Below are 72,089 nucleotides of genomic sequence, written 5' to 3' on the forward strand. Positions count from 1 at the left end.
CTGCTTGGTCTCTAGCCATCTAGTTCACAGCTGTAATCTGGTCTCTTCCTGAGATGTTCTTAGGGGTCCGACATGGCTGAGAAAGCTTCTTCTTGACTTCTTCACCGCTAATTCACATCTATGAAAAAGATGGCGTTCGTCCATGATAGCTTTTGTGGACTGGCCATCTCACATCTGCAAAACAATGCCAGTGAGTAGATACAGGTTGTCCAGGTTGGTAAGCTTCAAGCAGTTAGTAGTCAAGCGACAGGTGTTGTTCATTGCTGAGTTTAGTTTCCACAAGCCTTTGCAGTTTTAATTATGTAATAACTAAAAAGAAACAACAAATAAATCTACTATTTACTCTTGAAATTTGTTTTCTTTTTACAGCCATTTACAGAAATTGGCTTTTAGATGAACAGAATTTTCTCGACTAACGTATATTCAACTTAATATCAAAGATCTAAGGGAGAGAATCGATTTTGCTTTTATGCCACATATTTTCTTCCCGTCATGTAGCTTCCAATACACATCAGCCAAGTTTTTAACTTCTAAGGGAATATTGCACTTTTCTCCTTACTCTAATCTTATGCAGAAAATACAGCTTTTACCAAATCCAAGTTACAAGGGAATTTTATGTGGTAGGCATTATCCTTATATTCAATCGATGCAAGGAAATGAATATTTCACTAAACTTCACTCCATTTATGTTTTTGAATTTTTCAGATGATGATTCATAAATCATATTATTTGGATTATTGTTCTCGAGTGTTATTTTAACAACGATTTTGAGATTGTACATTTAAAAACAAGAATAGGTTATGATTCCCAAAATTCATACTAGAAACCAATGACATAATGGATAAGGTATTTAGTAAAATTTAGTTGGAAGTGGAAGTCGAAGATTCAATCATTAGTGCAGGCGATATTTAGAATACAATTGCTCCAACCCAGTCATGGCTGATAGATCAAATAAATCAGAGTTCCATTCAAAGTTCTGTGCAGATTCCTAAGTTTGATAGAAAGATTGCTGAGTTTGACAAGATATTCCTGAAAAATGTTGGGGGTTATATCGACCGAAACGTTGTGAAAATAACATTCAAGTAGTTCAAATAATGCTAATTATAATCATCTCCAAAATTCAGAAAGAGAATTTGCTTTGAAACAAGTCGATTTTATTCAAAAGAAATCGATCATCATTTAGGATGAAAAATATACAGAAACTATAGCATGGAATTGTCATTCAAGTCTGTTCAATTTATTTGACAAAAGATAAAACTATCACACTTCAATTGTTTTGTATGGAAAGAGTGGTAGAAATTTGCGCAGAAGAGGATACAGTAGCCCAGATTTACCTTGAATTGTTGCATTATTGGTGCATTTATTACCTCTTGGAAGTCTACTCCAAGGTCCAGGGATCCCTGATTGAGAAAGCGGCGCTCGTCTAATTTAATCCAAATTGGCAATGAAATAGTTTCTTGTAGTTTCTGCAGAGACCTCTTTCTAGTGCAGAAGTTACTACAGGGTGGAACGATAAAAGTGTCGCTCAAAAGAAAACAACACTACAGCTTTATTTTAAAACTTTATTTTAAAAAATCAATTCAGGTAACTTTATTATGTAGTAGGGATGACTTCTATTCAATGTAGCTGCCTTCAGCTTCAATCACCACCTCGATATTTTTTTTTTTTTTTACATTTTTACCCCAAACAAGGTACATTGCCACTTTGATGTAGGGGGCTACTATCAGTAACATAAGCTACAGGGGTACTATGTGGGGAGTTGGGCAGCAAGATGTCGGTTCATGTTACACTTGAACTTCTGCATGTCAATACAGTTGGGGAAGTAGGAACCCGGAAGGGAATTCCAAAATCTAGCGGTTCTGGGGAAGAAACTACTGGAGTAGAAGGCTTCCTTACATCTAGGGATCTCTACTGCAAAGGGGTGGAATTTTGCTGCTTGTCGGATTTCTCGGGGGTATTTACATCGAGGGGGTACAAGTGCTCGCAGTTCGTCAAAGCATTCACCGTTAAAGTACTTGTCGAACAGGCAGAGGGATGCTACATTTCGTCGATGGGACAGAGGCTGAAGCCTAGATGACAGTTCAGGACCTATCAGGTTGGCGACTCTCTTTTGAACCTTGTTTAGGAGTGAGAGACTAGTAGCAGATGCACTAGCCCAAGGAACTGGGAGTATGCCTTTTCCACAAGTACTGGCGGGAGTTCAGCAAATACTCAGCGGATGGCAGCGATCAGACTGGCTTTGATGATGTGGAAGGTTATATTGGTGATGTTCTCGACATATGACCAAATAAGTAGTCCAGCAGGTTCAGAACATAGGAGAAGGGGGGGGGCAAGTTCCATCATAGCATATTTATTATGGGGTGGAGCTGGAATGCTCGAACATTCTAGCTCGAAGTAGATAAAGGCAAAAAGTATCCACGCATTAATATGGGAGGGGAGAATATCTTCAAGTACTATCCTAAACTTGGAATAGGGCAACGGACTTATACTAAATAGATATTAATAAGTCCTTCTCACCTTTTTTTTTAAATGGAGAGTAGATAATGCATGTGGATATGTTATCAGCAGCTCCAGTAACCCTCGCTTCTCTTTTTTTGTCCTTCAGTCCCCATTTCCAATGAGTGATTTTTCTGACAAAGGGTGAAGAAACAGCTGCTTTCCAGGTCGGTAGTACTTTGTGAACAGTAGCCTGAGATGTCGGAAATTTTCTGTTTCTATGTCTATCCTTGTGCCCATGTCACTAGTAAGGGTGTTGGGGGTAAACGTTTCATCTAGGCTGACGTTATCCGCCTGATAGTCAAGGACACGAACCTTGGATTAACCACTAAGGAGGCTGTCCTATCAGCAAGTGCAAAGTACCAGGGCTGCTGTATTGCTATTTGGGAATGGATTCTGGACCATGTAATAGTTTCTGGTGGGGCCTCTCGATGCCATACTAGTCGGTAATTGTAACGGCTTATCATGTGCTACAAAAAAAAAATCCTATCTTTTTCTCTCTTACTTTCCCTCTCTGTCCTGCTCCAACCAAGTCTATCGACCTGTTCCACAAATCCTAAAACCTCAACATGACAAATCCCCAGAAAAAAAAAACATGAATAAACCTAGAACCCCATCCTCCAAAGTAGACCCCTACTATGTCTCCTTCTCCAACATCAGGGGTCTACGTTCCAACCTTACAGAGGTTGAAACACAATTACAGGAGATGAAACCGGGCATATTCTTTCTAAGTGAAACTGGCATAGGGCCGACCACTTTCCTAGATGAGTTCATAATTAAAGGATACTCTAACTTAACACCTAAATCTAGCCCCCAAGATCGCCATGGGCATGGAGTGTGTGCCTACATTAAAGATGGATTTCCATGTGGTAGGGATATCTCCAGAGAAGACCCTACTTTACATTATATGTGCTTCTGGGTTGAACTAGTTTACACCACTGCATTTATATTTTCCCTCTATCGCCCCCACAACAGTGGGGTTACTATCTTTAAGAGTATATCTGAGAAAATTGACCACATACTGTCTTCTCATCCATCGGCTAACATTCACATATTCGGTGACTTCAATGTCCATAATGTGGAATGGCTGACCCACTCAAATAAAACTAATGATGAGGGGAGATTCTGTCATGATTTTGCCATTGCCTATGACCTCACTCAGATTGTTCACGAACTCACCCGTGTGCCCGATACTACTGGTCAGTATGCAAGCCTTCTAGACCTTTTTCTCACAACTTCCCCTGAGCTATGTTCATGTTCTGTTCTATCTCCTCTGGGATCCTCTGACTACTCCGTTGTATCAGTTAAGATAAAAATGAAACGTAATAAGTTTTCAGACGTACCTCTCCACCATACTTTATATCGATACTCTATGACTGACTGGGATAGCTTCCGTACATTCATAGCTGATCTACCTCTGCATTCCATGTTTAAAACGGATATAGTATCAGACCTGACCGACTGGTTAATTGTAGGAATAGACCAATTCATTCCATCCAAAAAAATTCCAACAAAAACATAACAGCCAGCCATGGTTCTCCCCAGAATATGCTGCTGCCATCGTGCACAGAAATCACTTTTTCCATAGCTACCAACGTAATAGATGCACAGAGACTAAAGCTGCTTTCAGGACTGCCAGCAACCACTGTAAAAAAGTAATAAGAAATGCAAGAGAGCTATATGCTCAGTCTGTTTAATCTAAAGTAGCTGATCAGTGGCTTGGTTCCCACCAATTCTGGCAAATAGCAAACAGGATCCTGAACAGAAGCGTGCATTCTATCCCTACCATCATCAATGGACATGAGGTCATTTCGTCAGCATCAGATAAGGCCAAACTATTTGCCAAGAACTTTGCAGCTAATTCTACCCTATGCGATGAAGGCCATCAACTCCCCGTATTTCCTCCTATAATAGACAACACGCTATGCAACATACAAATATCTGTGCGTGAGGTCACCAAGCTAATCAAGAACCTTGATTCCAGTAAAGCAACTGGCCCTGACGGCATTCCAGTTATAGTGCTGAAAAAGCTTCAACCAGAACTTGCCCTCATACTTACAAAACTGTTTAAGCATTGCCTTAAGGAGAAGTGCTTTCCAACACCTTGGAAAACCTCTATGGAAATCAGTATGCCCTGTATTTAAGAATTCAGGCGAAAAGTCATCTCCCTCTCAGTACAGACCAATAAGTCTCCTGTGTGTTATGAGTAAGTTGTTGGAATCCATATTAAATAAAGAAATAGTCAACCATCTCAGCAAAAATAACCTTCTTAGTGACATGCAATATGGTTTCCACTCCACAAGATCTACAGCAGATGTGCTAATGGTTATATCTCATAGGATTAGTGAATCTTTTGACAAAAGCTTCCTTTCCAGGGCAATTGCTCTTGACATATCGAAGGCCTTCAATAAGGTATGGCATAAAGGCCTACTTCACAAGATTTCCAGCTATGGTATCACTGGAAATGTTTTCTCAATTATTAAATCATTTCTCTCCGTTAGGTTCATAAGAGTAGTGGTTGATGGGCAGAAATCAGGGCTCACAGTATTAATGCTGGAGTCCCTCAGGGGTCCATCCTAAGCCCAACTCTCTTCCTGGTCTACATCAATGATCTCCCAAAACACATACTTAAATCATTCATTGACATCTATGTTGATGACACGACCATCTATGGCAACACATCAAAGGCAGTAAATGACAAAGTTCTCTCTGATTCTCTCTTCTCTGATCTTGAGCCCATGGTTCAGTGGGGGAAGAGGTGGCTGGTTACTTTTAATGCATCCAAAACCAAGCTTCTATCTTTACATCATCAACGCTCTGATCCCCCATCTGGCATCAATTGAAATGGATGGCTTTCGTCTTGAGGTGGCTCCATGTTTTGACAAGCTTCTGGGTTTGACCTTTACCCCTGATCTGAAATGGAACACGTACATCAGGTCTGTTGCTAAGGATGCTGGGAAAATGGTGGGATCCTTCTACCACTCCAGAAGATATCTCGCTACTGATGCAATTCTCTTTCTGTATAAAAGCCAAGTACGTCCAAGGATGGAGTACTGCTGCCACATCTGGGCAGGAGCTGCTAAAAACAGCCTATTCTGCCTTGACAGAGTACAAAATAGACTTCGGAGCTAAGTGGGGGATGCCCTTTTCTCTTCCCTGCAGCCTCTCTCCCACAGAAGAGATGTTGCGAGCCTGTCTTTGTTTTATCATTATTTCCATGGCAAGTGTTCGTCTGAGCTCCAATCTCTTGTCCCCCCTCACCAATCTTTCATGAAAAACACCCATCTAGCTGAAACTACTGTTATTAATTTCCCCCAATTTATCTGTGCCTAAACCTAAACGTAGATTCCATGAGCAGAGTTTCTTTCTTAGAAGTGCACGACTGTGGAACTCTCTTCCGTTTGCCTGTTTCCCACCTGACTACAACTTGGATGTCTTCAAGTCCAACATAAACAAATTCCTGACAAACAGCCCTCTTAAGTAAGACACTCTATCAAATCTCCAATACTAATTACTATACTAATTACTATGATACTATCTCATTGATTACTGTACACGCAATAACCCTTATTCCTGAGTGGCCTCCGGGCTTCGGTAAGTGGTGACCTCCATGTAAAAAAAAAAAAAAGCCTGGTTCTCTTTAAACTGTGGGTCAGCTGCCACACTAAGGGTTTGCCACTGGCCACCTGATTACACCAAAGGATCACCACACTCTTCAGCACATTCAGATAAACTTTGGTGTTGACTTTCAAGCCAACTTCGAAGATGTAAGGTGGTGTGATGTGGCCCTCACTTGAAACCACATGAAAGACCATAACCGTGGCCGGAAACTTTGTTTTCATCACCCTGGGCATGTCCCTGTTATTTGTGGCAATCCAGCGATGCATTTTGAGGGTGCTGTCAATGGTCCTGTTGTCATAACTTGGATCGGTAGAGAACATGGGTTGTACAGCGACAGTTCTTTGATCTCACTCGTTTAACATTGTGTCACTTTCAGACCTGATAGAAGGCTCCTATAGCTCTTGAGATTCGTACACAACTGGTCAACTAGTAGATTATCTACAACAAAAAAAAACGGTTTTCGTCAAACGGAAATGGAATACTATCGTCTTTTCTAGAGCAACAATTTTATCGTTCCACCTAGTAATAGGTCCCGAGGTATTTCATAATATCCTTGTGGAAATTGTAGACCTAATTAAGATAACTGGAGAAGAGATTAACTTTTTTGAGTTGACAGAATTGTACTTACATTGTTAGCGGTCATTCAACATTTCCGAAAGTGCTCATTATTACTTGCCCCTCGGATTCTTAAACAGTCCTGATACATTTCACGCATGCATAAGCATGACTACGTCGCATTTCTCCCACAATGCAGATAAACTATGCGCAAGCATACACGACGCCATTCAAGCCATCGATACCGCCGATTTCTAACAGATCGCAAGGAACGACAACAAATTATTATCGACGTCTCTCAACATGAACCGACACTGAGTTCTTGACTTCATACAAGGCGTAAAAAGTCAAGCTATGCAAACAATATTTTTTGAACGTTCTCCGACTTAATTCAACAAACCTGAACCCTCATGGATTTTCACCACACGCACAAAAGCCACGCGCTTCAATAACAACTGACATTGAACTCACACCAGTTCGAGTTAGCTGCTCCATGCACACTGAAAGCTCCACAACTGGTCGTTCATTGATTCAACCGATGCATCCAATCAACACGAATGATGCACCACGACCTCAGTACAGACTCACTTGTCCTGGCTCTGCAAACTCACTTGCATTCGCTTTCAACCCAACAACGAACAATCGCGTAAACCCAAACATTCTCAACCAACCATATCGGACATTTCTTATACCCTTCCTTGACTACAGGAAGCTTCAACATATTTAAAAAAAACGAAAAAAAAACAGTTTTATATCTTTTTTTCAATCTGGGGGGAGTATTTGTACAGTCACGCGCACACACACACACACACACACACACACACACACACACACACACTCGTGCACAAATAATGAGCCATTATTCATTGCAACTTTTCCCCCCGCATTTTAAGAAAAAAACATAATCTCTCAGCAAGAGCACAAATTCAAATATTCCCACACATGATAGACCTTGCACGATTCAAGTAGCCAGTATTTGAACCTTCTCTAGATGTTGGATATCATATATTAGATATGGGGCAGGTATGTTTGTTGAAATCGTTTTGTAATGTTGTGACTCTTTGACTGTGATCATAGCATAGTATCTTTGTTAACTGTGGCAGGCAGGGCCAAGGGTCAAAACATTATCATTATTAATTGATTCGAGCAACGGCGAGTCACTGAATCGATTATTATGATTAGAAAAATAAACAATTAGATTGGGAAAAAGTGATTGACAGCTGAAATAATAAACAGCTACAAAAGAATGTGAAAGTAGAAAATAGACGTAAACATAGTTTTTAGTTTGCATAAACAAATAACTAGATTGAGGTTACGTCAGCTGTTGATCTTAGACACATGATAAGATGTAGATTTGGGGAGATTCTAGACAGTTGTTAGCTGAACATCAGAGAGAACTGACGACTCAAGGGGGAGTTGGTCTCTCCATGACGCAGGGAGTGGCGTTTTCTCAGGCAGCCAAGATGTGAAGAGGTTGTAATCTCTGAAGATGCCGGACGGAATCATGAGAATAAATGTTCGTATTTAATCCAGGTATGTGTTGTATTATTTACATCTGTTAAAAAGAACTGTTTGTCTACAACTGTTTCGATACGTCCACGTCAATCGTTTCCTGTTAGAACTGTTGCATAAATGTAAAATATACACACTAGACGATCAACTAAATGATACGACGTAAATACATACACGTATTTACACGTACATGAATATACAGGTAAAATATAAAACCCACTATTCAACATGTACGTCGTTTTGGAATATATTCATATACACACAACGTAACAGTTTTCCCTTAGCTTTAATGATGAGTTTGGTTGGTTGGTTGTTTTTGTATTATGGCATATCAACCCTTTTCAGGTTATTTCATGCCGAATCCAAAGATTTTGAAGAAAAAATTTTTAATAGAATATATTTGTTGTTTTCACGTCGGTTTCTATTTAACCCATAGTTGGGACCCTAACAGGTACTACCACTCCGGGTCAGAGTGGACCTGGAAGCAATGGTAATTAAAGGGTGGCTCCACACTCCCCAAAGCCCACAAGCTGGGCCCTCACCACTGGATATAGTTTAAGGTCATATCCAGGACCCCCATTGAGGGACTTTTACCCTCTGCAGGGGGAAGTCGGCGTATTCTAATGCCCCACCGACAAGGCCTCAATGATGAGAAATTTGAAATTAAATCCCTAAGAACAGCCCACTATTTAAATATTGTTCATAATCAATGTTTAGTTGTTTTTTTTTTTTAAGTTGAACTCTGCTAATGATTTGTTAATTAAGTTTTTTTCTTTTTCTTCGTTTTTAAGGATTCTTCTGATGACATGACTTTAAAAATTACAACTAAACAAGAAATTTTTCACACCATTAATGCTTTTAAATTCAGTCATTTCGATAGACGAATATTTTTACACAATTTAAATTTTACAATGATTGGATCATCTCTAGGTAACGTTAACGTGGTCTCTCCCATAATCCCCACTATTTTTCTAGAAAGAATTCTGACTAGAAAAATATCGGAGAAACCAATGTCAACAATAGAATCTTCGGATTTATACAATGTGATATGATGAAGATAATTAATGAGTATATTTCTTATTTCAGCTGGCTTCAGTGTTTTATAGTCAGAAATGATATGGCATTGAATAACACTGTTTTCTCATATATGAAACGTCTGGCAAGAGTTGTCGTTGTATGGCCAATGTATGTACTATATGTATTCGTAGATTGGTTCAAAAGAATGGGTAAGTAAATTTGTATATTACAGTAGTTTGGCTGAGGGATTAATAGCATTATTGTTTTTAATTATTAATTTACAGGTTTTAAATTGCGTGTAATATATTATTAGTTTAATCTTCTTATTTTGTCCGATGAGTTTAGTGTATAATTTTATTACGGTGGTTATTATCTTTTTTGTCAGGTTTATAGTTAGTATGCATTTGGTTTTTATAGTATAACTAAAAGGTATCGTATTTGTTAGAGTTTATGCGTCTGGAGAGAGTTGTAGTTGCAGGGCCAATGTATGTACTATGTGATTTCTCAGATTAGTGAGAAAAACATTTTTCAAATGGGCAAGTTAATTTGCAGAATGGCTTTTCTAACCAATCTGCAAATTTATATAGTACATATAGAAGAAGAAGAAGAAGAAGAAGAAGAAGAAGAAGAACAACAACAACAACAACAACAACAACAACAAGGTATTTCCAAGAATTATCTGTGACAGAAAAATCATTCTGTTAATAATTATTGTAAATAATTCTGCTTCTTAGTTGTAAAAAAAATTTCTTTGGGACATTTTATTGGTTTATGCTCGATCCATGGATATTCTTTTCTCTGTTCCAATGCTGTTGGCTTTTGGTAGTAATCCAGGTATATATATATATATATATATATATATATATATATATATATATATATATATATATATATATATATATATATATAGCTCCATCACTTTCAGAGCATATTAGGGAAAGAAGTCAGAGTAATTTTTTGCAGACAGCTCATACTCTAATTTGGTTCTTGCTGACCTAAAACGAATGAATATTAGAGAATGTTAGAGCAGTACCTTGCCTGAAATCATACTAAATCAGAAAATTGTTTGTAAGTGTACATTTAGTAGTTTGGGAGTTTTAATCACATACAAACAAAAATTGTGACTTTCCTTTATATAAATTATATATATTATAGTTTGCCTGGTGTTACCCGACAGCATAGACAACAAAATAAAAGAGTTAAAAACTGCGTAGCATTAAAAAAAAAAAAAAACTTCTCTTTCTTTTTACATCTTCTCCTCTCCTCCTTCTCTCTCTTTTTTCTCTTTCTCCTTTTCTCTTTTATCACCCTCTTCCTCTCTATCACTCTTGTCTCTATCACCATCTTTCCTCTCTATTACCAACTTCTTTCCACCTTCTCTTTGTATATCATCTCTCTCTTCCCATCCTATCTTTCCTCTTCCCCATCCTCAATCATCTGTCTTTTCTCTCTCTTTCTCCCCATCCACTATTACCCCTTCCTTTCTCTCTATCACCCCTCTCTTTGCAACCTTTCCCTCTCTACTTTCTCTATCCTCTCTCTCTCTCTCTCACTCTCTCTCTCTTATCTCTCTCCAACTTCTCTTTCACATCTTCGCTCTCTCTATCACTCGTCTCTTCTTTCTCCCCAACCTCTCTTTCCTCTCTTCTCTCTCTGTACCACCTTTCTATTTTTGTGTCATCATTCTTCGTGTTTCTCTACCAACGTCTCTCTTATTTTCTCTGATAACTGAGAGAAAAATCGCTGAAGGATAACTACATAATAACCTTAAAACTCGCTCCAAATGTCAACCCCCACTTAACTAATTTTCTTCCTGCTGACTCTTAAAGCAAAGAATTTTTATTTCTAATTTCCTTTATTTTGCCAGAGGCAATGCCGACAAAAGAATATATCAATTTTATGGATGTATCTTCAATAGTTTTTTTTTTTTTTTTTACTTTTAGCTGAGTATACCCTGACAAATAAGTCACAGACTACGTTTTTATATAATGAACTAGCAAGACTACTCGGTGTCGCCCAGGAGCACAAACAACAAAATATAAGACTAAGATATAAAGGGTAACATATTTTAACCCTTCCCTCCTTCTCCCTCTCTTTTTATCCTATTCTCGATCTTTCTCATTATGACTTCCCCCTCTCTGTAATCAATTCCCTCTTTTTCCTATTCCCTTTCCCTTCTCCAACTATTCCTCTCCCTATCTTTCTCCTCTCCCCTTTGTTTTAATATTTTAAACTATTAATAAAAATCTAAGAATTTTGCCCACACTTTCAGTTTAAAAATTATTGCTCCCAAGTTTTTATTTGGCTTTTTTTTTATTATTTTGTTTTTATTTGGCTTTTTTTTATTTGGCTTTCTTTTTTTTAAATTTTGTTTTTATTTGGCTTTAATGTGTTAATAATAATAATAATAATAATAATAATAATAATAATAATAATAATAATAATAATAATAATAATAATGTAAGAAATTCGTCCCAACATTTTGTTCTAAAGTTATTACTTCCAAGTAACGCCGAGTTTCTTGTCCCCTCTCTCAACACTCTAATAAAGCATCTATTTTAATTTATTCCCAAGCAACGCCGGGTTTTTGATGCTCCACTTTCTCTCTCAACTCAATAATAAAACATATATCTGTTTGGATATATGCTCGGGAAACGCTGAGTATTTTGTTTTCCTCATCCCCCTCAACAATATAATGAAACATCTATTTGTTTTAAGGTATTCCCAGAAAACCCCAAATTTATTTGTTCCCTCCTTCTTTACCTAAAAATATAAGGAAATATGTTCGTTATGATGTATTCCTAAACAATCCTGAGTTTCTTGTCTCCCCACTTTCCCCCTAAATAATATAAGGAAACATATTTATTTAATATATTTCTGGGCAATGCCGAGATCCGAGTTTCTTGTCTGCTCCCTCTTTCCCGTGTTTCTTGAATGTTAAAGAATTAAGGTATTCAGCATTTTCTTATTCAACATATACGATTTAAAAAGTGCCATATATTATTACTAGTAGTTCAGCCCGGCTTTTCTCGGGCCCTATTTACAGTTTATAAATTGTCCTACATGCGAATACACTTTATATAAGATTTCAAATGCTTAGACCAAAAATTCTCTGAGTAATTTCGTAGAGATCTCAGAGGTAACTTTTTTAAAACTTTGACCCCAATTTTGACTCCTTAACAGTTATTGTTTTGGGCTCAAATCAAGTTAAAATGTTTGAATCATGTCCAAGTAACCTACATCTAAAATTCCAAGTGTTTAGACCCAAAATCGGCGGAGGAATTTGGTAGAGCCTACAAAGGTCAACTCTTTCAACTCTGACATCTTGGCAGCGAAATTTTCGCCCAAAAACTCATTAAAAAGCTTGCTGCATGTCTGAATACCTTTTTTGTAAAATTTCAAATGTTTAGACCCAAAATTGACTTAGTAGTTTGCTAGAGATCGCAAAGGACAAATCTTTTGAACTTTGACCCCTTGGAAGTCAACTTTTCGGCCAAAATCTGATTAAAAAGCTTGCCCTATGTCTGAATACACTTTATGTAAAATTTCAGATGTTTAAACTAAAAATTGGCTGAGTAATTTGGTAGAGATCGCAGAGGTCAATTTGTTTTAAAACTTTGATCCCAATTATGACCCTTTAGCATTTATTGTTTTGGGCTCAAATAGAATTATAAAGTTAGATCCATGTCCAAGTAATCTACATTTAAAATTTCAAGTGTTTAGACCCAAAATTTACAGAGGAGTTCGGTAGAGTTTTCAAAGGTAAAATCGTTAAACTTTGACCCCCTTAACAGAAAAATTTCTGGCCGAAACCCGATTAAAAAGATTTTCCCATATCTCAATACTCCTTATATCAAATATCGAGTCTGTAGACTGAAAATTAACAGAGTTATTTGGTAGGGAAGTGTACACAGACACACACACACACACACACACACACACATTTTCACTTTTATAGATAGATTACCCATATCTGTTCTATCTATAACAGTGTGCACATGAATTCATCTTACACTACTGACCAAGTACATTATTACACACGCCTGTTTTATTTAGAGTATTAACCACTTTTGTATTAAGCATATTGGATAGTATGCAACACTTTTACAAAGCACATTAGAGTTATTTTACTTTATATTTTACTAGCATGGGCGCCCGGCGTTGCCCGGGTGTTTGGATGTGTATGTTGAGCAAAAAAAAAAAAAGTGGTAGTAGGAATGCAGGCTCGAACCCGTACTGCAAAGGAGGAAAAGAGCGGGGTAAAACCTATAACGTTTATGCCGTTACGAGCACCACCAAACCGGATGCGACATTTTTTAAAATTATGGCTAGACAATCTAAAGGAGAGGATAACTTTAAAAAATATCGGCGAAAAAAGTGACCCCCCCTGTAGAAAAGTGCCTAGTTGAAGGGGGAGATATTAATGTTTTTAGCCAATTTTTCGATATTTGTTGTATGAAAGATCGAACTTTTAGACGATACTGATCTTGGTATATCCGTCGCCTCTATTGAAAGTTTAAGGCAGACATGCAAACATACATACATACATACATACATACATACATACATATATTGGTAACTAAAAATTTTCGACCCAAACCGATGAAAAAGCTTGCCCTATCTCTAAATACCCTTTATGTAAAATTTCAAATATTTAGACCAGAAATTGTCTGAGTAATTTGGAAGAGACCGAAGAGGTCAATTTTTTTATAACTATGACGCCTATTATGACCCCTTAAAATTTATTGTTTTGAGCTCAAATCAAGTTATTAAGTTAGATCCATGTCCAAGGAACCTATGTCTAAAATTTCAAGTGCGTAGGCCTAAAATTGTCGGAGGAGTTTGGTAGAGTTCTCAAAGGTCAAATCGTTGAACTTTGACCCCTTAATCGCCAAATTTCTGGCCAAAAAACGATCACATCGATTTTCCCAAATCTCAGTAACCTGTATATCAAATTTCGAGTCTGTAGACTAAAAATTGACAGAGTTATTGCGTAGGGAAATATACACAGACACACGGATACACAGACACACATATACACAGATACACAGACACTTTCACTTTTATATATAGATAGATAGATTGTATTTTTTATGTTCTTACTGTTATTTTGATTCTTAATTCAGTTGTCATTTTACTATATCCCATCTTAATCAACCTTATATTTATCATCCTATTATTCCTTTATTTAATTACACTGTTATTTTATTATTTCATTTTACCTTTTCTTCTACCTATATAAAAGCCAGGTACGGCCAACGATGGAGTAGATGTCACATCTGAGCAGGAGCTGCTAGAAGCAGCTTATCCTGCCTTAACAGAGTTCAAAAAGAGACTGGGTAGCTTAGTGGGGGATGCCCTTTTCTCTTCCCTGCAACCTCTTTCCCACAGAAGAGACATTTCGAGCCTGTCTCTGCTTTATCATTATTTTCATGGTAAGTGCTCATCTGAGCTCCAATCTATAGTCCCCCCTCGCCAAACTTTCACAAAAAAACACTCATCTATCCAAAACCACTATCAATAATTTCCCACACTACTTGTCTGTGCCTAAACCTAAATGTAGATTCAACGAACAAAGCTTCTTAGAACTGCACGCCTGTGGAACTCTCTTCCGATTGCCTGCTTTCCAGCTGACTACAATCTGATTGTCTTCAAGTCCAATGTAAACAAGTTCTTAATGAACCGTCTCCCTAAGTAATCCAATTTACAAAATTCCCACTACTTATGTTTACTACGCTATAATCACATTGGCTAATGTATACTTATTGACCCTTATCCTCGAGTGGCTTCCGGGCCTTGATAAGTGGTGATTCCTTTGTGGAAAAAAAAGTTATTTTATTTTAATTTTATATTTCTTTATATTTCACACTCATTTGACCCTAATTATATCCCTAGCGTATCATGGCAAAGTCGTTAGACTTGTATCGTGCCTCTAATTTCCACTGTGTTAAAATCCCATCGGATTCTATTTTGTTAAATGAAGATAACATTTTAGTCAACTTTCAAACTTGTATAAATCTCAAAATAGTATTAGTAGCAATATTACATTGAAATGAACACAAAACATAATTAGAATGTTTGAAACTTTCATGAATTTTCTTGTTTTAGTGAGAAATAAATCAATATTTTACTAACAGCAATATCCCAGTAATTGCATTAATTAAAATTTGACACATTTTAGTCATTAAATATTCTTGTTTGAATAAATAAATTAGATTTCACTTATTTTTTTTTATTTTCATTATTAAGAAAGTGTGACATCAATATCATGGTGACGGCTCGTCTGCAGCTGCTCTACCTATTTTCATTATATGTGTATAAGATAGTTATTTATAATTCTACAATATATGTAATACTATAAAAATATTATGTGACTAATCCTAAAATATATATAACCTTATATATATATATATATATATATATATATATATATATATATATATATGTATATATATATATATATATATATATATATATATATATATATATATATATATATATATTAGTCATCACGCAAAAGAGCAGGACACAAAATGTTTTTAAAAAAATAATAATAGAATAAGAATAACAAAGACTTTCGCTGGCGAGGACTACTATTAACCAGTTATACACTCCTTTTGAAAATTTCATCTCTATTTTTCTCGTTATGTACTGAATATTTGTTAATGAAACCTATATGAAATATGTTCCTTATTAAATTTTAAAGATTTTCTACTCTGAAAGAAGTTTTAAAAATTTTAATCTAAAAAATGTTATTTTAAAGTTTTTGTTAAAAATAATTTAGATTTTCTCATTATTCAGTTATGTATTACAAAAGGGGTTTGCAAAAAATGAGTTGTAGTGTGAGGAGAAATACAAACTGAAATAGAGAGGGTATTCAGACCTGTAATAATACAAAGAAGGGGTTGCAAAAATGAGTTATAATGTGAGGAGAAATACAAACTGAAATAGAGAGAAGGAGAGTTTTAAAATATAATCTTAAAAAGATAAGATACAAGTTAGAAAAGTATTTCATCCAAGGCATGAAAATTGGTGCCTTTTAAAAACATTATATTTCATCTAGCAATTAATGATATAGATATATGATTTTTTTTTTAAAGTGCAACAGAATGCACATTACATAAAATAAATCGAAGGTAATTTCTTGATTCAATTTAAATTAAATTTTTATACCTTACTTTGTAAAATTTATAAAAGTGCACTTTGAAGATAAATAAATTTCAAATTGAATCTTGTACCTTTATTTTTAAAGCCTATAGTAAAAACATTATCAACGCACATTATTTGCGGTTCAAATGACCATTTATATACTTTAATGTTTTTAAGATGTACACACATCTTTTAATGTTACCATGTAAAGGTAAGTAACACTGATTTTATTTTTCACAGTTATGTCCCTTACACCGACTCGAGATATGTATGTGTGTATGTCCAGAGAGAGGAATAGGCTGATCAAAGAAGAAAAAGGGTGGCGAGGGAAGAAAAAACGGGAGAGGGGGAAAGGAAGCAGGACAAGTTTTGTTACAATTTTGCCCTGGCAATGCCATGTAGCCTTATTAGTAAAAGCAATAAAGCAAAGAGGGAAAAGAAAGAGAAAGAGAGACAGTTTGGAAAATGTGTTTGTGGTCACATGCTTATTTTGTCTCTTACGTTGTTTAAGCCAAGTTTTGTTTTCTGTTAACGTATTTTGGGGAGAAAATATCTTGATCCTGATTGGCTGAGCTGTTTAAACTGCTACCACTTGAAATCTCTTTATGTTTATTCTTTATGTGGACATGGAACAGAAAATAGACCTGTCGCGTTCATTCTCTGCAGTCTGCGACAGTGTATTATTTAGCAGAAATTCTCTTGAAGGATTTTTAAGTTAATGATTTGAAAAATATTTTTTCAGTCAATTACGTAAAGAAATAAGAAGTCGTCTCTGATTGTTAGGGTAATTTTGAATAATTTGAATCGAGTTTTAAAAGATGTTTGGTTTATGTAAAGAAAATGACCCTGTTATCTTTACTTTGTGTAAAGATTCTTTAAAAGAACTTCGTACTTTCTGCAAAGAATTTCACTTCGGACAAGATAATGAAAAATACTTGTCTGCCGGCACAGCGCCATACATTGTAAAAAAATTGGCAAAAAATGAATGAATCCTCATTTTTTCTTTACTTTGTATATAAGAAATGGCTTTTCTCATTTACTAGTGTTATATACAGTATGTGTTCTGCTCATTTTTATTGTAATATTTGTGCATTGTTACTTGATTTTGTTTCATTTGTTTATGGACATTTATGTAAATGTTCGGGTTCTTTTTTCCTATCATAATTAAATTGTAAACAAAGATCTACCATTTTTTGTTTATATTGTCCTTGCATTTAATAGATTTTTTCTATTTTGCGTGGAATTTTTTTGACGTCACAAGATAACGATGAGAACGAGATAGATAGATAGATAGATAGATAGATAGATAGATAGATAGATAAAGAGAGAGAGAAAGAGAGAGAGAGATTTCAGTCAGTATTTTTAATATACATTGAAGCATAGTAAAGATATACAATCTAATTTTTTTTTACTTTTTAATTCATTTTCGGTACTACTGCAGAGAGTGATCCGGACGTAAATAATATAGTTATTATTTCAAAAGACATTCTTAACATGGGGAGGGGAGTGTGTTTTGTACCTATTCTGTACTTTAACCTTACAATTGAATAAAAAAAAACATATCATAAAACTTTAATTAAGCTTGGAAATACGATTAAAAAAATAGCGCTGATCACTCTCTGCACTAGCAGCTTTTTTTCTAATTATTACTTTTTTAATAGATTCCTATTTTTGATTGACGTGTATTTCCTAATTATTTAATTATTTTTTATATATTATTTAAATATAATATATAAAAAATAATTTGTTAACTTTACAGGTTTTTGTAGAAATATTTTATAATATTTAAATAAGGAGAATTGAATTAGCTTATTTTTTTCTACAAAAAGGCGAGGACTAATGAGATCTCATGGGACTTGCTAGCTCAACCCATCGATTGCTACTTTGTTCACCTTGTACCCTGTAGAGGACTAGGATATATAAATCCTAATCCCGTTACAAAAGAAAATAATGAAACGAATGGAATTGAAGGAAACAAAAACTCAATTGATGGATAAGATAAACGTCGTTTATTTACTGTTGAAAGAATGAATGTTTTAGATATAACACGTGTTCATGTCCGCGCGGGTGTAACCATCGTTTGTTGCGGGATTGGTAGTATAGAAGGAAAAAGGAAATGTGTGTTCATCTCACGTTCGGGTCACTATCGTTTGTTCGCGCGTTAGAAGAGAAGTGAGTGATGTAGTGGAAAATGGGAATGATAGTCCAGCGTGTAAACAAAGAAAAAGATAGAGGGTTACATCAGTTAAACTGTGCGCCATGTTAGCCGTCAGCTACGCGGTGGTGTTCTCTGGCACGAGTAGTAGATAGAAAGAGAAAGAGTGAGAATGTCAATCTAGTTCATGGAGAGAGAAAGCGTATAAAGTGTACGTACTGTTTGTTAGCCTGTGCCCCCTACATAGTAGCAGGGGACGTGACGTGACGAGAGCTAAGTCAAAAAGGTCTGGAAACAGCTTGTTTCTTGCTTTTACACTTGCTTCCGGTGGTCTTTTGCGCATGTGTGGATTTCCTTTAAAAGGGAAAGTGACGTTGTCCATCTGTGGGTATATGTATGTACGTTAGCGTGTGTGTGTATACACGTGAATGTGAGTGTATGTACGCGAACGTGAATATATGTACGTGTGTGGACGTGGGCGCGTATGTTTGTGTGCGCGTATGTATATAACAAGTAATATAGCTTGAAATGTGAACGCGTGTTTTTGTGTGAGACTAGAAAAGGCTCGCGCAACCTTTTGTTTAGAAAACCTTCTTTGCTATTCTTAATACTTGCTAGAATTTCTTTTTATTATTTTCTCTGTTAGGGTTGACACTGCGGTTACAACACTGTCTTTCTCTTATGTATAGGTGCTTGTTCTTATTGATTTCTATCGTGTCACGTGATGGCCTCCCTGAATCCTTGGATAAATGAACTTCCCAATCAGTTAAGGGTTTCTGCTAACATTAGATTTCCGGTCACTCACACGCATGCGCTCACATATTCTGTCTGCCTGTCTGTCTGTCTGTCTGTCTCTCTCTCTCTCTCTCTCTCTCTCTCTCTCTCTCTATCTCTCCTATCTCTCTCTTCCTCCCCCCCCATCCTCTATCTCTCTATCTCTCTCTCTCTCTCTCTCTCTCTGTTCCTTTAAATTTATGAGTGTTTCCGATGTACCTGTGTCTTAAAACAACTGCGGAAATGAAGCAATCAACAAGAATAAAAGAGGAAAAGAAAGAACGGAAACCGACAGAAAAGTTAAAGAAAAATCTTAAACAGAGAAAAAACAACTATGACGACCAAGGGAGTTGAATCTCAAAAGGAGAGATGTGGTGCTTATTCAGATTTGTGCTTATTTAGGTAAACAAAAATAAAGAGAAACCTTTATGATATTTTGCCACGGCATGAAGTTGTTACATTCCAAAAATCACAAAAATTTATCAAGTATCTTTTTTTAAGAAAAATCAAATTTTACGATTTTCAGTGATTAAGCATTTTTAGCAGGCATTGATGATCTCTTGGTTGTGGAGAGGTTGTTTAGGGGGAGATAACCAGGGATGAAATTCGAATTCAATCAAATATGTCAACTAGTTTCTTTTGCATCGAAAAAGTCATAAAATTTGATTTTCTTAAACAAACAAAAAAAAATACTTGATCAAATTATATGACTTTTGGAATATACCATTTTTGTTCTGTGACAAGCACGTACATCATAAAGACTTTTCTGCATTTTCTTTACATAAAATGCAAGTCTAAATAAGCAGCAGAGATGCCATATAGTATTTAAATATGGAGAATGGAGTCGTTTAACAATAGCGCATGGGACTTGCTAGTTGAACCAAACGATTGATAAATTACTCTGTTCACCTGGTATTTTTTTCTTTCGGTTTCACTGACGTACAAATTATCAAACTCCATATGCATTAGAGAAAAGGCTTAATGAACATAAAAAAGATATGCAAAATAGCAATTCCATGAATGCATTCATTGCGACATGATCATTCTTAAAAGTTAAAACTTCAAACAAACCAAAATCATTAAATTTTCTCAACTATAGATGGTAACAAAATAATGTGACGTCGACAAGAAGAAAAAAACACAAACACAAATGAAAATTGTTGCAAAATTTGTATTGAAAGGAAAAAGAGGGAAGAAGGGATGTTTTCTTGCAAAAAACAGTTGCGTTTTGCGGAACTTATCTGAAGGATTCGTCCTGTTAGCGATGTTTGTTTCCTATGGATTTTTGGCCGGATTGAGGAAAAAAAAGGAAGCCTTGATTTTTTTTCTTTTTCTTTTTGTGCTACAGTTACTGTCGAAAATCCTTCTGGTGTTGAATGATGGAGAGAGATGACAGACACCTGTTTTCCTCGATGTCCTGACACGCAAACGAGGTAGAGAATTTGAAAAAAAAAAAAAACGCTCTCGTGAGGTTGATGAGGATCTAAAATAGAACTTGTGATTGGTTGATTTTTATCCAATCACAGAGCACCTCGTTAGTGACTACTTAATTAATTCCAATATTATATATATATATATATATATATATATATATATATATATATATATATATATATATATATATATATACTAGCTGTACCCTGCCACGCGTTGCTGTGGCTTAATTTGGTGTAATGGAAAATTCTAATGAAAAGAGAAAATGCATGTTTCTTATATTCTTAGTACAGCAATCCACTCTAAAAAGTTAAAAAAAAAAAGCGAAAATGAAAAAAAATATGGTACTCTTGCAGAATTGGATCCGGATCCTCGGGAATTACCATCAATCATGGCTTGGGCTCGACCAACATTCAGTGGATTAAGCCGAAAGTTGCTAAACCATTGAAACGCTAAATAGTTTTCTTTTTTATTGTATTCAAAAATGTGAGTTTTTAATTAATATTTGGGTAAGGGGGGTGTTACTATACACAGATTCGAAAAAGTTGTTCAAAAACGAATAAATGAAAGCAAAGGTAAGGTAAATTACGTTTCTATCTAACTGAATAATTTTTTAGTGTTTTTATTTAATGTAAAATGTTTAATCTGCTCAAAAACGCAGTGTTTATCTATGTATTTGAAAAAAGACGAATGGTCGCGGACTCTGTTGAATACGTTAAGTTTGGGAAAATCAGTTAAAAACTATACAAAACAATGTCAGACACCTACTGATTATATGTTATTGTGACATAGGCTGACATATTCGGTGGGTTTCTGATAGTATTTTGTATAGTATTTTAGTTGTAAATCATTTTCTCAAACTTAACATCATCAACAGTGTCCATCACCGTTTGTATTTTTCAAATACACTGATAAACATTGTTCTTCGAGCCGACTAAACGTTACAGTAAATAAAACGGGTTTGTATTACTAAACACAGAAACGAAAAAGTTGTTGAAAAATAAATATAACAAATAAATGTTATCAAAGGCAAGATAAGTTACTTTTCTACCTAACTGGATAAGATTTTAGTGTTTACATTTAGTGTAAAATGTTTAATCGGTTTGAAAAAATGTAGTGTTTATCTGTATATTTGGAAAATACAAATGGCGGCGGACTGTTGAACCCATTAACTTTGGGAAAATGAGTTAAAACTAAAAAAACTATACAAAATACTGTCAGGAACTCACTCAATATATGTTACTGTGACATAGGATGACATGTATTCAGTGGTTTTTAACAGTATTTTGTATAGTTTTTTTAGTTTTAACTCATTTTCTCAAACCTAATGTGTTAACACAGTCTGCCGCCATTTGTAATTTTCAAATATAATATAAACGCTGTGTTTTTTGAGCCGAATAAAAGTTTTGCATTAAAAAAACAAAAAAAAATTATCCATTTCGGTAATAAAGTAACATATCTTGCCTTTGATAATATTTGTTATACATTTATTTTTGGACAAATTTTCGAATCTATATGTACAGTAGTACAAACCCAATAAAAACACTAAAAATTATCCAATTAGGTAGAAAAGTAACTTATCTTGCCTTTGAAAATATTTACTTGTTATATATTTGTTTTTGTTGACAACTTTTTCAAGTCTTCGTGCAAGTACAAACCCAAAGGTGTATTTTTCTGTCTAATTTTATTTTTGTTACCGCGCTTAAATTTAAATTTCACAATATCTTTTTGAGGGGACGGTATTTGTTTTTTTTTTTACATTAGGTCCACCTCCACAATTTTCGACTATGCTGAATAAGAAAATCTCATTTAAAATTTGCAGAGGCCATAAGTTTTCGAGATATAAAGACCTGTACTATGCACTATAATTCACTGACAGCCATGAATAAACACTCCCAACCTCCCCATATTAAGAACAGCTTTCGGAATAAACAACACCCATGCCTAACCACATGTTTTAACCTTTTACCTGTCTTTCGTCTTTTAAAAACGGCTTTTGGAATAAATACCACCATTCTCCTCATGTTAAGAACGGCTTTCAGAATAAACACCCCCAACCTACCCATGTTAAAAATTGTGGAGGTGGACCTAATGTGAAAATTTACCTTTTGTTTTTTTTTAGTAAATTGTTAGTTGAAAGCACAGAATAGTGACAAAACATTATCCCCTCCCCTTGGTAAGAATAGCAAAAAAAATAATAATGGTTTTCTTGGTTGAAACTTTTCTGTATTTCACCTAACAATTTCTGGTGCTAATGAACTTACTAATCTGCGCTATTTTTTAAATCGCATTTCCAAGTTTAATTAAAGTTTTATGATATGTTTTTTTATTCAATTGTAAGGTTAAAGTACAGAATAGATATAAAACACCCTCCCCTCCCCATGTTAAGAATGGCTTTTTAAATAATAACGTTATTATTTCCGCACGGATCACTCTCTACATGAGTACCTAATATTTTTTTCAGCCATTCTTTCCATAGAGAGGGGATGGTGTTTTGTAACTATTCTGTGCTTTTTTAACTAACAATTTATTATTAAAAAAAGACATTGTGTAATTATAAAAAAAATGAAAAGATATTGTGAAAGTTGAATTTAACTTGAAAAAAAAAAAAAAACAATGTTCAACATTGTAGCCGGACCTTATTTGGCAATAAGGTCACGTGAGTCGATTAATGGGTGCTAATGCACTTACTGATCCGCGCTATTTTTTTAAATCGTATTTCCAAGCTTAATTAATGTTTTATGTTTTTTTGGTATTTTTTTTAGATTAGGTCCACCTCCACAATTTTCTTTTAAATGACAACTTTTATAGGTTTCCGACTATGCTGAATACAGAAATCGCATTGAATTTTTGCAGAAATAAGTAGTTATTGAGATATAGATAGTTGTTTTATGCATTGTATTCTTTCGCGGCCATCTTTGTTATGCGCATAGATTTGTTTATGACGCGAGCAAGCGTGTAAAAAAGACGGCTGCCAGAGATTACAATGCATTATACAAATTTTTAATATCTCGATAACTACTTATTTCTGCAAAATTTCAATGCGATTTCCGTATTCAGCATAGTCGAAAAACTACAAAAGTCGTCATTTAAAAGAAAATTGTGGAGATGGACCTAATCTAAAAATTTACCGCTTTTTTTTTATTCAATTGTAAGGTTAAAGTACAGAATAGGTACAAAACACCCTCTTCTCCCAATGTTAAGAATGGCTTTTTAAATAATAACGTTATTATTTCAGCACGGATCAATATGTGCACGAGTACCCAATTTCTTTAAAAGCATTCATATTTTCTTATATAAAAACAACTTCTGTAAAAAAAAATAAAAAACGTGCACTTTCAATCTTTGTTAAAAAAGGTTTTCTTGAAAAAAAACAAAAAAATACGGTAAAAAAAGCAAAGAACAAAACGTTAATCGGTATTCATGCAGAGAGTGATCCATGCTGAAATAATAACGTTATTATTTTAAAAGCCATTCTTAACATGGGGAGGGGAGGGGGTTTGTACCTTATCTGTACTTTAACCTTACAATTGAATAAAAAACATATCATAAAACTTTAATTAAACGTGGAAATACGATTTTAAAAAAATAGCGCGGAGCACTCTCTGCATTAGCACCGAAAGTACAGAATAGTTAGAAAACATCCTCCCTCCCCATGTTAAGAATGGCTTTCTAAATAATGTTAATGCTTCAGTACTGTTCCTTGTCTGCTTAAGTTTAATTTTTGTTTATTAAATTGTTAGGTGAAAGTCCAGAATAGTTACAAAACACCCTCTTCTCCCCATGTTAAGAATGGCTATTTAAATAATAAGATTATTATTTCAGCACGGATCAATAGGTGCACAAGTACCCAATTTCTTTAATAAAGAAAAAGCATTCATATTTTCTTATGTAAAAACAACTTCTGTAAAAAAAAACGTGTACTTTCAATTTTTGCTAAAAAAGGTTTTCTTGAAAAAAAAACAAAAAAATACGGTAAAAAAAGCAAAGTATAAAACATTAATCGGTATTCATGCAGAGAGTGATCCGTGCTGAAATAATAACGTTATTATTTAAAAAGCCATTCTTAACGTGGGGAGGGGGTTTTGTACCTATTCTGTACTTTAACCTTACAAGTGAATGAAAAACATATCATAAAACTTTAATTAAACGTGAAAATACGATTTAAAAAATAGCGCAGATCACTCTCTGCATTAGTACTGAAAGTACAGAATAGTTAGAAAACATCCTCCCTCCCCATGTTAAGAATGGCTTTCTAAATAATGTTAATGATTCAGTACTGCTCCTTGTCTGCTTAAGTTTAACTTTTGTTTATTAAATTGTTAGGTGAAAGTCCAGAATAGTTACAAAACACCCCTATCCCCATGTTAAGAATGGCTTTCTAAATAATAACGTCATTATTTCAGCGGGGTAGCTTCTCTGCATAAGTACCATGTTTTGTTTTTAAATTATTAGGTGAAAGGACAGAATTGTTACAAAATACCATCCCCATGTTAAGAATGCCTTTCTAAATAACATTATTTCAGCACGGTATTTTCTATGCATATGTACTATCTATTTTTGTTTATTAAATTGTTAGGTGAAAGTATAGAATAGATGCAAAACTCCCTCCCCATGTTAAGAATAGCTTTCTAAATAACGGTATTATTTCAGCACGGTACCTTCTCTGCATAAGTACTATCTTTTGTTTATTAAATTGTAAGTGAAAATATAAAATAGTAACAGAACACTCTCCCTTTCCCATGTTAAGAATGGCTTTCTTAATAGCGTTATTTCAGCACGGTACCTTCTCTGCATAAGTACCATCTTTTGTTTATTAAATTGTTAGGTGAAAGTATAGAATAGTAACAAAACGTCCTCTCCATGTTAAGAATGGCTTTCTAAATAACGTTATTATTCTATTATTATATTATTATGGTACTTCCTGCGCATAAGTACCATATTTTGTGTATTAAATTGTTAGGTGAAAGTACAGTACTCATGCAGAGAGTGATCCGTGTTGAAATAATAACGTTATTATTTAAAAAGCCATTCTTAACATGGGGAGGGGAGGATGTTTTGTACCTAATCTGTATTTTAACCTTACAATTGAATAAAAAAAACATATAATATAACTTTAATTAAACCTGGAAATACGATTTGAAAAATAGCGCGGACCACTCTTTGCATTAGCACCAAATATTATTTAAGCAAGTTACCAATCCGTAAAAAAAACTGTACTTTTACCAACCAATCTTATATCGAAAAAAAAAAAAAAACTCAAAAAGCAAGCGACAAACTTTTTTTTGCCTTATATAATAAAGAAAAAATGTTTAAATTAAAAAATTTGGAAGATAAACAAATGAATTATGTTTTTTTGTTTTTTTTTTACTTATCGAGTAAACAGAAAATGAAATCTACTTCGTTTCGTGAATTCGTGGCTGTGAAATGAATCGAACCGGAAATTCAGTTTTATCAACAAAACAGGTTCGCACTAACGGTTACGAAAATATATTTATTTTATTTAATATTTTAATAATTCAGGCAGTAAATTTATTTTAATAACATAAAAACATCCCTCGACTCTAAAGATGGGTTGTCTGAAAATTTCAAATATATTGGTAACATAGAACTATGGTTTTATTCGCTTATAACGAACCAAGAATTACATTTATATATACATATATATATATAAATATATATATATATATATATATATATATATATATATATATATAAGTGAAAGTGTCTGCATGTGTGTGTGTGTACATTTCCCTACGCAATAACTCTGTCAATTTTAAGCCTACAGATTCGAGATTTGATATACAGGGTACTGAGATTTGGGAAAATCGATGTAATTGGTTTTCGGACAGAAATTTGGCGATTATGGAGTCAAAGTTCAACGATTTGACCTTCGAGAACTCTACCAAACTCCTCCTACAATTTTCGGTCTAAACACGTGAAATTTTAGATATAGGTTCCTTGGACATGGATCTAATTTTATTTTCAAATTATTCAAATTTATTTGAGCCGTAAACAATAAATTTTAAGGGGTCATAATAAGGGTCAAAGTTAAAAAATTGACCTTTTTTTTGTTGTTTTGCTCAGCATACACCTCAAAACACCCGGGCAACGCCGGGCACCCATGCTAGTTTCAAATAAATCTCGACAAAGACTTCTTGAATCAGCACGTATCGCAAACTCAGACCCTTCAAACAATTAAACAGCGCAAAGCTTACTCCAATCTATCCCTTCATTAAACTCATATTAAAAGAACAAAATTTAAATATAGACACAGCTTAACTAACTCACACCATAAAAATATTTCCTATAATAATTAATATGCATATTAAATATGATATTGAAAATGATGTTGAAAATGATATTGAAAATGATATTGAAAATGATGTTGAAAATGATGTTGAAAATTATATTGAAAATGATATTAAAAATGATGTTGAAAATGATGTTGAAAATGTGAAAATGATATTGAAAATGATGTTGAAAATGATATTGAAAATGATGTTGAAAATGATGTTGAAAATTATATTGAAAATGATATTAAAAATGATATTGAAAATGATGTTGAAAATGATGTTGAAAATTATATTGAAAATGATATTGAAAATGATGTTGAAAATGATGTTGAAAATGATGTTGAAAATGATATTGAAAATGATGTTAAAAATGATATTGTAAATGATGTTGAAAATGATATTGAAAATGATGTTGAAAATGATGTTGAAAATGATATTGAAAATGATATTGGAAATGATATTGAAAATGCCATGTAAAATCAAGTCTGTTGCCAAGGTCGCTGGAAAGATGGTGGGATCCTTCTACCGCTCCAGAAGATATCTCACTAATGATGCAATTCTCTATCTATATAAAAGCCAAGTACGTCCAAGGATGGAATACTGTTGCCATATCTGGGCAGGAGCTGCAAAAAACAGCCTATCCTGCCTTGACAGAGTACAAAATAGACTTCGTGACTTAGTGGGGGATGCCCTTTTCTCTACCCTGCAACCTCTCTCTCACAGAAGAGACGTTGCGAGCCTATCCTTGTTTTATCGTTATTTCCATGGCAGGTGCTCGTCTGAACTCCAATCTCTGGTCCCCCCTCGCCAATCTTTCACGAAAAACACCCGTCTAGCCGAATCCACTGTGAAAAATTTCCCCCACTCTTTATCTGTGCCTAAATCAAAACGTGGATTCCATTAACAAAGCTTCTTTCTTAGAACTGCACGCCTGTGGAACTCTGAACCGTCTACCTGCTTCCCACCGGACTGCAACCTGGATGTGTTCAAGTCCAATGTAAACAAATTCCTAATGAATCGCCCCCTTAAGTAAACACTTCATCAAATCTCCACACTAACCTAATGTACTTGCAATAACCCTTATCCCTGAGTGGCTTCCGAGCCTTGATAAGTGGTGATCACTGTGTAAAAAAACAAAAACGATGTTGAAAATGATGTCGAAAATGATATTGCAAATGATATTGAAATCGATATTGAAAATCATTTTGAAAATGATATTGAAAATGATATTATAAATGATATTGAAAATGATGTTTAAAATGATGTTGAAAATGGTGTTGAAAATGATATTGAAAATGATGTTAAAAATAATATTGAAAATGATGTTAGAAATGATGTTGAAAATGATATGAAAATGATGTTGAAAATGATATTGAAAATTATGTTAAAAATGATATTGAAAATAATATTGAAAATTATATTGAAAATGATGTTGAAAATGACACGAAAATGATGTTGAAAATGATGTCAATGAATTCAAATATAGTAAAATGATAAAAATCTGATCAATGAAATTGGTTTATAGGCCATTAAAAAATAAAATATGTAGTATTGTTGTAAGTTTTGGGTATGACTTTTAAGATGTCCAGTGGTGAAGTCTCATTTTGAGGCTGTGAGGAAATGTGTAGTTGCTCCTTAGTTACCATTGCTTCCAGGTCCACTTTAGCCCAGAATGATAATACTTGTTGCGGCTTTAAGAGCTATCAGACCAAGCTGTCTGAAGATACTGACTTCCTAACCAAAAATGCACCAAACATTACAGGTGACTGCCTGTTAATTTATATTCCCTTGACACTTCCTCCTCTGGAGGAAACCAGTTCAACCTGGCTAAGGTGAATATCATACAAGAACATTGCCGTTAATAAATCCATATAGACTAGTAGGACCTGTGGAAATTCCACAGGGGACTTATTCATATGTAATATATTGATGTTGGCATTCTGTTGATGTTCAGCGTAAATGGAGACGCTCTGATATTATTGTAGCTCTTTTGTTAAAACTGCAAAAGTATTTATCTAAGCTAGCAGAGGCGCCTGGTGTAGTCCGGTCATAATGTATGCTTAAATATGATATCTTAATTCTTGCAGATTTTGTATATATTATAATAGAGTTAATTATCTATTGTGGATGGCAGCAATCAGGTTGGCTTTGGTGTTGTGGGAGTGATGTTCTCGACGTATGACCAAACAAAATAGTCCAGCGGGTTCACGTCGGCCAGTGAGAGAAAGGTACAAAGTCATAGCAATCCTTCTAAAGCCAAGATTGGGTCACTTTGGACTTGTGAGCCATCGTTGAATTCTACTGCCACACCCAGGATCTACCAGCAGCCACCTGATCGCACCAGGGGATCACCACACATTTCAGCACATCCAGGTACACTTTGGTGTTGACGTTCAAGCGTACTTCGAAGATGTGAGGTGGCATGATGTGACCCTCACTTGAAACCACTCCAAAGACCATACCCCTGGCTAGAAAGTTTGTTTTCGTCACCCTGGGCACGTCCCTGTTATTCGTGGCAATCCAGCCATGCATTTTAAGGGTTCTGACATGATCCTGTTATCATAAATGGATCGGTAGAAAGCATGAGTTGTACAGCAGCGCATTTCTGATTTAGCAAGTTGAACATTGTATCACTTTCAGACATAATAGAAGGCTCCTATCGCTGTTGGGGTTTGTACACAACAGGACAACTAGTAGATGGTCTGCAACAAAAAAGAAACGTTTTCATCAAACGGAAATGGAATCATGTCATCTTTTCTAGAGCGACAACTTTATCGTTCCATCCTCTGTGTGTGTGTGTGTGTGTGTGTGTGTGTGTATATATATATATATATATATATATATATATATATATATATATATGTTCTAAGAAAAATAGAAAAACCGAATGAAATTATTAAAAAATCAACGTTTCGTCCTTATTTCAGAGGACATCTTCAGGATAATTGAAATAAAAATGTAAGAAAAGAAAAAGAATGTTTCAGGAAAATAAGTAGTTTTTGCAGAAGAAAAAAAAAATGTACATATTTATTTTAATGCATTTTTAAAAGTGTATATATAGACATCGAACAACCCAACCTTCCCATACGCACACATATTTGTCCTTCCCGACATGGGTAGGATTCAAAAACTGTCTTTTTCGCACGATCTATGACTTTTTCTTTTCTTACATTTTTATTTCAATTATCCTGAAGATGTCCTCTGAAATAAGGACGAAACGTTGATTTTTTAATAATTTCATTCGGTTTTTCTATTTTTCTTAGAACATAACGTCAACCACCGCTGGTATTTTTTCATTCATATATATATATATATATATATATATATATATATATATATATATATATATATATATATATATATTCTTTTCTTTTTTTTTATTACACATTTATTGTCATGCAAACTGTTTACCGCTTGAAAAATGGTGGGATCCTTCTATCGATCCAGTAGATATATTGTCCTGCCTTGATAGAGTTCAAAATAGACTTTGTAGCCTCGTAGGAGATATCCTTTTCTCTTCCCTGCAACCTCTGTCCCACAGAAGAGATGTTGCGAGTTTGTCTCTGCTTTATCGTTATTTTCATGGAAAGTGTTCGACTGAGCTTCTGTCTATGATCCCCCCTCGCCAAACTTTCACAAGAAACACTCGTCTAGCTGAAAACACTATCAATAATTCCCCCTACTCTTTATCTGTGCCTAAACCTAAACGTAGATTCCATGAACAAAGCTTCTTTCTTAGAACTGCACGCCTGTGAAATTGTCTTCCGTTTTCCTGCTTTCCAGCTGACTACAATATGGTTGGCTTCAAGTTTAATGCAAACAAGTTTTTGATGAGCCGTTCCACTTGTTAACAAATTTACCGAATTTCCATTACTAACGATTACTATATTGTCCAATTTCTACTGTACATTCTTTAACCCTTAATCTCGAGTGGCCTCTTGGCCTTGATAAGTGGTGATGCCCATATAAAAAAAATTATTGATACAGTTACTAAAGATAACACAATCGAAGTACTCATGTTGTCTGAGTAAACGAATCGCGAAAGATGTACAAGAATATTTGTTGTTGCTGTTTTGATAGCCTTTTGTTGTTGGCCGAAGCAGCATCAGAGTTATGAAAGCCATGCACACATGGCAAGCTGTCAGACCGTGTCTAATATCTTGGACGCCTATGCTAAAGAGAGAGATGGAATCCAGTTTTGTTAAATTTACACGCAGATGGAATTTGATATATTTTTGGTATTTTTGTTTTTCAAAAATAGGACAATGCATTCTCTAGTTGTCTAGTAATGATTCAGGCGAGATAATCTGAATATTATTCAAGAGCGACCACTGATAATTCTGATGTTTCACTAGTAAATGCAGTTTTAACAATCATTAAACTTTAAATCTCTCTGATATTTTAAACAGTTCCAGCAAAAAAAAAATTATTTAACAAGCCGCCACCGATGATCAATACAAAAGTGACATATAAACACGCAATTAAAAATTGTTTAATATAATTTTATCTTTTGTTTTTAATCTCTAATAAAATTAAATGAATCGATTGTTGATACAATCGTCTGTGTATTTACTTTGGAGTGGGAGACAGTGGTTCAATCCTCGCTTTCGTCGTACCAAAGACTCAACAAATGGTACTTAATACTTTCTCATTAAAACATTAAAGTTGAAGTTGTCGGACTGACTTCCTCATCTTGGTTGTTTTTGTCTCAACGTTTCGGTCGTTTTGCCCTCCGGCCTTCATCAGGTGTTTTGTATCGAACTGGCGAACCGTTTGTTAGGAGTCTCAAACCCAACCCTTTATTATTATTGTCAGACCGTGTCTAACATCTTGGACGCCTATGCTATAGAGAGAGATGGAATCCAGTTTTGTTAAATTTACACGCGGATGAAATTTGATATATTTTTGGGTCCTAGTGACATATGGCCGAGTGGTCCTAGACGTTGTATCAAAGTTTACAGTTACCCAAAAGTGCTGAGTTCAATCCTGAACGAAGGCAGTAAAAAGTAACATTCAAAACAGAGAATCAGCAACTATGTCCCAGAGCCTAGCTGGAGTCCGAACACGGTACTCCCGTAATAATAATAAAGGGTTGGGTTCGAGACTCCTAACAAACGGTTCCCCAGTTCGATACAAAACACCTGATGAAGGCCGGAGCGCAAAACGGCTGAAACGTTGTGACAAAAATAACCAAAATGAGGAAGTCAGTCCGCCAATCTCAATCAATGAAAACACCACATCTCAAGAATACAGACAATTACTATTAAAGTTGAGGATTAAAGGTCAGTGAAGCGATACAGGGAAAGGGGTGGCGCCCTCCCCTAAATCACCCTGTAGTAGGCAACGAAAAGGAAGCCGTTGGTTCGCCTCCGATTCTAGTTGATCCGTTAAAAAAAATCTGTAGAAAGTGTAAAAGCTTAATGTGGCAAACACACACACACACACACACACATTCACACATATACACACATATTCTCTTTCTCTTTCTCTCTCACACACACACGCGCGTGCGCGCATGCGTCACACACACACACACACACACACACACACACGAGTGTCTTTTTTTTATCATGTGACCCTCTCCCCTTTCTTTCTATATCTGTCTCGGACAGATTGTTTACTAATTATAAGAACGATTTAATGATAGGCTTCATTCATTTTTAAAGATGTTCAAATTGTTAATTAGCCTTTCGCCTCCTTTCATCGGTAAATGTCTTCCCTCGGTCATCACACGAAAAAAAAAAGAAAAAAAAACAGAAAAAAAAACATAAATTGACAGAAAATATTATGCCGCCATGTTTTATCTGGAATATTACCAAAAAAATTTTTTTAAACTATGTCACTTCACAAAATGTAATTCTGTTACAATCTTTAATCAGGTTTGACTGTATCAGGAATAATTAAAACTAATGTCTTCGAGTACCTCTAACTTGGAAAGAGATTAAAAAGTAACTTAGGACTGGTTATTAGAAGCGAAACACAAACAATGAAAGTTAAGTTTATATTAAAATTACGTATTTCTTCTTCCAAAAATCGTTCCAAAATTAAGATCTCCTATTTTCTTTAACTCAAAAAACTAAAACGTTGCAGAACTACGAAGAGGGGGAGTGGTAACATTAAAATGAGCGACCTTTTGCGCGCCAGAAGTAGTCACCACCATTCTCAATAGATTTTTGTCTCTTTTGATGGCTCAGCCGTAAAAGTTCGGAGCATGCTTTTTTTATTCCCATCTCACTTTGAAATCAACAAACTCATCCCCTAACTCTGTTGACATCAACAACATCGGTTTCGTAAACGTTCAACAGGCGCCAATGAATGGTGATCGGTTTAATTTTTTCTGTATGGAGAAATTCAATGACGCGTCTCTGCTTCTGACGCACGCCCATGACAGGATTTGCTTTCTTAGAGTCTCACACCGTCAAGTTTAGTTATTATAACAATGTATCCAGGAGGAATAAAAAAAATAGGAGGCAGTTCTTTTGGAATGTATCTCGTATTTCATCATTTTCATTAAAAAAATAGTTTTCTTGTAAATATTTCAATTGAAATTAAACAAGAACAGATCACATTTTTAAGATGCTTCTTATCAATCTGCAGTTTTACAACGAAAATTGTTAATATCTATCTGTCTCTATGTATACATATATATCTATATCTATTTATATAATAGCATTATAGACAAGACAAAGCCATACATTGGTATACATGGATTTATTTTTAACTAACCTGGGTGCCCGGCGTTGCCCGGGTGTGTGTTGAGCAAAAACAAAAAAAAAGTGGTAGTAGGCTGGCAGGTTCGAACCCTTACCGCGAAGGAGGAAAAGAACATGAAAAATGTGACGTCTTTGCTGTTGCGTCCATCACCAAACCGGAATTCGCAAAGGTTAAAATTAAGGCCAATCAATCGAAAAGAGGGGATGACTTTCGAAAATATCGTCGAAAAAAGCGACTCTTCCCTGTAAAAACGTGTCCAGTTGAGAGTGAAGAAATTAATGTTTTTGGCCAATTTTTTTATATTTGTCGTCCGAAAGGTAGAGCTTCAATATGATACCTATCTCGTGAAAATCCGTTGCCTCTGTCGAAAAATTTTGCAAGACATACAAACATACATACATTTAAACAGACAGGCAATATTTATATTATAAAAGGTTATAATTGGAGGGTGGGTATATGATCTTTATACCAAGGTATTTCGAAGCTCAATGCTTTTCATCAAAATGTTATGTAGCGGATGACTGGGACCATCCGATACATAACGGTTAAAATAAACCCCCTTTAAGAAACTCGAAAGGAGGGCATCGAATATCGATTGTCCACCAGTACAAAGTGACAAAAATAATTACGGCGTAAACAGAAAAATCGGACAACGATTTTTTGTTTATAAAGTGAAGTGATTGTGGGAGAGATCGCATATTTTGCTGGAATGGGACAGTCCTTTGCGAAAACAAAGAAAGATTGGAATGTCCTGGAAAAACAATTATTGTCAAGGCTGGAAACGTGTTTGTGAAGGCACGTGCAATAAACAAAAACAATAGTCGCCCGGCTAAGAAAAAATGGGTTGCTGGACATCTGGGTCAAATGCAAGCAATGCATTTGTAAACAAAACTAAAACTTGCCTGGGAATTGAAGAATCAATTATCGACAATAGAAATGAATTAATCAATCAGCGGCAAGCAAGCGGAGATCGTAATAGTGGAAAAATACTGGAACAAAAATCCTGTCAATATAACGACTTGATTTTTGGAGTCAAGAGGAGAAGAAGCAGGTCTGAGGACCACCGAAGGACGTGCGATTGTCGAAGTGAAATCACGTTCTCCCCACCCCCTCCGATCGCTCAATGAAAGGAAAGCCAAGCCGCAGAGATGAACTGTTTGATAACACTTTATGTACGGCTTTAGTTAAAAATACATTTTTATACGAAAAGCAATCGTGACTTACGTCTTTGATTTATGTTCTGAGTTACGCCTGATCGTTATGTGCATGTCAAAACTTTGTTTCAGATACCGACGTTGTTGTGACAAGCTTGACAATTGATAAGTCAGCGCGAGTGAAAAATGCCCGGTCAAAGGGAAATAACCATGCTACCTTAGCAGTTGCCATGACAACCGTTTAGCTCGAGTCGTAAACAAGTTAAAATAGCGAACGATCAATGAAATTAACGGCTACTGCGTTTTTGTTACAACCAGGGAAACCTACTAACTACTACCGTTCTCAACCTGGGGTCCTGCGCAACGTAACAAGAAGAGGGACTAGGGAGCTAAGTTGCAAACATTTCAATGTAACAGCTAGCTAAGAGAATAATCTGGGGGATATTAATATATATATATATATATATATATATATATATATCCTCTATATATCAGATACCTTAATATCCCCCAGATTATTCTGAATATATATATTAGGTTGACGAGAAAGTTCATGCGGAATTTTTAATTTTGATTTCAAATGATGTATTTTCAAATAAATACCTTTACAATGGGTACTGAGAATTTTGAGACTTTCTTCTATCATATTTGCCTGTTATTTTTTTGGGAGAGAGGGGTATTTTTTCTTACAGTGCCTTTAACCGTATGCATAGAAACTCTAACGAGAATATAAGCACTTTAGCCCATACCCAACTCGATATCATATGAGGATCTCCGCCCCCATGTGTCTGACATTTTTTGGATGGCACATTTCCAGTGTTGGACTTCTCTGCTCTTGATCAAGCCGAAATAGAGTGAAACTATACCCTAAAATTTAGTGCTGGGATTGAGGTTAATCCAAAACACTCGAAACTGGATTGGAGATGTAATAAAACCCAAAACTGACAGAGTAGTACCTAGTAAACATCTGTATATATAAAAGCGAAAATGTATGTATGTATGTATGTGTGTATGTTTGTGTGCCTGCTAAAAACTTTCGACAGACACAACAAAAATTCTCAAACTCGGTATCATATCGAAGCTCCATCCTTCGATCAAAAAATATCGAAAAATTGGCCAAAAACGTTAATTTTTTCACCCCGAAATCGACAATTTTCGACAGGGGGGGGGGGCAACAAAAACGGGCCTCTCGACCGGTTCTACGCATGCGTCATGACTTGATTTACTTTAAATAGTTGAAAAACTGAACAAATTTCGTGTACGTCGCGTTAGTCGATTAGCGCGTTGGTTCATTATCTAAACGTTTTGGGTTCGAATCGTGGTTTGAAATGTCTTCTTTTTTTTTCGATTTTTTAAATGTAAATATTGAACCAGTGTTATTTAAGCCATTTTTCACGTAACGTTCGTTTTTGTTTGTTTTTTTACTTCGCTTATCCACCCCTGACCACACACCCCAAAACACCCGGTACCCACCGATTTTTTAAATTTTAATATCGAAACAGGCTTATTTGAACCATTTTTCACGTGTTCGTTTTTCTGTTTTCATCGTTCGTTTGCCTTACGTTAGTTTTTTTTGTGTGTTTTTCCGCTTAAGTGTTAACGTTGTTTTCTTTGTTTACTTCGCTTATAACAAGCAAACCTACGTCGTCGTCGTCGTCGTCGTCGTCGTCGTCGTCGTCGTCACGCTCGATGACTTCCGGCCGCGCACCTGTCAATTTGGTTCTTAAATAAATTCAAACATCTTTCACTAACTCATTCTGGCTAGCCGATTTTATTTTATTTTTTTATTTTTCAGGGCTTCCGGTTCGATCCTACCCCCCCCCCGGGTTCTTTTTTATTTAACACCACACACACCTACAAACACACGGGTAACGCCGGGTACCCCCGCTAGTTTAATATAAATTGTATTTTTTTTCTATTTTTTTTTAATTCCTGCCATTTTTATGATCAGCACTGAGTTTTTTTTATAGTCAGTTACTAATTAACCTGATGATGGAAGATGACAATGGTGGAGTTTTTTTGTTTTGTTTTTCTCTCAAAACTACAGAAATCAAAGATTAGGTGAAAATAAAAAAGAGAAAAAAGAATCGGTCTATCTTTCTTTCTATCGATAATTTTATTCTTTTCCTGGGATAAAATTAATGGTGTTAAAATGCAAACGAAAGAAACTTTAACAGTCCAAACTTTGCCTATGCTCCTCCTCCCATCTAAACCATCTATATATATATATATATAAAAGCGAAAATGTATGTATGTATGTGTGTATGTTTGGATGTCTGCTAAAACTTTCGACAGACGCCACGAAAATCCACAAACTCTGTATCACATCGAAGCTCCATCCTTTGCTCGAAAAATATCGAAAAATTGGCCAAAAACGTTAATTTTTCACCCCGACATCGACACCCAAAAACACCCGGGTACCCACCGATTTTTTTAATTTTAATATCAAAACAGGCTTATTTAAGCCATTTTTCACGTGTTCGTTTTTCTGTTTTCATCGTTCGTTTGCCTTACGTTAGTTTTGTGTGTGTGTGTGTGTGTGTGTGTGTGTGTGTGTGTGTGTGTGTGTGTGTGTGTGTGTGTGTGTGTGTGTGTGTTTTATTGTTTGATCGCCGCATAGCGGGGAAAACAGAAACTGGCTTTCGCAACTTGACGTTGTTGCACCTGCTAATTTCGGTTTATAAACGTCAACTTAACACACTTACCAATTAATCTGTTCTCGTGGTCGAGATAGTTAGGTCGCAGGGGTTATTTTTCCATTTCCTTTCCACCTCCGCGTCAAACGTTCGGGGTTCAAGCCTACCTTTATACTAAAACTATTTTTTTTTTCTTTTACACCTCCAAACAACCGGCCAACGTTTTTTTTTTAACAGGGTTGTTTTAATCTACCCCTACCAACACACACCTCCAAACACCCCGCTTGTTTATATATATATATATATATATATATATATATATATATATATATATATAAGCGAAAATGTATGTATGTATGTGTGTATGTTTGTGTGTCTGCTAAAAACTTTCGACAGACACAGCAAAAATTCACAGATTTGGTCTCACATGAAGCCCCATCCTTCCTCCGACAAATATCGAAAAATTGGCCGAAAACGTTAATTTTTTCACCCTGAAATCAGCACTTTTCTACAGGGGGGGGGGGTCAACAAAACCGGTCTTCTCGTGACGACGAGCGGTTCTACGCATGCGCCAGATGACGTCATGACCTGATTGTAATGGTTGAAAAACTGAACAAATTTCATGTTCGTCGCGTTAGGTCAGTTGATTAGCTCGTTGGATCGTTATCTAAACGTTTTGGGTTCGAATCGTGGTGTGAGATGTCTTTTTTTTTTCGATTTTTTAAATGTAAATATTGAACCAGTGTTATTTAAGCCATTTTTCAAGTAACGTTCGTTTTCTGGGGTTTTTTTTTTTACTTCGCTTATTCTTAGGTTTTCATTAACACCCCCCACCTCCGACCGACCAGACACACCCAAAAACACCCGGGCAACGCCGGGTGCCCACCGATGTTTTAAATTTTAATATTGAAACAGGCTTATTTAAGCCATTTTTCACGTGTTTTTTTTGGGGGGGGGTATTTTCAGATTTTTTAAAGAAGTTTTAACGTTCGTTTTTCTGTTTTCGTTTTTGTTTTTCCGATTTTTATATTTACCATCGTTCGTTTTTTTTTGGGGGGGGGTTCGATTTTTTAATTTTTATTTAATATTTAAAAATATTTATTTCGCTTATTCTTATGACTTGAAGCGTTAAGTTTTTGGTTTATTATTCAACATCTCTTACAAGCCACTCTACCAGTCGATATTTATGGTTTAACCAGCTAATTATATTCTTGTGAAGAGGAACCCGGATCTACTCATATTCATATTTCTCTGTGCGCATTAAGTGATAGAGTGACTCTCTTTTTTCAAAATAGTCATGTAATTTACACACCAAAAATGCATATGTAAATTAGATGTTGAAATAATACTGTGCAACACTCAAAAAAGTACAGGACATCTGCAGTAATTTTTATATACACAATGGCACAGAAAATCTATTTCTTTTTTTTTTTATTACATTTTCACACCAAACGAGACACAGTGTCACTTTAATGTAGAGGGCTACTTTTAGGAACATAAATTTAAGGGAGACTATGTAGGGAGTTGAGCAGCAAGATGTCTGTTCACAATACACTTGAACTTCTGCATGGCAGTATAGTTGAGGAAGCAGGAACCCGGAAGGGAATTCCAAAGTCTAGCAGTTCTGGGGAAGAAACTATTACAGTAAAAAGTGTTCTTACATCTAGGGATCTCCACTATGTAGGGTGTGTGATTTTGCTGTTTGTTGGGTTTGTTGGAGGTATTCACGTCGAGGGGGTACCAGAGCTTGTAGTTCATCAGAGCATTCCTCGTTAAAATACCTGTAAAACAGGTAGAAGTATGCAACATTTCATCGATGGGACAGAGGCTGAAGCTTAAATGACAGTTCAGGACCTATCAGGTTGGTGACTATCTTTTGAACCCTGTCCAAGAGTGAGAGACCAGAGCAGATGCACCAGCCCAAATGTGACAACAATAATCCATACATGGGCGAATGGTGGCCTTGTAGAGGTACAGAATATTTTCAGGTGTAAGTAACTTTCTAGCATGGTAGAGAGAGCCCACTTTCTTTGCTGCAACCTTGGCAATGCTATAAATGTACACAGGCAGTAAAAAAAGTCCGCACTTGTAATTTTTTCAAAAACTGCAAATTTAAGCCAAATTTAATATAATTATTTAAGCAATCTATACCTCATTTGATTCGCTTTTTATTCCTCTATAATTTTACCTGTTCATATTTGACTTTTAATTGAAATATTCTAGTGTTCACGTCAATTTAAGAAAATCTTCAAATTGAGGAGGCAAAAAAAAGTCTTCACAATGGAAAATTGTTATTTAAATGTAGCTTTAGGACATTAATGCAACACAAATACAACAGGAACACAATGAACTAGTTCATATTTAGTAGTATAGCCCTTCTGCAATTTGACAGCCTGAAATCTTTTGGGAATTCCTTTAATTAGACTGCAGCAATACTCCGGTGAAAGGGCATCCCACTTTTCTTTAATTTTTGTCCAAAGTTCTTCCAAATTTGAAATTTTATCATTGTGTAGCTGTTGCTTGATGTAATACCATACATTGTCGATAGGATTGAGGTCTGGAGATTGTGCAGGCCAATTCAAACATGGAGTATCATGCTCTTCCAGGAACCTCTTGACATTGTCAGCAGCATGAATGGGAGCATTATCCTGCATGAAGATGGGATTATCATCCAAATTCCGACCAAAGTAGGGTAGAAAATGCTCAGTCAACATATTAATGTACTTCGTCAAATTAATTCGACCTTGTAAGCGAACTATAGGTCCTGGACCATTGGTACTAATAATGCCCCACACAAAAACTGAACCTACACCACCTTTCAGCATTGAAACTGAGTACTTAGGATTAAATTCTACATCTTTCCTCCCACGGACGTACTGCCTACCCTATTGAACTTGCTTTCGTCATTAAAAAGCACTTTTGACCAATATGAAGAGTCATGATCTTCATTGCATCTGACAAAGTCCAGACGGCACTCTCTGTACTTTACAGTGATCATTGGCTTGCGTCTTGCAACATATCCTCACAAATTAAATTCCTTTAATCTGTTATTGACAGTAGAAATAGAGCACTTTTTAACAAGATTGCACTGTTGTTGGATTTGGAGAGCCATTCCAAATCTGTTTTTAAGGCTGCGGATCTTGATAGCATTATCTTCCCTGTTAGAAGTAACACTAGTACGACCAGATTTAGGGGTATCACGAACACTGCCTGTGTTTTGGTGCTTTTTCACAGTCTTTTGTGCCGTTTTCTCATCACATCTCAATCTGCAGCCGATTTGTTGATTGGATAAACCAGAAAGGTGGAGATTAAAGAGCTCCTAACGATCACTAAGAGAAAGTCATGGCATATGGACTAAATGCTACATTTTATAACCTGGAACAACAACAATTACGATTAGAGATGCTTTGTTGCCTGTTGGTGGATATTCTAAACTGATTTAGAGGCGATAATTTAAGCTGGTTTTAAGCAAATTTGTTGCTGCGGACTTTCTTTTTGCCTCCTCAATTTGAAGTTATTTTTTTAAATTGACGTGAACACTGGAATATTTCAGTAATAAGTCAAACATGAACAGGTAAAATTATAGAGGAATAGAAGGCGAATCAAATGAGGTATAGGTTGTTTTAGGCAGTGATTGAGGCTGAAGGCGACTACAATGAATAGATGTCAGCTCTACTACATAATCAAGTTACCTGAACTGATTTTTTTCAATAAAAGTTTTGAAATAATCCATAGTGTTGTTTTCTTTCGAGCAACAAATTTATCATTCCACCCTGTAGTTACCTAATCTTCTCTTTCATTTCTGTAGGTTTGATAGTGTCTTTCTAGAACTCCCAAATATTTATATGTATCATGTTTGCCAAGCTCCCTCACTTCCTCTTGGTTGAGTAGTTATATGCTTTTGCTGTCTTCAGTTTTCCCCTTTTCACCTCAAGTAGTGCAAACTTTTCTATATTATTTATTATTGATATCTACTCACTAGAAGTTTTCACATTATTAGCGATTTCTCACTGGCTATATTTGGCATATATATATGGAAAACGGTACGAAAGTCTGTGTAAAAGCACCAAAACACCAGCAGTGTTCGTGGTGTCCTTAAATCTTGTCGTACTAGAGTTACACAAATAGTGTTCTCTAGAGAGTGAATCACGCCAAGTCTCTACAGATTTCTAGCACTTTTTGAAGCCACTACAAATTATTTAACATTATCGCAACATCCGTTTACATTTGTTTTCTCACTAGCAACGACTTTTGGGGCAATAAGAGAAGGGTACAAAGTTGTAGCACTCCTTCTGAAACCATTTGGACTTGTTGGCTGCAACGCCTAGGGTCTGCCAGTGGCCACCTGATTGCACCACTCTTCAGCACATTCAGGTACATTTTGTTGTTGACTTTCAAGCTGACTTGGAAGATATGAGGTGGCATGATGTGGCCCTCCCTTCAAACCACACCAAAGACCATAACCATAACCGGAAACTTCATTGAGGTGCCCTGAAGTATTGAACCATCCGGATTTGCATTTTGAGGGTGCTGGCAATGGTCCTCTTGTCAGAACTTGGATCGGTAGAGAACATGAGTTGTACATCTCTGATCTCGCTCGTTTAACATTGTCTCACTTTCATGCATTCTTGGGATTTATACATGACTGGCCAACTAGTGGATGGTTATCAACAAAAAAGAAAACCGGTTTTCATCAAATGGAAATGGAATCACATCGTCCTTTCTAGAGGGACAATTTTATCCTTCTACTCTGTAATGATCATCCGCAGTGCATTATACTCAAAAGGTGATACTGACTGACTAACTGACTTTGTGAAAAGAAATAAAGGTGGAAAAGGACTGATAAGAACAGAAGACTATATGAATGCTAAAAAAACCTTGGAAAATACCTAACCCTAACCCTGAATAAAGAAAAGCTGATAATTGTAACAAGAGACACTGTCGAAATGACGAATTCAAGAAGCAACGAAATTAGAAACAAAAAGACAAGAATAGAAAACAGCTACATGGACGATTCATAAGTATGACAAGAGAAGAGAACCATGAAAACAGTTGGACATGCTTCAGGAAAATACGTGAACAAAGAAACACTGAACTCGGTACACCACTCACTCCCTGATTTTCCTCTGCGAACAGACGCCACACTTGACGATTTGAAAATCACCCCTTCTCAGGTACATGCTATTATAAAAAACCTAGACACCTCAAAAGCATGTGGACCAGATCTCATCCCGGCTGTGCTATTAAAAAAATGCTCTGCCGAGGTTGCTCCAGTTCTATCCAAACTTACAATAAATGCCTTAACGAATCTTGTTTTCCCGACTGCTGGAAAACCGCCTCTGTGGTACCAGTCTTCAAGAATTCTGGTGAAAGAACTGACCCACTAAATTATCGCCCCATTAGCCTCCTCCCGCTTTTCGCCAAAATATTTGAGTCCTTAGTTAATCAAGCCCTAGTCCAGCACCTAACAGCTGCTAAACTCCTGACTGACAAACAATATGGATTCAGGCAAGCCCGTTCAACAGCAGATATCTTAACTGTAGTTTCTGAACGTATATACCGTTCATTGGATAAAACAGGGGAGGGTAGAGCGGTGGCCCTTCATATATCTAAGGCTTTTGACAGGGTATGGCACGATGGTCTTCTAAGGAAAATTAGATCATATGGAATCACTGGAAGAATTCATAACGTAATTAAATCCTTCTTAAGTAATAGAAAAATCAAAGTTGTCCTCGACGGACGTACATCCAAACAATATGACATAAATGCGGGAGTGCCTCAGGGGTCTATCCTTGGACCTCTATTGTTCCTGATATTCATAAACGACCTCCCTGATAATATTGTTTCGGAGATGGGTATATTTGCCGATGACACCACTCTCTATAACAGATATGAGGGGAAAACAAATGAACACATATCCAAGAAAATGGCAGAAACACTAGAGGATGACCTCCAATCCGTAGTGGAATGGGGACAAAAATGGTTGGTCTCATTCAATGCTGCTAAGACTAAGCTTGTTTCCTTCAATAACAACAAGAAACCTTCTCTACCACCAATAGCAATGGCCAAGAGCACATTGCCTGAAAGTACTTCTTTTAAACTCCTCGGCCTAACGTTTACAGGGAATATGAACTGGAATAGATACATTGAGAGCATTGCCAAGGCTGCTGCAAGGAAGGTTGGCTCCCTCTACCGTGCTAGAAAACTACTTACGCCTGCCAGTATCCTATACCTCTATAAGGCAACCATTCGCCCATGTATGGAGTACTGTTGTCACATCTGGGCTGGTGCATCTGCTGCTTGTCTTTCGCTCCTGGACAGGGTTCAAAAAAGAGTCGCCAACCTGATAGGTCCTGAACTGTCATCTAGGCTTCAACCTCTGTCCCATCGACGAGATGTTGCATCCCTCTGCCTGTTCTACAAATACTTTAATGGTGAATGCTCTGACGAACTGCAAACACTTGTACCTCCCCGACGTAACTACCCCCGACAAACCCGACAAGCTACTAAGTATCATCCCTTTACAGTGGAGATCCCTAGGTGCAAGAAAGCCTTTTACTCCAATAGTTTCTTCCCCAGAACTGCGGGTCTTTGGAACTCCCTTCCGGGATTCTGCTTTCCTAACTGCAATGATATGCAGAAGTTCAAGTGTAATGTTAACAAACATCTTTCTACTCTTCTCCCTTCATAATGACCCCGCTAATTAATTCCCTAATAGTAGCCCCCTGCTTCAAAGTGGCACTGTGCCTTGTTTGGGGTGAAAATTGAATAAAAAAAAAAATTTTTTAAAAAGCTAGAATAGATCAAATCCAGATCAATCGTAAATGTAAATTCTATGGACAAAGAGAGGAAACAGTAAACCACATAAGTGAATGCGGCAAAGTAGCCCCAAAAGAATATAAGCTTAAACATGACTGCATAAGAAAATAGTACATTAGGAATTATGCAAATGACTGCATTTTGAAAACACAGACTATAATGAGCTGCGAAATGTGTGTAATATGGAAAAGAAAAAATATAAGCCAAAATAAAAAAAATTATGATTGTGAACTGATTGTTTTAGTCATTGGGATACAACTAGTATATATATATACACATATATATATATATATATATATATATATATATATATATATATATATATATATATATATATAACGTTGACCGTGTAGTTTGTTCCTTGCTATGGGGATCAGAGATAGCTTCATGGCTGAGTTTGAATCTCCCGACCAGCTTTAATCGTAACTCTTTGCACTGATGATTCCCAAAAGATAAAACACTAGTGTCTTTAGGTATCAAAAATTATATATATATATATATATATATATATATATATATATATATATATATATATATATAGTCTTTGAAGTTTTTAACCTTTAAAACTATACAAAAAAATATAATTTTTTATCATTCGTTAGAAAACCATCCAGTCAGTAAGTCATTTAATCACCTGCAATCACTGCATCAACTCGCTCTCGAATTTACTATAGTACTAATAATTTATTGTTAAGGGATCATCAGTTGTATATATATATATATATATATATATATATATATATATATATATATATATATATATATATATATATATATATATATATATATATATATATATATATATATAAAGCTCACAATAGAAATTATAAATTTTAAAAAGTTCTCCAGTTTTTCTGTTATTCAAAGACTTGCCTCATAACAACCAGAGGCTTGGGTTGCCTGATGTGATCTATTTAGATCGAAACAGTAGTTCTATTGTCCCGATCAATGGTACTTTTGCTTGCCTAAATTGAATAAAATAATATCTTGCTCTTTTTATTGAGAACTATCAACAACCTTGTAAAATTCATTTTTTTTTTTTTACTTTTGGATATTTTAACCTGGAATAAATAAATACACGCGCGTGCGTGTATGTGTATTTATTTATGTATGGGTTGGATAACCGGGGTGTATGACATTATTGTCAGTGTATATAAACAGCGTCCATTTAACAGGTGTGTCTTTAACATTGTGATATATACAGTGTGTTTTCTAGCGGTTAGATTGTATGAGAGTGTATGTATGTGTGTATATATGTGTCACAGTCATCGATATGTGTTCGTCTATGACCGTCTAGTGGTGTGATCGACTATCTAGAGTTCGTTGTGTGTGTATATACATTCAAATACGGTTCATGACGAGACAAAAATATACATAAATACCTTTACAACACAAAAGACGAATAACACTTATTTAGGGTTTCAACATCTGGCGAATCTGGAACATATCTGGTCCATCTTTGATCTTGTTTGACGGAAAGCTGCAATGGAAATTATCCCCCAGGAGAGCGTCAGGCTTTATTTTTTGGCAACTTTTTATTTCAGTGTTTTTCCTTTTAGTAAAGTTGCAACGCTGATTCTGATTGTTGACATTTCTGACTCCCTCTAATTTGAGCCATTACGACCTGAAAACTGTCTTTGTCCGTCTCTCGACTCCAACTGAACTAATTTCCAGATATCTCAAAGAGACCATCTCCACTTCGAAATGACGTCATTAGCATACGTTACTAACATAATCAACTGGTGTTTTTCTATGTCATTATTTTCATGTTGTCAACTAAATTGTTATAACATTTTGAAGTTATATTCCTAAATTCATGTAAATAAATATTTATTCTAAATATTTGTTATTATTCTAAATATGTGTGTGTGTGTGTGTGTGTGTGTGTGTGTGTGTGTGTGTGTGTGTGTGTGTGTGTGTGGAGAGAGAGTAAGATGATTGATAATTTATAATTAAAAATTTTAAATTAAAAATACGTTTCATAAGGAAGAACAAACAAATCAATTTATTGATTTGTTTTGATTTGTTTGTTTTTCCGTATGAAACCGATTTTTAATTTTTAAGTTCAAATTTTAATTATAAATTCTCAATCATCTTACTCAATATTAAAATAGCTCTAGGATATCGAGCTTATTATATGTCTGCATTGCAAAGAGCACTGTTTTATTTTTATTTTAATTGTATTAATTTACTAATACATTAAAATATACTCTGCTCTTCGGATATATATATATATATATATATATATATATATATATATATATATATATATATATACGGAGAGAGATAGAGTAAAAACATATTGTCAAAAACAAAAATTATATGTGCGCATGAATTTCTCATAATATTAGAATATTTGTGCTGTGAGGGAAATTCTTAAATATGGGACATTGTAGTATTATTTGATTTTGGTGAAGGCTTTAAAGCAGAAACCTTGCGATCGATGCTGCATTTTAAAATGCAATATTATATATGGAGAATTGCTTCAGGTAAGTTTTTATTAATCTTTTTATATTTGCACCAAACATTAGTTTAAGATGCAATAAACATATGGAACACAACATTTTATTTGTAAATTAAAATATTATTTCATTTTCGATTCAAAATAAAACGAGAACACATAAATTTATACTAGCTCAAGTGCCTGTCTATAATAAATTAAGTGATAGTTTTAGTGTCTATATAATGTTTAGTTTTATAGTATTTAGTGATAGTTATAGTGTCTATATATTATTTAGTTTTAATGCTGTTGCATATGAGTTTATATCCTGTTAGAAAAAAAAGGTATGCGCGCATAAATTTCTCGTAATATTAGAATATTTGCACACACTAACTAAAGCAGCACTAACCCTATGCCGATTGAACTGGCTTCCTCTAAAGGAGGAAGTTTCATATTAGTTATAAATTCACAAGTGGCTTCCAGTTGTATGTATATCTCTCTCAGTGGAGATGACAACATTAGGTTTTTAGTGCTATTGCGGGCAGGTGTCGATGTCCTTCTACATACAGCGCCTGATATTCCTAATTCGTCACCCATATGGTATTGACTAGGCTCAACGTTGCTTAACTTCGGTGATCTAATGAGAATCGATGTGTATATGTAATTATGCCATACGTTGTGAGGAGACTTTTAAATATGGGACACTAGAATTATTTTATTTTTTTTTTTTGAGAGGTCTAAAGCATTGTGGTTGAAGCTGCATTTTAAATCTGATATTATTAGTGTAGACTTGCTTTGGATAACTTTTTCAAACTTCTTTCATGTTTGTACCAAACATGCGTTTGAGATACAAAAATAGATAGATACAATATTTTATTTGCAAATTAAAATATTATTTAATTTTTTACTTAAAACGAAATAATATATAATACAGTTTCATACAATACTAAAACCAGAAAATTTTTAGTTTTGCTATATGTATAAATTTGCTAACATATTTCCTCTGAAGCGAAGAATTTTGCATTCTGTGAAACTCTGCAGAATAATTATCTTTGAGGAATTCATTCAAGAAAATAAATTTTACATGTAAATTTTAATTTGCGGTTTTCAGTTATGCTCCTTGTGTCAGACTCTACTTCCTATTGTTCTCGTATTGAGTTGTTTTTTTTTTTATTTGGTTGGGATTAACATACAAATATAAATATTCATATTAGATTGAAGTTTACATTTGCTTTTGTCTACTAAACTTTTCTTGTCTACTGCTTGATTAGTATATATATATATATATATATATATATATATATATATATAGCTAAATATATATATATATATATATATATATATATATATATATATATATATATATATATATATATATATGGCTAAATATAGACCAATTAACATGATGATTAAAAAAATTAAAAAAATTAAAATGGGCTAGCTAAGTCGGTTTCGTTCCTCGCTCAACAGAGCTAAATCGAGGAAAATAAAATATACATATATATATATATATATATATATATATATATATATATATATATATATATATATATATATGCTACATTTTTTTAATGAACCACAATAGAACATTCATTAAAAAAATGTAGTATATATATATATATATATATATATATATATATATATATATATATATATATATATATATGTGTGTGTGTTTTGTTTTTTTTATTACCGTTTTATCTGTTCAGTTACATATGTTTCCGATGCTGGATTAAAAAATGAAACATATATTTGCTCTGCAATATTATTGAGCACTCTCTTCATGTTTTTAATAATTACCAATTTTACTATATATATATATATATATATATATATATATATATATATATATATATATATATATATACTAGCAAAAGTATCGGTTGTTGACTGAGTTCAAAAACAGCCTACAGAAAATGGACTCTGATTTATGAAAGTATGATAGGTTATGAAAAGGAAGGGTTATAAATTTGGGTTTAATTTGGGGGTATCAAAACCAAAGCAAAATATGATGAAAGTAAAAATAAAATAGATAACCCCCATAATTTATTATACCATACCTGTTCACACTGAAACACTTATCACAATATTCTGTGGATCTATATTAAAAAACCTTGTTAAACTTTGTGACATATTTCCATTCTATGGAGGTCAGGTGCGAACGAACACCCCATAGTTTTATTATACCATATTTCTTCAAACTGAAACATAATTATCAAAGTATACTTACGCAGATAGATATGAAACGTCTTTATTAAAGTTTATGCCTATTTCCATTCTATGGAGGCCAGGCGCGAACGCAGACCCCACAATTTTATTATACCATCCCTATTTAAGTTAAAACATACTTATCAAAGTATTCTTATGTACATCTATATCAAAAACACTTGTAAACTTTTTTTTTTAATTTTTTAAATTTTATATTTCCATACTTTGTGGACCAGGCGCGAACGCAGACCCCACAATTTTAATGAACCATCGTTCTGCCAGATCAAACATACCCATTCCTGTGTCTCGATACATCTTCTATCATTATATGTAATCAGTATTTTAAAATAGTCAACCATATAGGAGCCTATTCGTGACCACACACACACATTCAGCTTTATAATATATATATATATATATATATATATATATATATATATATATATATATATGTGTGTGTGTGTGTGTGTGTGTGTATATCAATATGTGTGTATATATATATATATATATGTGTGTATATCAATATGTGTGTGTATATATATATATATATATATATATATAGGTTACTATATATATATATATATATATATATATATATATATATATATATATATACATATATATATATATATATATACATATATATATACATATAACCATTCAGACAAGCTTCTATTGTATCTGATTAAAAAAATGTAGCTATATATATATATATAAGAGGGGGAAGAGGAGGACACAAAGGAAACGGCTCCACCCCAAATTTAACATCGGCAGTCTGGGAGACACAAACAGGGTGCAACAATTTCAAAACACCCTGTTTGAGAGACTCCCTGAAGAATATCCAGAGGGCGTGGAGGCACATTGGAAAGTCTTTAAGACCATACTTCTTGAGACCAGCAAAGACACCATTGGAAATACCGAGACTGGTTCGATGACAATGACATCGAAATACAACATCTTATTGACGCCAAGAGAAAAGCCTTCTGTCTTCTGTATGTGGCAAAATGACATCAACTGTATGGCCAAAGGCAGTCCCACTCCAAGGCAAAGGCACTCGTCCAGACTAAAGTAAAAGACCTGAAGAACAAATGGTGGATGGAGAAAGCCCTGGAGACATGAGGGGTTTCTTTAATGCAACCAAAGCTGTGTATGGACCTAGCTATCAGGGCCTAAACCCTCTTCAATCCAAGAACGGACAAACTCTGCTGAAGGACAGTGTGGGCATCAGTTGCAGATGACAAGAACACTTCCAGGAGCTCCTAACTCGAAACACCACAGTTGGGCTGGAAACTATTAACCAGATCCCTCAGCGTCTTGCCATGGAACATCTGGGTGACCGTAACAGAAAGAGAGATCCAGGATGCCATCATGAAACTGAGCAACAACAAGGCCTCTGGGCCAGATGAGATTCCTGGAGAAATCCTCAAGCAAAGCGAACCAAAGATCTATTGCTACATTCATAACCTCCTGAGTAAAATCTGGAGGAAATACCGGCAGAACTCAGGGATGCCTTGGTCATTACAATCTTCAAGAAGGGAGATAAAGTGGACAGTGGCAACTAAAGAGGCATCTCCTTCCCGTCCACAACAAGCAAAGTACTAATCCATATATTGGCCAACCGTTTGCTGCCGCTGTCAGAAAACATCCTACTAGAGTCGCAGTGTGGCTTTCGTCCTGCCAGAGGAACCTCTGATATGATTTTTACAGCTCGTCAACTGCAGGAGATATATCGGGAGCAACACCTTCCACTGTATATGCCGTTCATTGACCTCACAAAGGCTTCCAACTCTATGAACAGAACTGCCCTCGGGTGTGTCCTCTCCAAGATTGGATGTCCAGACAAGTATCTAAAATTCTTGAGACTTCTTCATGATGACATGACAGCAGTTATGGTCGACAATGGTGGCTAGGAAACATCTCCCTTCAAAGTTAACGCTGGTGTCAAGCAGGGTTGCATTGTTACCCCAACCCTGTTCGCCATCAACATCTCCACCATCCTTCACCACACTAGTTAGAACCTACCTGAAGGAATCAAAGGTTTAGGGCAAAAAGCAAGGTCCTTATGTCGTCCATCAGTGAGCTTCAATACGTGGATGACAATGCGCTGGTTACTCATTCAGAAGCGGACCTCCAGAGCATCTTGGATGCCTTTGGTGTTGAGACACTTGTAGTCTGTCTAAACTGTACGAACGAACTGACTAAACCAAGATGGCCGACTCCTATTTATATCACCACAAGCAAGGGAGGTAACCATGTAACTGAAGCAAGGGAGGTAACCAATGTCTACATTAACATTGCTGCTGTCCTCAAGTGAATAATTTATTTCTGATTTAACAAGTCCCTTAGAAGCTCAGACGAAGCTCCTGCCTTGGTCAAACAATCAGAGACCTGATCACAACCCTTGATCCATTCTATCTGTATCTCCCCTCTACTCTTCATTTCCTTCAGCCTTGCTACATCTATTCTCAATCGTCGATCGCTTACCAGATTGTTGGAATTCAATGTCTCCACAAGTGATGCATTATCTGTCTTGCAGAGAACGTCTGGCAATTTAGATAACTGAAATACCTCTTGTATCATAACCGCAGTCAAAACACCAGCATCAGCTCCCTCATTCAGAGCAAGAGTCTCTGAGGCCAATGGGCTTTTTGTCACTCTGTCCAATTTCTTTGACGCCCAACACATGGGGGCCATTTTGTCAGTACTTCCTCCAATAAAGACAACAAAACCACCCTGTGAAGATCCATCTTCCAGACTGGCATAAGAGGCATCAGTATAACACAAAATGTGTAAATCTGAGGGCTTTCCCAATTTTGGAAATGTTATAGAACCCTTCTTGGATTTCAATTTTGATAAGGCTTTATTCGCCTCAAATAAGGCTTTTACTTTGGGATGCTTTCCAGTGTTGCTCATTTTACACACATCAAAAGCTATATCAGGGCGTGTTTGAGTTGAAACCCACATCATCTGACCTGCAAGTCTCTTCAACTCATGCTTTTCTTCTTCATTCAGTTCATCATTTTTCCTCAGTATCCTCCCTTTGCTTATTTCTATTGGAGATATGGAAGATACATATAGATCTTGTTCTACAGTGATCCCATTTTCCTGTTGATTAACATTCAGTCCAACATATTTGAATGTTCCACTTTCATGAGATCCCACCTTAAATTTTTCTTTCAATGTTGCAATCACATCCCTTTCAAACTCTGTGTTTCCACAGAAAACAAAATCATCCACGTGCATAGCAAGAATTCCAGTCAAATTACCTTTAATATCATGCCACAAAAACAATGCATTATCATAAGCACTTGCTACTCCTTTTAATTCAATCAAAACCTGAGTAACTCTCTTGTACCATGCCCGTGGAGCATCATTCAATCCATAGATGCATCTTTTTAATTTCCACACTTGAGATTTAGGACAAACATCAGATGGTGGCCTCAGGTACACATCTCTCTCTAAAATACCACCTTGCAAAAAGGCTGAGGTAAAATCTATGGTCTGCAGCATCCAATTCTTTATTGATGCGGTTAGCATGACCATTCGCATAGCTTCACGGCTACATGTTGGGGAGTCCGTTTTCAGATTACTATTTTCTTCATAGCCTCGTGCTACAAGGCGAGCTTTCATTGTTTTCTGATTATCCTTGAATTTTTCAGTAATCACCCATCTTGTGGATATTGTTTTTTGACCTGTGTATGGCACACATTCAAATACTTCATAGGTGTTCATGTTTTTTATTTCTTTATGCTTGGCATCCATTACAGCTTTCGACTGCTCTTGTTCAGCGGTGAGCAGGACTACATTTTCCTGTTCAGTATATTGGGGCACTTCTCTCCAATGATCAATATGATTCCAGTTGATACAAACTTGATCCTCGTTTTCATCCTCAGGTTCTATATTGATCCAATGACTATATTTGCCAGTTGATTTAGGCTGTACTGACATAACCTTTCCTTTCTTCCACTCCTCACTTCCATTTATTTTATAAGTTATGGTCTTATTTCGGCCAGGTTTTTCAGTCTTATCCCTTAAACTGGTAGAACTATCAACAACTACGCTCTGCTACCATTTGTTGAGACACTTGTAGTCTGTCTAAACTGTACGAACGAACTGACTAAACCAAGATGGCCGACTCCTATTTATATCACCACAAGCACGGGAGGTAACCATGTAACTGAAGCAAGGGAGGTAACCAATGTCTACATTAACATTTTGGAGAGCCTACTGGCTCCTGGGACTTGGCATTAACATCAAAAAGATCAGATCCTGCACCAACCAGCTCCCACAATCTTTGTGGAAGGAAACACCTTAGAAAACGGGGATCAATTTGCCTACTTTGGTAGTCTTATCTCCACAAGATCTATCATCGCCACAGAGATTCACCACCACATTGGATGCGCTAGTGCAGCCTTTGCCAGGCTATGGAAGCGGGTGTTTGAGAATCAGAACATACAGAACAGGGTCAATCTTCTCTATGGGCTCGACTGCTGGACCACCTACAGCAATCTGAATACCCTGGAGCAGTATCACCAACGTTGTCTCCACAAGATCCTCAGGATTGGATGGGAGGATCGACAAACAGATGTAAGCACCCTGAAGGAGGCCAACATAATTACTATCACCACAACCATCATCCGACACCAGCTGCAATGGGCGGGCCATGTTATGTGCATGCCTGACAACTGCCTTCCAAAGCAAATGTACTACGGTCAGCTAAAAGTGGGAAAGCGGTTCCAAAGAGGACAGAAAAAGAGATATATGGATAACATAAAGAGCCACCTGAGATAATGTCACTTCAGCCTCATCAGCTGGGAGGATGCTGCTCTTCTGAGGGGCATATGGAGCAAGATGTTCCATGAAGGCACGGCTCTCAGAAAAGGACCTCTACAGAGCCGCAGAAAACAGGAGGAAGAGAAAAGAAAATCTGCTACAACACAGCTCCTTCCGCCTCTTCCACTACCCAGTCGACCACCCACACATGCACTTACTGTAATAAAGTCGGCGGGTCAAGGATCGACCTCCACAACCATCTGAGGACCCCCAAATGACCAGACCCGATCTCACCGACAAGAGAGCAATCATACTCTTCATGAGTGATTACCGATGATGATGAGATAGATAGATAGATAGATAGATAAATAGATAGATAAATAGATAGATAGATAGATAGATAGATAGATAGATAGATAGATAGTTTAGATGCACTCATGACCCATTGGATCACAACTACTACAACTATTTTATTCTAATTTAATTTCATTCTAAAATTCATAAACTGCGATTTATCTTTGAAGATATTTATTCTCAACTAAAAATTAAAAAAACATTATGTATTAATACACTACTGGCAATCGGAAATTCTATGAAACTGCAATAAAGTTTTGTTTTTGTATCATAAATTTGCTATGAAGGCATACTTTTGCAGTTTACGTAAATCAAAAGTGCATTAGTAGTTCATTTGATCATTGTTTGATTTCTGTTTTTGAATTTTCTAAAATGTGTGAGAATTTTAATCTTGAAGGAAGTAAAAAAAAAAATGTCGTTTGCGCAAATGAGATTGTGTTTTGCAATTAAAATTTTGAAATTGAAAAACAATCTTAAATCAGAAACAAATTCAATCGAGTCGTTTTCTCGTTATTTTTAATTAAAAAAAAAATTCCAACTGATGACTGTCTTTTAAAGTGTGAATAATTTGCATTAAAAAATAAAACATGGCCATTTCATGAGAAAATCACTGTACTAATGCAAAAATGAACATAGCTTATTATTTTTTTGTTGTTGTTTTTTTTTTCTAACGATTTAATTTTGTTGCAGTAAAAAGCGATAACTGATTAAATTGGGCAACTTTTTTGAAGTGTGAACATTCTGAGATTACGCATTAAAGATGGAGTTCTACAAACTTCTTACCTAATAATAATATCTGAGCGAAAGGAAGATAACTCGGTTAGTCTCCTTTGTATACGAAGGTGGGAGTGGGGGGTGGCATTAGATTTCACTGCTGTATAATAGTTGGTGCTTCTTTACACAGTACTGAAAATAAAAAGTGTCTTTATGCTTTTTTAAATAAGCAAATCTTTTTTTGGTGGGGGGGATACCTTGTTGTGTAGTCCCTGGCCTTGGTCAGGCCATTTTGGGCGATGATAGTGTTTTGGGGTATTGCCAGGAATCACACTGACATCTATAAATTAATACCGTAGTACCTTTAATGTACGTACGTACGTACGTACATACGTGTGTCACGGTTTCCAGATTATAAATTGTTCAGACGGGATATCCTATTTATTAAAAAGGGGGATAGAAGGTGATAACTAGGGCTGTGACAACAGCATATTCTTTTTATTCTTTTGACTCTCGGATATATATCTGACACAGTTAGACACACTTAATCAACCAAGAACCATATCCGTCTATATAAAAACATTTAAGATATTACCGGATATATACTCAAGAGTCAAAACAATGAAAAGAATATGCTGTTGTCACAGCCCTAGTCATAACATATACGAACATTAAATTAGTATATAGGAACCCTAACTTACTGTTCGTATCCGCCTTTTTAATAAATAGGATCTTCCGATCACTGAAGACGCAATGTAAAAAAAAAATTAAACAATTAAAATTTAAAAAATGATGTCGCTTTTGGGTCATATGTGAAACTAAAATATATCTTCTTGGTCTACTAGTTAGGATCCACGGGTAGTATATGTTCTGTCTAAAGATGGGTTAATGATATTGTGGGGTTTATGTTCGTGCCGGTCGTCTATACAATGGAAATATATCACAGACTCCTATAAGGATATTGGATATAGACCATAATAACCAGATATATTTTGGCACTACATTAACCAAATTACTTAGTTAAATACTTTGACAGTTTTAACAAAAGAGCTACAATAATATCGTGGGGTCTCTATTAACACTAAATGTCCACAGAATTCCCATCAGCAATATATTATGTAAAAAAGATGTCGCTGTGGAATTTCCATAGTTAAATTGTTAAATGGTTACATTATAACAAGTAGGAAAATGAAAAAGGAAAAGTAAATATCCGAGCGTTCATACATATAAAAATGAGTATAAATGAATAGAATACATAGAAGGGTCACCAATTAGTAAATGTTAACTAAAAACAGAGTTTTGCAAATGAAAAATTGATAAAAATTTTTAGCCTTCGTTCAAATCACTTTGCGATTCAATCACTACAACGATTTAGAATCTCGGCATATCTTGATAACAAGCAAGTTCTTGTCGATGATTTTAAAATTTTAATTTGAGCTATTATATGATACAATTAAGAGTGTCAAAATGTTGTTTGACTTTTTAGTAAACTATGGTAGCACAACATGCTCACTATTTTGACGTTTTGTGAACCTTATTTTTTATGCTTTGGGTATATAAATATCAAATATAGTGAGCATTTTGTGACTACCATAGTTTAAAACAGATACACATATAATCGTATCGTGTATTGTTGGAAGCAGCAGCAGAAACTAATTTTTTTTTATGAATCAACTGTCGATTGGACGAAACCTCAAATCAATCGTTGCTTTTAACCAATCACGGGACAATAAATATTCACTCATCAATATTCACGTACAATATAAAAACTTAAAAACTGAGATTTTTTTTTCTGTTTTCTTTCAGCAACAACACGCATGCGCGCGACACAATCTTGCCGGGGGGGGGGGCTCTCAACAAATTAAACAAGACACACACAAACTACTACTAAACATAGCGGCAGTGTATACATACTACTAATCGAACACATGTACACGGTTCATACATACACTCTCTCACTAATAAAACAAACACACTAATGTACACACACATCTACAATCTATGTTCTATTTACCCATATCGTAACATGTAAACGCACATAGCGCCAGCCAAAATGGACAGGTCTACCTTAATTCTCTTTACAGACAAAACAACTCCTATTACATTACCTTCCCTCTCGGGAGGTGGGGGGCTTAATTTTTCACAAGTCAGATATTTACTTGCCATCAATCTTAAGTCATTTTCTATCTAAGATGTTCGTTCTGAGACTTGCACATTTCAGCCGATGTAACTTCCGACCTTCTTTCGGTGTATCTTGTCGAATTCGGGAATCTTTCTGCTGAACTCGGGAATTTGTACGGAATTTTGAACTAAACCCTTTATTTAATCCACGGGGGAAGTATGGTCTCGTTTCATCAGCCATGACCAGGTAGAAGTCTTAAGTAATTAAAAGTTTTACAGAAAGATTCCTGAGTTCGACAAGATCAGAGGTTATATCAGCCGAAACACTGTATGAATAACACTCAAGATGAGAACATTAGTTCAAATAATCTAAATAATACAAGATTTCGTATTTATTATTTCAAAGCCAATTTTCTATTGAATATTATACATATATAGCACTTATTTCAAAAGATTAAAAAATGACTTGGATGCCATCAGCTAGAATCAAAACCAAAACATTTAGTACTCTAGCCGTGTTTCATACTGTTTCAGCTATCACTAGATAGCTAAACAAAATTTGAAATCAAACCACTTCAAGCAATAAATTTTTTGAGAGACCCATAGAAAGTAGTCATAGAGTTGGCAGAGACAGTCGGCAGTTAGAGGGAGAGAGACGGTCCACTGACCGTAATGACCCTGAGTAGGGTAGATTGTCAGAAAATGTCGATAACTAAGATGTAAAAATCTAAGAGCAGTGTGCAACTTTCCAATGGGGAAATATCGGTAAATAAAGTTGCTGTAAATATAACCACGATGTAGAGTCGTACGAATATTCATTTACAGCTTCTCCAAGGATCCGTCATAACAAGATCAACCCAGATGGATAAGGTATGTTTAATTATTGACCGATAATAACACCCCCCAGAGAACTGTATCCGTTCCCTGTTATTGTAAAAACCGTCCACCATAAATGTTATATGTCCTCATCACTAGACGATCACATATACATTTCAAATATAAATGCATTTAACATATCGGAGACAAATATATCACACGTCAAACAGAAAATAGACATATTCACATATTCATATATTTGTAAATATATGAACAGGTAAATCTGCATATTAACGTAATATAACAATAAGCTTACAATCTCAACTGCTAATAAATGCAATATCGACTATAAACTTGAAAAAAAATGTATTGGTAATTATAAATCAATAATGACTCAATCTATAAGTGTAATGTGCTAAATGATCTATCGGTACGAGGTGAACTCGTAAAACTTGTCTCAGTAAATATAAACTGGTAAGAAAATGTTCTATCGGTAAATATAAACTAGCTAAAGATTTATTGATAAATTACTAGTAAATGGTCTACTGGTAAAAGGTCTATATTAGTAACTATAAATTTGTAAATGATTTATATAGGTAAATATGAACGGATAAAAGTGTGATACTATAAAGTGGTCCTGAGGTGGATTTGAGCTGAGAGGGGGGGAATAGACAAAGGGATAGGAAATAGCTTAGAATAAACAAAGAAATCGGAAATGTCCTACAATTAACAATAGATAGGAAGTAGCAAACAATAACAATAGAACCCTACAGATAAAACAGGGAAGGGCAGAGTGCTGAGAGGGAGGAATAGACAAAGGGATAGGAAATAGCTTAGAATAAACAAAGAAATCGGAAATATCCTACAATCAACAATAAATAGGAAGTAGCAAACAATAGCAATAGAAACCTACTGATAAAACAGGAAATGGCAGCTTCCGGTAGCCAGGGTGGGGGTAGGCGATTTGAGAGACCAAAACAGAGGAGACAGTTAGTTGACATCTAGATACGCTAGACGGCGGATGGAAGTTGGACAGTTAGAGTTGACATCTAGATACCCTTGACCGCGGATGGGAGTTGATAACGACTACAATTGAACAGTTATAGAGTTGACTGTGAAATAGAGACGTGGACAATTTTAGAGTTGACTGTGAAATGGAGACGTGGACAATTTTAGAGTTGACTGTGAAATAGAGACGTGGACAATTTTAGAGTTGACTGTGAAACAGAGATAGACGAATGTAACATCAATAGAACGGGGAGAAAACACACACACACACTCACAAGTCCAACAGTCAATTTATATGTGAACATTGGCGTTTGTGTTTTCCCTTTGTTTGTTCATATGTGTACTTTTGTGAAACCACGCGTGTGTCCCCACTGACAGTCGCCAGTGAGAAAATGACGATCCGGCCATGAATGAATGAACGATACACAACGTTGGGAGTCGGCGATCTGTCGTCGAGCGCACGTCGGGTTACAAAAGGTCTATCGGTAGATATAAGCCAGTAATGGTTTGATCAGTATACCGGTAAATATAGACTGGTAAAAGGACTATATAGGTAAATATAACCTGATAAAAGGACTGTATACATAAATATAGACAGGTAAAAAGTCTATTAGTAAATATAAGCTAGTTAAATATATATCCATACATTTCTGATGCCACACAGAACTTGAATGCCTACTGGAGAGAACTTGAATGCCTACTAGACACTATCCTCGAGTGTCTAAGGTTTATCTGTATAGGGAGTTGCCAAAACAACCTGGTATGAGGATACTTTTCCCTAAAAGTAAACCCTGACCAAATATTCAACATCAATACATAAGTATTCGCTGCCCAAATAAAATCTCCTCACTATAGCTAACTTATATTAGCTTTTACGAGGAATGGTGCACCTTCTCCAAGTGATGTTACCTCAAGTAGCAGCACGAAGCTGGATACTCCACCAGATTAGATGAATTATTGTCATGGAATCCATTAAAACCAAAAGACCAAAATGTAAGATATACTACAACATATGAAAATGGTTAATTGGGGAGAGGAAAATTATGTTCTCAATTTCTTTACTAACTCAGTGTTTGAGAGATAAAGAAGATTAATGGAACATTCGAATATCTATGATCTCATATAGAGTTCAAGTGTTAGCCCCAGGTAGTGAGCCCCTTGATTTCTGAGAACTTCGACTGAAGTAAAATAAAACAAAAAAGAGAAAAAAGATGAGTGGTCTCAGCAATAACAACAAGCGCGGGTTCTGCCACACAGAAGTAGAGAGCGTGAGTCACCTGACATCCAGTTGTAAAGTCCTGTGTAGGGGGACGGCTATTATACAATGTGACACAATGGAGTGTGCAAATATCTCCACTGGAAAATCTGTAAAAACTTAAATATCCAATGTAGTAGCAAGTTTTGGGAACATGTTTACCAGAAAAAACAGTTGGAAATAAGTCATACACCATTCGCTATGACTGTAAAATTCCTTCAGCTGCATACCTAGAAAACGACGCTATTAAACCTGACATAGTCATATGGGACAAGAGGGAAAAAGTAGCAACCTTAGTTGAAGTAAGCGTCCCTAATGATGCTGGCCTTAACAGAGCTGAGAGGGAGAAAATAACAAAATATCAAGGACTTATGCATGACAAAAAGAAACTGGAATCTTAAGATCGCCATTATTCTAGTCATTATAGAAGCAACCAGGTTAATGAAAAAAAATGTCAAAAACTATCTGATGAATATACCCGGTAAACCAAGTGCCAGAGAAATACAAACAATCTTAAAAAGATATCTCGGTTAGAGTAACTAAACTAATGGGAGAATGTTTGGCATCTGGTAGAATACCCCATCCCCAGCAAAAACAAAGTGATAAGAAAATTAAAACAAACAGAGATACAATAAATCTGAACTATAAAATCATATATAGCTATATGTATTATTTAGATTATTCAGATTCGGCTGATGTAACCTCCGACCTTCTTCAGGTGTATCTTGCTGAACTCTGGAATCTTCACAGAATTTTCAACATAATCCTCTATTTAATTTAAGGAGAGGGATAGCATGCTCCCGTTCCATCAAGAAATCTTAAGTATTTTGCAATTGTATTCTTAGTATTGCCTGCATTAAGGATTGAACCTTCAACCCCAAGAATAGTTTCAATAACAACTGAATTTTACTTACTTTATTTACTGTATTCGTTACGCCATGGCTAATTGAGGACAATTCTAGTTGGTTGTTTTGGTTGTTTTTGTTTTACAGCATATCAACCCTTTTCAGGTTATTTAATGCCGAATCCAAAGATTTTGAAGTCGGTTTCTATTTAAGCAATAGTTGGGACCCTAACAGGTACTACCACTCCGGGTCAAAGTGGACCTGGAAGCAATGGCAATTAAAGGGTGGCTCCACACTCTCCAAAGCCTGCAAGCTGGGGCCTCACCACTGGATATAGTTTAAGGTCATATCCAGGACCCGGACAATTCTAGTATGAAATTTGGGAGCCTTGGTTTTAAACATACAATCTTACTGCTTATCAATAGGGCTAGGACAACAGCATATTCTTTTCATTGTTTTGAATCTCGAGTATATATCCATTTATATCTTATATACTTTTATATAGAGTGATGTGGTTCTCGATTGATTAACTGTGACTAACTGTATCGGATATATACTCGAGAGTCAAAACAATGATAAGAATATGCTGTTGTCATAGCCCTACTTATCACTATACATCAGTATTTATTACTATGGATTTATTTATATATCCTCCTTCAGAAATATAATAGTTAAGTATAAATTAGTAAAAGACGTATCAGATGTTGTTGGTTGAGTGTGATTTGTCTGTTTTACAGTCAATCAAATCTTTTAATCATTGCAAGTTATTTTATGGTTAAACGATATTTCATCGTAACCGATCATAGATTGTTTTGGTTCATCTGTTTGGAGACAAGTCCAGTTAATCTAATGTATGCAATTTATTTCACTAATTGATTAACTTAATTCAGATGATTTCAAATCCTACCACGTGATCTTGCTCAACAAATCAAAATCTTCTGTATCTCTCAACACCCCCTCCTTCTGGAATATCTAACACAGCTGGTTTCAAGCCTGTTCAAAATCACCTCTTTCTCCAATGAATCCCTCTTATTTAAGACAAGCAGGGCTAAATATTTCTATTAAAACTTCTACCTCTCTCTATCGTTCTCTCTTTCCACCTCTCCTGTTTCCCCTCCCTTTCCCTACCTCCCCCTTTATTCTCCTTTGAACTCATTTCTTTCTCTAGACACACATAAAACACATATGCATATAGGCCACTACTTTTTATAGATTTATCAAAGGAAAGAGTCTGTATAAAGGAATTAATTTTAAAAATCAGAATTATTTCCCTTTAGATAGTACATAAGCTGGCTAGAAAACCGACCCTTTCTTATTAAATCTGCATTAGTTTAGGGTCAAAGAATGCATCATTTTTTCTAAACTTCAGATATTATTCATCCAGGGCAACGCTGGTCAATAAAATACTAACTCAGAAATACAAACAAACACACATACACACAGACAACTGTCCTTTATATAATAGATAAATTGTGTTGCGAAACTTAACCAGAGCAGCGTCTATTTTGAAACCAGTTTTAGCCACACATTATTCAGGCATCATATTGTATTAACATTTTACCCTCGTCCCTCAAGACAATCTGATGATAGCAAACTGTGATCTCTCAAAGGTACTCTTCAGAATTAATCAAGTCTGTCTGCTTTATATAATGTTAAAATCTGTTATTCAAATACCTGAACTGTTTGAGACCAACACACGCAACATATTATATGTGTGCATGTGTGTATTATATATACTAGAAAAAATATGTAATCGAAAGGAACGTGTTTGTTAGTAGTTAAGCTCTCTATATATATACATCCATTTAACGCTGAATAAATATAGTAAATAAAAACTATTTTCAACCACAAGTAAAATAAATGAAATTATCTTCAATCATCATTTTCAGTTTAACGTCCGATTTATATGCTGGCATGTGTTGGACAGCTTTAAGAAATTGATTAATCAAGTTTATCTCTCTTTCTCTCAACTCCATCCTTATCTCTTTCTTCCAGTGTTATCTCCTGTGAATTGACCTTGCTACTTAAATTGTCCCACGTTTACTAACCCAAGAGCCCACATCATTCTTCTAATGTGACCAAACCAACAAAGTCTTCTGTTCTGCACACATTTTCTTATACCGATAAGATTTAATCTTTCTCTGAAGTTATCAGATCTAAGCCTGTTTTTAAGACTCATATTACACATCCATTGTATCCTTCTCATGTCATTTCGCTTCATGCAATGCATGTCCTCAACCCTCAGTGTTCAGGTTTCACTTCAATGCATCATTGTACAGATTCCCGGGCTTGAAAGAAAGATTCCCGAGTTCAACAAGGTGCACATAATCACATCAACTTAGATCAACTGAAACATGAAAAGAACACGAAAATATTCTGAATAATCCAAATAATACAGAATCCATCTTTCACGAAAAAATAATAAAAGTGCTTTTAATGTACTAATTACCAGAGTTTTTCGAATATAGACCTCCCCCGGGAGGAAGTGGAGGCTGTATTTGGTATAGGGTCGGGGTATATTCAGAATACCCCACTACTATCTTTTAGTAAAGAACCCTGTTTCAAAAATGTAACCAAATGGGAATTATCTTTAAAGTGAGTAATTTGATAAAATGTGCAACAAATTACCAATTATATTTTTTTCAGTGCATAAGGCGCATTTGATTGAGTTAAAATAAAACAGTTTTTATTTGAATTCTAGTGTTTTCTTTTTTAACGTTTAATATTAATCAATGTTTTTCGGTAAAATAATTTTCCAGTTAAACATTTTGTTGAACATATTTCTATTAAGGCAGAAATCTTTTTCCAAGAATATATATATATATATATATATATATATATATATATATATATATGTGTGTGTGTGTGTGTGTGTGTGTGTGTGTGTGTGTGTGTGTGTGTGTGTGTGTATGTATTTATTTATATACCATATATATATATTTATATACCATATGTGTGTGTGTGTGTGTGTGTGTGTGTGTGTGTGTGTGTGTGTGTGTCATCCATGACGTTATTGTGAACAAGCAGGAATACGGATTTTATATATATATATATATATATATATATATATATATATATATATATATATATATATATATAGTTGACAAAAAGGTTCGAAAGAAAATGAATGAAGAATGCGTTTTTGTCAGACAAAAGTTAATGACATTTTTTCGAAGAAGCACTTCTAATGTTTTGTAACTTACCATCTATTTATTTTTATTTTTTTTCTCGAGCAGAAAATTGCTTTGTCATATTGTACGTTAGTTAGAAAAACGTACTTTCGCGCGGCATAAGTCTATTCGAGCTTTTACTACCACCATGTGTGAAAAAGATGGCTCTCCTGCGGTTTACACTGAAAAGGATTCATTAGACCCTGATGCAGAAATGAAATACAGGGCGATAGGAGGGGAGGGTAGAGTAAGTTACACACACATACATACACATCTACACATAAACACGTATACAGAACATAGACATGCGCGTACACACGCATGTACACTTATTCAAATATCTATTTGTGATAAAAAAAAGTTTAACCTCTTATTTTTTGTCAATTTTCGTTTGCTATGAATTTTCCTATTTTCTTTCTCTTCGAACAACAACGTAGAAATTAGCATTACAACGTAGAATTGCATGGTTCCAATAGTGCAGCACCAGTTGCACCTGTGTACCTTTCATAAAATTTGAAATTAATGCATTAAACTCTATTAAATGCACCATTGCATCGTATGTAGCGCGTTAAAACTGATGACTTTTTTACTCCCCTGCCTCTCCTAGAGACCAGACAAACTGTGATGCTAACATACAATATGCGTGCGTTAATAACCATATAGATGTCGCGTGTCAGACTCAAGACTACCCAAACAGCTTCTTTACTATGAACTAGTCCATGACGAAAGAACTATAGGACGGCAGTAGAAACGGTTCAACGACAGCTTGAAGGTTGACGGTCTCCTTCAAATAGTTTGGTTTGTATTCCGACTCTTGGAAAAGCCTAACTCCAAACAGATGTTTCTGGCATACTACAAGCCACAAAAGAGCCATTATTTATGAGTTTGCATAGTTTAGACTTGAAAACAAAACGGTTTGGCGATAGATGCAATGGAAAAGACGTTTGGGAGGAGGGGGGGTCACGTTCTTTTCCCCCTTCGCAGTACAAGTTCGAGTCTGCCTGCCTACTACCACTTTTTTTTTTTTTTTTGCTCAACATACACCGCCAAACACCCATGCAAGGCCGGGCACTCTGGCTAGTTTATAAATAAAAACAGAAAGAACTTGTTTACATTTGTGCCGAAGAATGCGAGAGGAAACGTGATATTCGAAAAAATAAAGCCGTCAGCATGTCTTCTACAGAATAATCCCATTGCTGCCCTACGTGCTGACGGTACTTTATAGTGGGACAGGTTCTCTCAATATTCCATAAGAATCTTTTACTTAGTGATACAAGCACCAAGTGAAAGATTGTTTCAGCAATCTGCCCCACTATTAGTGTTTGAATCGGATTGACGAGCTATCTTTTCGAACCCACAAAACAACTACATGATCACGGTCATCTTCGCAAGCGATGAATGCTCATCATCATCATCAGTATCACCATTATCATCATCATTATCATCAGATTCAAACTTCAATTGTATTCTTCAAAATACATATATACATGCATATTCGCTCGCTGTAAGAATCAGGTCCTCTTTCTCTTTCTCTCTCTCTCTCTCTCTCTCTCTTTCTCTCTCTCTCTCTCTCTATATATATATATATATATATATATATATTACTAGGTGGGTGACCACATTAAAGTCCAAAAGCCACTTGAGGATAAGGACTAATGAGTGAGTGTCATGTAGCCAGTGAGATCATTGGTAATGATGGAACTTGGGTAGTGCTTGATTATTTAAGAGAACGGCTCAACAAGAACTTGTTTACATTAGACTTGAAACGGCCATGTTATAGTCAGCTGGGAAGCAGCCCTGCACTTTTGTGTTTCATAGACCGTAGTTTAGTTTCAAGTAAGGTCGGCAAATCATGATCATATTTTTTCACTTTGTTCTGTGGGAGATGACGGTGGCCTAGTGATTAACGACATGAACTGACGACCTGGGTGTCCCAAGTTCAAATCTAGTTCGTTCCACTAAAATCACTTTCATTTAGGATGTTGGCAACCTTCACATGGTCCCTTCCATAATCCCGAATGTCTTTCTAGAAAGATTCTAACTAGAAAGATATAAAGGAAACCAATGCCAACATTGTAATCTTCAATTCCATACTATCAGCACAAGATTTTGTTCTGAAATTTGTGCCAATCAATGTTACTTTTATTTCTCGTCATTGTAACCTTGTAATTCTAGTTCAGTTCGAAGTAACACGAAACAACTTTATTTCTTTATATGCTATCCCAGCAGTAACCCTAAGTCCAAATGGCAGTACATAAATAAAAGATGATAACAGTGCTGTGAATGTAACATAAGATTTCATGAAAACTGATCAAAATCAATTTCACTTGAAAACTTCATCATTCCTTTATGGAAAAGATAACAAACAAGGGCGAATGGTCCCCTATTTCTGCTGACATTTATGATGAATTCAAAATAACACGAAACCGCTGTATTTCTTTATATTCTAACCCTTAGTTTGTTTAATATTATATTCTAACCCTTAGTTTGTTTAATATTATATTCTAACCCTTAGTTTGTTTAATATTATATTCTAACCCTTAGTCCAAATGTAAAAAATAAGAAACAGAAGAAAAAAAAAAAGATGGAAACGGTATACACACATTTTATTATACATGAACCACCAACAGTCAATTTATATTTGAAGGCGCTGATAAAAGACTCGATCGATAGGTAATAAATCTTTTTCTTTTCTGAAAGAAGGTGATAATGCCTGTGAGGCAGGTCTCCCATGAACATTGCAGATAGCTTAAAGTACATTAGAATTTAGTTTGAATTTAAATGCCGATAAGATTAAATAATGTTTACATCAGAATATGTAATAGAAAGTAAAAAAAAAAAGGAAAGCCCCCCCCCAAAAAAAAGAAAACGTCTCAATCTGTAAAGTATAAAAAGAAAAAGAATATGTAATGATTTACAAATAAAAACGTTAAACGTAAAAAAAAAGGGAGAACATTTCAATTAGTAAGACAAAACTTTTCAATCTGTAAATGAAAGTAAAGAGAAAGAAAAAGAAAGAAAGGTGGGTGTATGAAATAAAACAGAAAGAAGAAGAAAGAAAGAAAGAAAGAGACAACGTGTCAATTTGTAATCGTATCAACATTTTGTGTAACAATGAAAATATAGAATAGAAATTATTAAGATTCAATAATGGTTACATCAGAACATGTAGTACAATGTAAAAAGAAGGAAACAAAAGAAAGAAAACGTCTCAATCTGTAAAGTATATAAAAAGGATACGTATCCATCTGTTATATAAATCTTAACTGTCTGTTTAAATGTATGTATGTATGTCTACCTAAATCTTTCGACAGAGACGACGGATTTTCACAAGACCAGTACTGTTTTCAAGCTCGACCCTTCAGACAACAAATACCGAAAAATTGGCTAAAAACATTAATTCCTTCACCCTCAACTGAGCACTTTTCTACAAGGAGGGGAGGCCGCTTTTTTCTCCGATATTTTCGAAAACCTCCCTTGTTTTCAATTGACTAGCCTTAATTTAAACCCTCACTACTAACGGTTTGGCGATGGATGCAATAGCAAAGACGTTTGGGGGGGGGGCGTTCTTTTCCTCCTTCGCGGTACAAGTTCGAGCCTACCCGCCTACTACCACCTTGCTTTTTTGTTTTTTGTTTTTTGTTTTTTTGCTCAACATACACCGCCAAACACCCGGGCAAGCCGGGCACGCTGGCTAGTTTATAAATAAAAACAGAAAGAAAACTATTGGTAAGATAAAACATTTCGATCTCTAGAGTAGTTCTTTGGATCTTCTTCCTCTCTTCACAAAGTTGAATATACATCAATTGCTTTGGTAGTCATTCAAGTTTCATTCTCTCCATTAGGAGGCGATAGACCTGCACATTCCAGTATTTTCTGCTTCGTGATAAGCTTTTTCTGCCAAATGCATTCGCAATCTGTGCGAGATCATACATAATATAACCATGAAGCATTTTTCAGAGCCGGATTCAGTCGCCCAACGTTGCTTTTTTTTTTTTTCTTTTTTTTTTTTTGAGACTGTGTTTCACCTTTGAATAAGATAAAGTTATTGCATTATCAGCTTATCGTTGATTCTCACATCAGATGTCTCGGCAGGATTACACAGACGTGTGTAGTGTCTGATAGAGCTATTATTTTTTCTTAATGTTCATCTTCAAATTGAACTGCATTGCTGCATTTGATTAAAAAACGAAGAAACTTGTTAGTTGAATCAAATTAACCTTAGGAATAGCCAGAATTTTTCGAAAGCAAATTTCGATCCTATGTGTTTCCCCACGAGAATCATGAAAGTCAGGCATAAGTCCTCCAATTGTGGGTAACCCTAACTCCTACAAAATGGCGCTTATCATTGTGTCACACATTCACAAAACACTAAAGACGGTCTCTTTTCTTAGTATGAGCAACAGAGTCGGTCATAAAAATCAGTCATTTCTGAATCTAAGAAAGGATCAACCTAACGATAAGAAGTGAAACATAAACTAAAAATAATTACCTTCTAACTGCACATACTTGGTGTTGCTCGGGAGTGTATTTACTTGCAATTTCTTTGGATTTGATTTTTTTGCTTTTCAATCGGCACGTAGACATATTCTAATAAGCAAGCGTTTTGGCACTTTTACTCCATTGCCTCTGACCTTTTTCCTTATACACAACTTTAGTTTAGCACGAACAAGATTGTGATCAGTGTCACGGTCTGCAACCCACATAACTCGTACAGTATACATATCTTGAATATCACACTTGCGCATGATGGCATAATCAAGAATATGACCATGTTTTGATCTAGAATGCATCCAAATTACTTTGTGAATGGGTTTTTGTTGGTAGAAGGTCTTACATACTGCAAAATTATATTCAGTGCACAACTGCAAAAGAAGAATCCCATTACCATTTGCCTTACCAAGGCCGTATTTTCATAAGCCACTCGAGGTGTCATGATTACTTCCAATCCATGCATTAAAGTCTCCATGAAACAAAATCTTATAATCTGTGAAATGCATCATCATCAGTAACAGCGTGAGTGTTGTAAACAAACTTATTATTTAGAAAATCTCGAACACAAACATGAGTCTTTTTCTTCTCTTCCAAGAATGGAGATTGTAGAATCATTGTCATCGAATAAATCCCTATGTTTAGTTTTCTTAAGGCCAAAAATTTAAGCTCCTTTGCTTATGACTTGAATCGTTCCAAAGTTTCGTCAAATGAGATATCAATAAATGAGGTCCCAAGAGTTTCACATGCTTCCTTATTTCGGAACTCGCAGATATCGATGTGTTTAGGCACTTTTACTTCATTGGCTCTGACTTTTTTTCCTTACAAGAACTCAAGTTTGCCCAGCCGTATTTTCTTAAGACACCTCAGGTGTTGCGATTACTTCCAACCCATGCATTAAAATCTCCATGAAACAAAATCTTGTCTGCTTTGATATGATTCCCTAAATCGTGATAAAATCCCATTGTGACATGTTGCCTACTATCCAAAGTAGGGACACATACTGAGATAACTGACACGTAACGATCACAAGATAAAGGTACTCTCACTAACATGATTCGATTGCTAATTCCACAAGGTTGTTCCGAGATGTGATCTTTGTCCTAATAGCAAAACCAACTCCTCCTTCCCTTTTTACTTCCTTGCGTTTGCCTTTCCAAAAAATCATATACCCTGCATCTTTTTCAGTAAGTTGATCTGCATCACTAAAACGGGTTTCAGATAGAGCAGCAATATTACCGTTGTATTTAGCTGATTTTCTGGCAACAATAGCCGTTCTTCGCTCTGGATTAACCGACTCTTTCGTATCGAGAAGTGTCCTTACATTCCAGGTAACATATTCGATTTAGTTTTCTTTTTAGAATAAATCACGTGTTGTTTTGTTTTGTTTTTGTTTTGTTTGTTTTTTTGGTTTGTTTTTATTTTGTTTCTCCTCTGCAGGTAACTGACCAGCTGAAAAAAAAGGAACAAACGATTTTTAGGTCACCTTTTCTCAACCTCTCCCATGATCTGGGTGAGCAGCGCTGTCCCTTAAAAGGGCAGCTCATTTGCAAAACGCCCCACAAACTGTCCCTCAAAACTAACAGCGATGTTGATAAGCCGCCTGTGTGCAGATTTGTGATTCCATACTTCCAACTTGTTAGTTTTGTACACCTCGTCTCTATCGCCACATGACTTGTAAAGAAGAGATATCTGTACAAAATGATTTTATTGATAAACTAGCATGGGTACCCGGCGTTACCTGGGTTGACATGAAGTTCCGTTTGGAACACACCTGCTATACTAATCATTTTCATCATCGCAACGTGGATACCCCACAACAATTCCAAAAATAAAAGAACGGATAAAAAAAAAATTGCCCCCAAAAAAGAAGTATGTGATATCCTCTCGACCAGATATTTCAGCAGAATGGATACAAAGAGAAGAAACTATTCTCCGGATATTGAGCACTGGAAAGAAAACTACCCTCCCCCAATAAATAAATAAAAATAAATCATTACAACTTTTGTTTCAATAAAAAATAGCAGCGAATGCCTGTGCGATCGCAAAAAAAAGAAGCCAAATAGGCAGAACCCCTAAAACAAATGAATATCTACCAAAACTTAATTCTAAAAAACAATTAAATTAAATTTTTTGTCATTATAATGCCCACCCCCAATGTAATTTGTCATATTTTGGGGTTCGTTTTATTTATGAAATTGTTAGGTGAAAAGACATAAAAATTAATTAAATTTATCATTATTTTATGTTTTAAATGTAATTCCCACCCCCCACAACCCCCAATTGTATTTGTCATGTTTTGTCCCCTCCTCCTCGATCGCCAAACTTGAAAAAATGCTAAAGGTGACATGTGTCGTTGAACGCTTGGTGGCCAAAAAGTGGTTGCTCATTTTACGTTAAATTAATATGGAGAAGTAATCCCCACTCTAAAATGTTAATTTTCTTTCTTTTCAAAATTTCTTTCATATTATTTATAAAGGCTATTTAAACGTATTAGGCCAAAAAAGTAGATCTTTATTTTTTTTTAGGTGGGCCACATCGTAAAAAAATTACCGATTCTGTATAGCCGTTTATAGAATAATAAAAACAACAAATGAAATCTTTTCTTCAGTTTTTCATAAGTGTTTTTTTTTAATATTTAAAAAACAATAAAAGCCAAACATGTTTCTATCTATTCAGAATTATTTTTTCAAGCTAGAAATTTATTGAGATTACCAAATTATTTTATTTCTTTATTGTATCTAATTTGCAAGAATCATACTATATATAGAAATAAATGAGAGAGTAAAGTAAGGAACCTTTTGTATATATATTAATCAAATTGTGAACAAAGAGACAGGAATACGAATTTATATATATAAATGCTTGTACGACACATATATCACTCGCTGAGAATCCAATGACAAGTAAGTGCAAGATAACTGATAACTGTATCAGCCGCAGGTTTTCTTGAGCGTTATTCTTACAAAAGCGCTGACTTGTCGAAGTATACTTTCAGACACAAAGGTCAGGCCACCACTAGCTGCCAGATGCTGGACAGCGCATCGTGGATTTGGAAATAAAAATGTAATGCAATCTATTTCATAGACATTTATTCAAGCTGATGTAATATATAATGATCTGACTAGATGACTTTCCTTTAGTTGCCAATCAGACACAATTAGAGTATGTATATATATATATATATATATATATATATATATATATATATATATATATATATATATATATATATATATATAGTACAAAACTTTGTTGAAATTCATAGACTTACATTTTTTCTTTTTATAACTTTTGTTTATTTCATCCTAGATCTCTTCATTACAGCCGTTTCGTTAATGGGATGGCAATTTTATGCTTTATGTTTTCATAAAAAATAATCTCCTTATTCCCACCAATTCGTTAGATGTGATTTCCATCCGATGTTACCAATATAGAGTTAATTTTGTACATGATAAACCTGGTGCGTTCGTTTGGGGAAAAGAAATCCGATCCCAATGTTCTTACAGGTCGGCCATCTTGGGTACCGTATATATATATATATATATATATATATATATAT

This window comes from Euprymna scolopes, chromosome 18 (genome assembly GCF_053919585.1).
Source record: "Euprymna scolopes isolate OS-2025 chromosome 18, ASM5391958v1, whole genome shotgun sequence".
NCBI classification, from domain to species: Eukaryota; Metazoa; Mollusca; class Cephalopoda; order Sepiida; family Sepiolidae; genus Euprymna; species Euprymna scolopes.